Source organism: Phascolarctos cinereus, unplaced genomic scaffold, assembly GCF_003287225.1.
Source record: "Phascolarctos cinereus isolate Bilbo 61053 unplaced genomic scaffold, phaCin_HiC Scaffold_1;HRSCAF=81, whole genome shotgun sequence".
Lineage (NCBI taxonomy): Eukaryota > Metazoa > Chordata > Mammalia > Diprotodontia > Phascolarctidae > Phascolarctos > Phascolarctos cinereus.
This window is the reverse complement of record NW_027555514.1, coordinates 186,604,939-186,659,130: the sequence shown is the minus strand read 5'-3', so window position 1 is coordinate 186,659,130 and position 54,192 is coordinate 186,604,939. Positions and strand designations below refer to the sequence as shown.

Here is a 54,192-nt window from a genome sequence, read left to right as displayed (position 1 = left end):
ATAAAGCTAAGGAAGAAATTACAGCAGTACAGGGTTTTGCAAATTGTTGTAGATCAAGTTAGATTTTACAATTGAATGTGTACAGTAGCAAGGACTGCTGTTCCAGTCCTTTTCCCTAGTTGTAGCAGGAAGTTTATTAGGGGCCTCTGATCAATTCAGCTCCTGTCTACCCCTGCCCCCCCCTTCCACTTGATATTTTAGTATATGAGGGACAAGTAACCAAGACTAGGGGAATTAAGGAGGTGCCTGAATTTCCAGGTTGGAAGGGTGAACTTCTTTTAAAAAGATTTTTAAGTGATTCATTTGCACATGAAAGGCAGAGGGTTGTTATAGGAGTTGGGGGAGGCCAAGATCGATTTTTTTCCATGCTTCTCACTGCTGTGGATAAACCTAGAGTTTTAAAGTGGAAGAGCTGACTGACCCTACTAGTAGTCTGTCTTTGAATCCAGTCAAGAAAAGAGCCAGCTTTGGAGGAAGAACTCAGGGGCAGAGAGTTCAATTTTCACCTTTTCCCTTTGCCTCTGGAGATTGTAGCAAGCAGGAATAGGAGTATTTGAATTACTTTTACCTCTCTCTACTGTTGTAGTGGCTTATGGCAGAAGCACATAGACTCAAGTTGAGAGAAGTCAAATTGAGGAAAGATTCTAGGACACAAAATGAGGACTTCTGCAGGTCCAAGGATATGGATTTTCGTTCCAAACCAAGGACATACAATACATTGAGGCAGCATTTCAGCTCAACCCTAAACTAGACTCAGTAAATATTCCAGATATTGGAATACATTCAGTTTACCCAGCAGAAATGGCAGTGTTGAGAGGTTGAGAGGTTGTGACCCCTCACAGACTGAAGTACACAATGGGTCATCTGGAATGAATTCACAGACTCAAGCATTCTTTAAATCAAGGTGGCAAAGTTTATTGTTAAGCTTTTCAGCAGGCAAGGATTCTTAAGGATTCCTGCAATCTTAGAGTGGTACAGTTAAAGTTTATATAGGATAAAATACAATAAAACATGTACCAAATATGCTAACTAGGTGATTCAGGGTGGGATTAGGGATTGGTTAAGGAGTGGTCAGTTCTTAAAAGAACAAGCACTTCTTGTACCTACTGCTCAGGCGTTTTACCCAGAGTTCACTGGGAAAAACCCACAAGGGGGGCCACATGGAGGTGTGGTTTTAGGCCTGCTAAGTCACTAAGTTAACTAGAGTTCAGGGTAACTGAGAGTTGTTCAGTCTGCCACCAATCAATGTCTTGTTTGACAAGATAGATGTAGGGAGTATACATATGTCTTAAGTCTAGAATACAGTTAATGAGGAGCCCAGGATGTAGATAATGAGGTAGGGCAATAGTATGTCTTTATGACCCAGTGCAAAGCCAGTTCAAACTAATAATTCCTTCAGGTGCTGTTTGTAACTGCACCAGGGAAAGAGATAAGGGTCTTGCTGGGGCCCACTCACGAGTAATTGCTAAGCACAGTGTCCTTGGGCTGGGGAGAAACTGTCAGGGATAGTGTTTCTGAGGCTAGGGAGAAATTGGGGTCCAAGCACAAGCACCCAAACATAAGCACCCAAGCACCCCATCAGCAGCACCCACACAGAATAGCATGAGGCTATCATGAGAAGACATGGACAGACCTGGAGGTACAAACCACTTTGGCCATATGTATTTGATATGTTTTTGACCTCTCTATTGAACTCTGCCCATGTCCATTCCTCCCAGACATCGTGGGAGATCGAAACCTAGGTTTATGGGAGAAATGTGTTGTTGCTGCTTGGTTAATATGTCATCTCATTAAATACCTTTGCTTTGAGCTAATTGTGACCTCTGGCAGACTAGAGAAAATGGAAGCTCATTAGTTATTGTTTCAGGAACATAGACCCACAGAATCTTGTTACACTGGCTAGTCATCCTTCAGTGATTCAACCTTCAAGTGCAATTTGGGTTTCTTTATAGTCATGCGACATTGGCCAACTCACTTAATCAAACAGCTTCGGTTCTATTTAGCTAAAGGTTCTTATGAGGAAAGCATCTATAAACTATAAAGTAACTATATAATCATGAGCTATTACTACAATGAATATCTTTCAGCCACAGAAAGTAGTCACCACAAGCAATGATATCTTCAAATATGATGATCTATTTTGCTGTAAAACTGATGGGCTTGGGATCTGGGCCCCAGAAAGGAAAAACCCTAGACTTTCCCACGTGGCCAAAACTCAGGCATTTGCCTGAGGCTGTAATCCCATGAACTGGCCTTTCTTTGTGGCTACACCCAATCTCCCAATTCTGTTACCTTTAACCTAGCCTGGCTTTCCTTTGTTTTACCTACCAATGTATGGCCCCTGGCCATTTCCCACCCTTAATCCTAGTTAGGCTCCATTCTCCTTTGGCCACTAGGCCCAGGTCCCAGGAGTTCTGTTCACCTCAGTTTACTGGCCATTCCTAGGTCCCTCCCACAGTCTTTCTGTATATAAGGTCCACCTTATCTCCATTAAGATGCTTAGATTCTTATAATCTAGCCACTGCTGGGCTTAGATTCTGATAATCTAGCCACTGCTGGGATTCTTATTGATGGGGTATAGGTCCAAGCCCAGATTTTAGCCCCTTGACCCAAAGGGAATCTGACTCCCATTTGTCTACAGACCCCAGCCCCTCATCTGCCTTTGAAAGCCCTAGCCCCACCTTTTGATCTTATGCAGATGCCTTTCAAGCTTCTACTATCTATTCCCATTGTCTATCACTGAGACCTTCCAATTGGAATTCTTACCTAGACCCTTTTCCCAGCCCCCTCCTCTGGCCATCCAAAGTTACTTTAGTGTATTTAAGATCCACCCTGGCCCCCATTGGAATGCTGAGAATCTCGTGCCCAAAAGGCTGAACTTTTCTCATGCCCGCTTGTCCAGATGGGCTTCACCTGGCCTATGTGATTTATCACTAATAAACTTTTTCTCTGGCTGGAAGAAGATTTGAGTTGAATTCTTTCAGGCAGGGCCCAGCATCACAATCTCGGAGGTTCCCAGCAGCACTCCACAAACCTCTAGACCTCTTCAGCTAGGCTAGCTGGATGGATAGGCTAGCTAGGGTGGATCTTAAATATACTAAAGTAACTTTGGGTGGCCAGAGGAGGGGGCTGGGAAAAGGGTCTAGGTAAGAATTGCAGTTGGAAGGTCTGAGAGATCGAATAGATAATGAAGGGAACTGGAAGGCATCTGAATAAGGTCAAAAGGTGGGGCTAGGGCTTTCAAAGGGAGATAAGGGGAGTCGATAAAGAACCTGAAAGTTTAAGAGTTTTCTGGGGCCTGTAGACAAATGGGAGTCAGATTCCCTTTGGGGCAAGGGATCTCGGCTTGGGCCTACACCCCATCATAGCCACTGCTCAGATTCCTAAAATCTAGCCACTGCTGGGATTCTTATAATCTAGCCACTGCTTACTCATATTCAGACTCCTTAAGAGTATGCCCAATATTGTTGTACAGAGAAATCAGCGAGTGAGACCCAGACATCATTTGAAATGCAGGGCTGCAAGGGGTATACACACCCAAATCAAACAGCCCCGATCAGGGGCAGAGCTTGAGTTTATAAAGGCAGAGGCCACAGAGGAAACGGTCAGGGGTTGCATAAGCAGAAAGTTACAGAAGCCAAACAAGCGATTGGTTAATCCTGCCTTTGGGACCATATAAGGATCATGGAATAAGATTGGGGTGGGTATCTTTCTAGGCAGGTTTTCTAAGGTGGGAACTCCTAAGGCGGGAACTCCTACTTCCCGAAGAAGGGCATACAAGGTGAAGGTCAGAAAACAAAATGGAGTTCAGCACATGGAGTTCAGTACTTCAATATGACAGATGTTCTAATAAACCTTGTCTTTGGCTAAAAGAAGGCTTGGGTTGAATTCTATCAGAGAGGACCCGGGTGTTGTGATTTTGGGGACCCAGGACCCCTGAACTCCTAAACCGCATCATAATGATAAAGTAATGAATTATTTCACCAGCCAGATACAGAAGCCAGTTTTATAACATTATAGTCACATATTTATGTATATCATGTTATTCATATTGTCTTCCTAGGAGCTGACCCTCCCCAATTTTAGCTTTTCTCTCTCCCACGTATATTCTTCTACCCTAGCCTGTCCTTGTGGGATGGATTCTTTCTGCCCAACTCTCCAGTTTTCCTAGTTTCCACCCTCACCCCTCAGTCTTCTTTGCTTCTTTCCCTCAAATTTATTGCTTCCAAGAAACCTTCTTGGGGTTTTTTCAGAGGGAAGTAGAACAGGATTCCAATAGCCTGTTGCTGCCCTTGGCACTATCCAGTTCTCAGTACCAGTTAATCTTCCTCTTTCCTCTACAGCTGTTTCCATCGACATAAAAGATGAATTATTTCATGGAATAGCATTCACCTAGTCTGTGTTCTTTAGACATTGGTTGTCTAAATTATTTGACACATTAGTTGGTGAAATTGGAATGTTGATTGATGATTACTGTTGCTATATATTTATTATTTATAGCCCCTAGGCAGATACAAAATTACACTGCTGATAGAAGTTGGATGTTATTATTACATATTAACAGTGGCCATTTTATGATACATCATGAACTTAAGATACATAATCATAATAATCACTATAAATTCCAGTATAGATCCCATGATCAAACAGAACTTTCTGTTTTCTGTCTTCTTCTGACCTTACTATGAAGTCCAAATGTTTCCTTTTATACGGACTCCATCACGTCTGGGGTTGCAATATATATATATATGTACACACACACACAAATATATTTTTGCTTTCCAATAAAAACAGTCTCAGAGGGGCAGCTAGGTGGTACAGGGGATAAAGCTTCAGCCTTGGAATCAGAAGGACCTGAGTTCAAATTCGACCTCAGACACATGATACTTACTAGCTGTGTGATCCTGGACAAATCACTTAACCAATTACCTCATCAAAAGAAAAAAAAAGTCCAAATCTTTATAGGGTAGCTAGGTGGCACAGTAGATAGAGCACTGGCCCTGGAGTGAGGAGGATCTGAATTCAAATCTCAGGAATTCTTGGGAACAAGAATAAAATGGCTCATAGATGGAAAGTAGCAGCCTATGAAAAAAGGCAACGCAATTGTTGGCTGACCTCATGACTTCCATCAGTTAAACCCTTAGGGGTTCTCTGTGCCCAAAATCTCAATTAGCTTACAACACAATAAAGTTTTACTCAGGAGTGCATACAACCCAAGAGAACACAGACACAGAGGAAAAGCCACCCAGGCTTGCCATACCCCCAGAGCTGCATTGCTGCACCAAAATATCTTACTTAGTTCTTCCACTTGTTCCATTCAACATGTACTAATTGTTCACTTTGTGCAAGGCACTGCCTTATCCTCCCAAGACACGCACCTCTACAGCTAGAGTATAATAGGTCTGCCTATAACAAACACCAAGTTATCCAACCCCACCCTTCAGGTTTACAGAAACAGACTGCCTGCCTTTTGTCATCCCTATGATCTTTCCTTTCTTTGGAAGTAGAATGGAATAGAAACCAACCCTCCCGCAGCTTGTTTCAATAACACATTAAGTTCTATTGAATATAATGTGAGAAGGTTTTTTTTAAGTCTATTGATTGGTTTTATTGATTTTTCCCCTTTTTTTTCTTTTTAAAGAAATTCTGTCTTTAGGAGGGAAGGAGCTAGATACAGGGGGAAACTAGACAATGTAAAAACAAAAGATATCAATAAAAATGTATTTTTTAAAACATTAAGATCTAAGAACCTGGGTACCCTGGCTGATAAACATCAGAGATCAGCTCAGATATTTCCTTTTCCACTGTTAACACAACTAGGAAGGCAGGATAGTTGAGCAGTGAGGCAGGAGGGCAAACAACCTGTCACCAGCCCTGTCGAGGGCATCGGCCTCTCCCCACTCAGAGGCTGCCTGTGGTTCCAGTGTGATGCCCTATATGTCTCCAAAGTGGGGATTGTGGTTCTACTATGGGCATTGTTGTGACCCCAGGGGTTGTGTGATCCATGAGAAGGTAGGAAGTTGAATTCAATCCCACTCTTCCTTCATTAGTCAGTAACAGGGTTTGTCTCCAACACAACTTTACCAATCTTTTACTCACTATATCCCAACCACCCCACCCATTCCAACCCCATCCTACCACTTTGCAAGCTCTCAACCTCTCCCCATGCTGACTCTCAGGGTACTTATAATCTGTGATCAGCACACCCACAACAGCAGCTGAACAGGAGCCATTGGGAAAATCACCCCCCTCCTTCCCCCACCACCCAGCATACTAACCACAACTTCTCTGAATCTCCTAGTGGCTTCAGCAGATACCCCTTGGAATATGGGCTCTGCACTCTAGGGCAAATATCAGTGAGTAAGAGCCTGCTCCCTTTTTGTTTGGGTTAGGACTGATTCTCACATGATGAATACTTTGGGATAAGGTTTCAATCTGACATGCAGATTTCAGTACATTATCTTTCCCACATGCCCCTCTTCCAAATCAGACACCACCATCCTTCCAGTCACCCAAGTTAGCAACCTCAGGCTTATTCTAAACTCCTCACTTTCCCTCACTGCACATATCTAATTAGTTGTCAAGTCTTGTTATTTCCATTTCCACATTTCTCACTTCCATATCCTTCCTACCCAAGTTCAGACAGTGTTGCCTGGACTATTGAGATGGCCCTCCAATTGGTCTCTGATCCTCATGTCTTTCTTTAGGCCAATTCATTTTCCACTCAGCTGCTAGGATGATTTTAATAAAGTTCAGATCTAACCATATCAGCTTGCTTCTCTGTAAGTTTTCATGGTACCTTATTGACTCAAGGCTCAAATATCAACACTGTTTGGCATTTAAAGCCCTTCACAACCTGGCCCCAACCTACCTTTCCGGCCACATCTTTTTATTATTCCCCTTCTTGAACTCTATAGGTCAGCCACATTCTGTTCTTCTTTTTCATAAACACACACACTCATACAAAACTAAAATATTGAAACACAAGTGGTATCAGATGACACCATCCATTAAGCAGAACCACATAAAGAGCAATGGATTTATACTGAAAATTTTCTGCTGGGTTAAAATCAGAAACAATTAACTTTTCCTCATTTTTACATTATATATGATGAATTTCTATATACAGAAACACGACTGGCAAAAAGCTATTGTGTTTGCTGGCATGACCTATTACTTGATTGTTGTGTATCTTTCAATTAAAAAAAAACTTTAAAAAAGATTTCTCTCCTAGACTAGCTACACTGATCAACTTAACTGAATAATCACTAGTAAACAATGATTATTTACAAGTCTACCCTATCCTCTAGGACAGTAAGTAACATCAAACTCAAATAGAAAGGAGGATACTAAAATATACCTAAGGATTCCTGCAGGCCACATATTGTCTTGGAAAACCACATATTAACATTATGTTTTATTGTATTTTTATTTATTTTGTTAAATATTTCTCAATTTCATTTTAATCTAGTTGGGGCAAGAACTAAAGGAAGACTTGTGAGAAGAAGATTAGTATGGCAGAAAACTTCCATTGACTTCCAAGTAGTTTTTAGGGTTGGTAACGTGACCTCAATAAGGATAGTGTTCTAGCTACGATGGCTCTTCTTGCCATGCCTCAACTAGGGCCTTGAACTTGACTCATAGGTGTAAGACGGTATTCAGCCTTTCCCAAAACCCCTCTGAGGCAACAGGAACCTTGAGTCAAGGTCATAGTAGCTAAAGTGCAGCAAGGATGATCTTTTGGAGCTGGGCATGTTCATTTTTTTAAAAAATCATTAATTAATTAATTAATTTTTAGTTTTGAACATTCACTTCCTTAAGATTTTGAGTTCTAAATTTTCTCCCCCTCCTCTCCCCTCTCCTTTCCCAAGATGGCATGCAATGTAATATAAGCTGTACATATACATTCATATTAAACATGTTTTCACATTAGTCATGTTGTAAAGAAGAATTAGAGCCAGTAAGAGGAGCCACAAGAAAGAAGAAACAAAAAAAAAGAGAGAGAGCAAATAGTATACTTTAATCTGCATGCAGACTCCAAAGTTCTTTCTCTGGATGTGGATAGCATTTTCCATCATGAGTCTTTTGGAGTTGTCTCAGATCCTCGCATTGCTGAGAAGAGTTAAGTCTATCAAAGTCAGTCATCACATAATGTGGCTGTTACTGTGTACAGTATTCTTCTGGTTCTACTCACTTCACTCAGCATCAGTTCATGTAAGTCTTTGCTAGGCATGTTTTTTGGCTCTTTGTTGAACATCCCGTCTTATAGAGATGACTCAGCAGCTCCTTACTGGTGGTTCCTGTGACTGAGGGATTGATTATGATTTACAACTGCGTTAGGAGGAGCTGCTCACTCTTTGGGCTATAAGAGAACCTGAGAAAATGGCCATTTCCACCTTTGGGGCTGCCTTATGTTTGAGAGTTCCAACATCAGTTTCTGGTTGCCAAGTGAGAGGGGATTCCTATAGCTTCACGATTCTCAGAGGAAAAGCACCATCACCCCTAGGAGAATGTTTTGAGTGAAAGGACTAAGAGAGCCTAGATGGCCAGATAATGTGTCCTCAGCAGTTAGTGCTCAGGCAGTATAGATCTGAGATTAAAAGGAAGTATCTATTTCAGCTGTTTGAAAACATTTTCTTTTTCAGCAGAATAGAATGCACAGGATGAGTTATTGTTTTATGTTTCTGTATTTTCAATGAGCCCTTATACGTCTTTTGTGGGTTCAGCATTTTCTATGATAGAGGAAATAAACAGCTGTCCTAGACCTGATATATGTATTATACATTAAGAGCTCTTTCTATAAAGGATAGTGTTTCCCACTTTTGGGGGAAGACCCTAGCTGTTTTTTGTTTTGCTTTGTTTTAGAGATTTCCTTGAAATTTCTTTAGTATGGCAGCAGTGAGCCAGACGGTGAGAGGAAAAAACTTGACCTTTCCCTTTGGGGGTCAAACCACCCCCAGGATAAATTCAGGCTCTGTAGAATGCCAGAGCCAGAATTCTACTGGGGAGGGGGACCCTGGACCACTAGTCATGCCATTTTTAAGGTTTACAAAGCTTTTTACATACATGATGTCAGTTGATCCTCACTGCAACTAGCATTAATTTCCATTTTACAGATGAGGAAACTGAGTTTTGGAAAGGTTATGTAACTTGCCTATGGTCACATAGGTAGTATCTGAAGAAAGATTCAAACCCAGTTCTCTCCTGACTCCAAATCCAGCATTCATTACCATCCAACATTGTCCTTACTATGAAAATGGCAGTCCAGGAAATTTTGTTTATAAGGATGAAGAAAAGTCTTGAGTGGACAAGACTTTTAGATCCATGTCATTGCCCTGAGTAAGTTAAGACTTCAAGGAGAAAACAGAACGCAGGATCAGTGTGTTTACCCCTCCTGGCAGAAATCTGAAAGTAGAGCAGCAGCAGAGGGAGTAACTGGGAATAGCCATTAGTCCAAAGGACTCTGGAAGGAAAGCAGGATTGGCTGAAAGAAAAAGTACAAGAGTGCTGGACACAGGCACAAGACAGGCCATAAAGACCTTTCTATAGGCCATAAATCTTTATAGAGAGAGAGGGAGCCACTGCTTTAGGAGAGGCAGCAAGCCAGCAACCAGTCACCTAATCTGATAAACAGAGAGCCGTATTTGTGGGCTCTGGGTGGTTTCCCAGAAAGGGTGCATAGTGAGACAGGACCATTCGTCCTCTTGTGAGCAGGGCCTTAGAAAGGGAATTTTATGAACAAATTCCAGAAAGTAAGACAGTCGATCTGTGGGGCCAGGAGGGTAGCAGCTGTTGCCACTAGCCCTAATAAGGGTAACACTTTCTCTGTCACACCAGCTAAAAGCAGAGACAGTCCTAAAGCTTTGGGCTGGTGTTAAGACTGTCCTTTACATTGTGACTGGTGAGCTGAGTGTTTTGGGGGAGAGGCAGAATAAGAGAGCCATGTAAGGCTTCTTTGTAATAAAACATTTATATTTCTGTGAGGCCCATTCCCTGGGGTGGTCATCTCTGAATGTATTGTGTGTTTCTGGGGAAAGTTTCGTGAGAGGGAAGAAAAGAGGTATGGAGAGACAGACAGAATGAGACAGAGAAACAAAGACAGAGACAGAGAAAGAGACAATGAAAGCGGGAGACAGAGACTGAAAGCCAGAGCCAGAGAGACACAGGGACAGAGAAACAAAAACAAAGAAAGAGAGAGATACAAAGAAAGAGGGAGAGGCAGAGGCAGAGACAGAGACAAAGCAAGAGACCGAGACAGAGAGACAAAGACAGAGAGACAGAGAGACAGAGACAAAGAAAGATGGAGAGATTAAGAGCCAGAGACAGAGAAACAAAGACAGAGAGGAGAGAGAGAGAGAGAGAGAGAGAGAGAGAGAGAGAGAGAGATTGAACAACAAAGACAGAGAAAGAGAAAGACACAAAGAAAAAGGGAGAGACTCAGAGCCAGAGCCAGACAGAGACAGAGAAAGAGAAACAAAGACAGAGACAAAGAGAGAAAGACAGAGACAGAGACAGAAACAAAGAGAGAGACAGAGAAGTACAGACAGAGAGAAAAAGACAGAGACAGAGAGAGACAGAGAAAGAGGGAGTGAAAGACAAAGGCACAGAGAGACAGGGAAGGAGACAGATAGACAAAGAAGAGTAAGACAGAGACAGAGAAAGAGACAGAACCACAAAGAAAGGGAAAGAGACAGATCCAGAGACACAGAGAAATATTAATAGATCCTCTGTCTGTCTATGTACCCAGCACCATGCTAAGTGCTGAGGATATAAACATAAGCAAGACAGACAGACTCTCCCCTCAAAGAGCTTAAATTCTAATCAGGGAAGATGATACATAAAGAAGAGCAGAAGATCCTAGGTACATCATATATTCAAAGGCTAGGCAGTCATGATACAGCATTGTAAGTTCAGTGGCAGCCATGCCCTTGACCAGCATCCTCTGAACCTTTCCAAGGGGTGCTTGTATCAGAAGTTATAGAACCTTCAAACTGTTATATCTGGTTGAGGGACAGTAATAACATAGACACTGTACCCCAGAGCTAGCTGCAAGTCCACACAAGGGAAGGGCAGCGGTGGAATCCTGGTAACAGCTTATACCTGTAAGAGAAGATAATAATCACAGTGGAGGAGGAAATTTGGGGGGTCCCTGAAGTGACTGTATCTAGGAGCATATCCTTTGGGAAAGAGGTGTCCTTATCCTAGTAAGCTGTTGTCCCTACCCTTAGAAATCTACATTCCCTGCTTTGCAGTTGCTGTTGTTGTTGGATTTAACCTGTGATTTCATTGGCATAGGAAACTCCCAGTGAGCATGTTACCTCTACCAATTCGGATAAGCACCTATCCTGTGGTTCGTTGTCTTAGAAAGTTGCCTAGGACACTGAAAGGTGAAGAGATTTGTCCAGAGGTAGGGTTGAACCCAGGTCTTCCTGTCTCTGAGGCTAGTATGATATCCACTCTCCCATACTGCCTCTTCACTCCCCACTTTTCAACAAAGCCAAGCTTCACTTTCTCCTCCCACATGACATTACTAAATGTAATCCTCCTCTGTCCTCTTTCCTGTAGGATGTGAATATTTTAAGTGAACAAGAAAGTGTGGTTCTGGGGAAGCAGCAGTGACACCCCCCGCTAACAGAATAAACTTGCCATGTCTTCCTCTCTGTCTGCCCTACCCATGTGGAGGCTCAGACTATACCATAAATACCTTCATCCTGAAAGGGGGCCTCTCAATCTAAGAAGGGGCATTACGCTAAGACTAAAACTGGTCAGTGGGTAAAAAAAAGACTCCATCTGTACCCGTAACCCCCACAGGGTGAGTGAGTTCAGGAGATTTACATCAGGGCTATCAATGGGGGAAAGGGCACGTATTGATAGATGATACAATTTCATAGTCGGTTTATGTTTATAAATTGGCCTATGAGAACATGATCTCTGGAGACCCAGGGTTTGGAACAACATGGAGTTTGGAGAGAACTCTGAATCATATGTAAGGCCTTGTTGTTGTTCAGTCATACGTGACTCTTCATGACCCCATGGACCATGAAGTTTTCTTGGCAAAGATATTGGAGTGGTTTTCCATTTCCTTCTCCAATGGATTAAGGCAAGCAGAAGTTAAGTTGACTTGCCCAGGGTCACACAGCTATTAAGTGTCCGAGGCCAGACTTGAACTCAGTTCTTCCTGACTCCAGGTCCAGCACTCTATCCACTGAGACACCTAGCTGCCTCCATGTGGCAGCCTTAAGGATACCTTATAAAGGATAAGAGAAATTTAGGAAATAAACTCTAGTAGGGGTTCTTAACCTGGGGGTCTGTGAACTTCATGGTTTTAAATACATATTTAATGTATATTTATATTTTATTAGTATTATATTTAGATTATACATTAATGTGCTATATATTACATAACATATATTTAAATTACATATATTAAATATATAATTAAAACCACCAAGTTCACAGACACCCCCCCCCAGGTTAAGGACATACATATATACATATACATAGCTTTCAATATAATAGATTTCCTTTGTAATTCTATGTATTTTATATTATGCACTTAAAAACATGATTCTGAGAAGAAGTCCATAAGCTGCACTAGCCTGCCAAAGGCATCCATCACACACACACACACACAAAAAGGTTCAGTGAAACTCCTTGCACATGGAATAGCAGCTATACTCTGAAAAGCACAAATAACCCGCAAGCTATGGTAGAGCAGAACCATTAAGCAGGGATGTGATCTGGGACATCCTAAAAGGCACACCAAATCTACAGGGTTTGTGATTATTTTTTTCCTTGATTAACCCCTGTATAAGGACAAATATAAGTTCTCAACAAATACTGTAGTTCAGGGGCCGATGATTGTAGGTTGGGGCTGCAGGAAGTAGAAACCCAGGAGATAAGCCTTCCACAGACCTGTTAATTGGTCCCTGGGCAAATAGTATGCACCAAGCTCTAACCATGAGGGATAGAAAAACAAGGAAGCAAATCCTCCCTACTTTCAAGGCGCTCACACATACATGCATGTACACACATGTGTGCATAGGTATATGTGTGAGTGTGTAATTTTTTTTTTTTGGACTGAGTCCATCATGCCTAAGCTGGAAGAGCAGGGCCACTCACAAGATGAATGAACTGGAAGCTTTAACCTACTTTATTTTAGACCTGGGCTAGTTTGTTCCTCCTTAGGCATCTTTCTCACCCCCAATCCCTGCTCCCAAGGGCTCACCATGTTGGTGTCATATTTAATGTGGACACTTGATGGGCCCTAGCCCTTCTGCAGTAGGACTAATTCAAGTGATTCATAAGTTTTAGTCTCCCTTAATAGCAAAGATAACAGCTGTGTACCACCATGCCTGGCAAGGAGCTTATATTCTATTGGTGGAATACAGTACTTTAAAGGGGAGCTGGAGGTTCTAGGTACATCATATCTATATCCATAAATTTGAATCCATATTTATATCTCTCTGTATGTAAACATATATCAATACCACATCAGCACACATGTACCTAGCACACATCTATATGCTTGTGTTTCCAGGATTTGTGGCTGTTAAATCGAGAAACGAACTATTATTATTGATGCAGGGGATACTAAGTTTGAACTCACAAAACTGCCCATTTCTTTTACCCATACATGGCATAGATTATAATACCACCTAAGAGATGCCCGACTAATGTTTGATGATAAAGATTGAATTAAGGAAATGGACTTCCATTGCTCAGGAAAGATTCAAAGTTGATAAAGGAAAATATGCCTGATGGGGGAGATTGAACACAAGAACAGGTAACTGAGGAAGTTCTAGAACCTCCTTCCCATAAGGAAAGTGATATCGTAGAATGGAGAGAGTACTAATTAGACTCTAGCAATCAGAAAACCTGAGTTCTAGATCCAGCAATATCCTAGTGATATTAGATTGTAAGTGCCGTTAAGGCAGGACTATTTTCTGTCTGTCTTTCCCAAAGCTTAGCCTAACCCTCTGCCATAAGCATTTCACAAATGGCTGTTGAATAAAGTCTAAATTTCAGGTTCCTAAGCTATAAAAGGAAACAGTTGGACTAGAGGATCTCTGGAGAAAATCCATTGCGATTGCCCAGGCTACTTGCAACTCTATTTCTTTTTCTCCTCCATCCTTGGAATTAATGTCTTGCATCATTCCCTAACTCCTACTTCCAAAATCAGAAGGTGTGGGTGTTGCAGCCAGTATCTGTATGGAATAGGAAAATAGTGAAGGCAAAAAATGGACATCCCAAGAAGGCCCTCCCGCATTTTCCCCCAGCTATGATATCCCTCCCCGCTCAGTAGTCACACTTAACCTTGATCTAGTACACCTTGGTTATAGAATATTTTACATACATCATCTCATTTGTTGTTCACAACAATCAAAAGTATAAATTTTGTTAGCCCCTTTTTATTTAGGAAGTTACTGGGGGGGCAGGGAGTCTTTGTAATCTGTAAATTTGGGTTGAAGAGCAAGGTCCAGGCAACATTATACAAGAAGTAATCAAACAATATCCTAGAAGAAGTTTCAGAAGAACCATGGCAGGAATATGAGTGTGACATAAAGAATATTCCCTGGGATTCACCACTGCAGCAACCCCAAGAATCTAAGTAAAAACTGAGAGAATGACAACAAAGGCAAAGGTCAGAGTCAGTGGAGGGTAGGGCAGAGGCCATTCCAAAGAGAAAGGTTATCTATTACTCACTGCACGTCTGTTGGCACGTGCATACAAGCAGGGGAAAGTTCATGGTGTCTGCTTTATTGATCCTTCTAGTGCTAGAGTTTGAGGGAAAAAAGATTTAGCCTTCTTACTCCTTGTCGTGAGGTTGAATTTAGGGTTTTAAAATACAAAAACAGGAAAGGAATGGAACCACTTTGATACTCTGCAAGGTATGGTACCATAACACCCAAGAAAGGTGGAAGACAACTTGCTGGTTCCTGAACTTGCCATTTTATTTTCCATTTCCATGCCCTGGGACAGGCTTGTGTTTCAGGGCATGGAATGCACTCCTCATTACCTCTGCCATTTAGAATCCCTAGCTTCCTTTCAAGACTGGCTGGCTCATTTGCTTGTTATTTGTCCTTCAGTCTCAAAGAGGACCATGTCATCAAGAAGGCTATGCCATGACTTGCAAGTAAATTGGACTGAAGTGAAGGAGGGCTGTACAAAGTCACCTGCCTTCTTTCTCCTCTGGAACCATCTGGATCCAGGGGCAAGATATAGATCAGGACGACTGGAGATGGCCCTGGTGGCTCACATGCTACCTCCTACAGGAAGCCTTTCCTGATGAGTTAGTGGTTTCTACCTTCTCAATTTGTCATGTATATATACTTATTTGTTCACATGTTGCATCCTCCCAACCATTCCCCCTTCTCCCCCCAAGAATGTAAGCTACTTGAAGGCAAGGATTATTTTTTATACTCCCATTGCCTTGTTCACATGATCTTTAAACTCGACCAATGTAGGAATCTCCCAGTGAGGAATTTCTCTGCTGAGCAGGGAGGAATGTGATAGCTGAGTAGGGAGAGATAGCATAGCTGAGCGAAGGCATGAGGATGCCTTCTTGGGATGTTCATTGTGTGTCATTGCTATTTTCCTGCTTCTGCTATACAAACACTGGTCACATCACCCACACCTCCTGATTTTGAAAGTGGGAGTTAAGGAGTTATTTCCTACTGATGTACTTCTTTCTACCCATGCAGTTTGGCACCTCCTCTGCAATTTTCTACGGTAAGAGAGTTGCCTAGGGCCCTGAGAAGTTGTGACTTGCCCAAGTCATATTGCCATCTTGGCACAGGCAGACTGGAACAAAGGTCTTCACAAATTCTGAGGTCTGTTCTCTATTCTCTGTGTCATGGTGCTTTTAATATTATGGGCCTTGCACTTAAAAGGCATTTAATAAATGCTTGTTGGGTGATTTGGAAGAAAGGTAGATATCTCTCCTTTGTCTCTTGCTCATTTTGGACCTGTAGAAATTCAAACCAGAAATTCATTCATTTGCATATTATATTGCAAAATGAACTCTCAGGTCTCAAGCTTGGTTGAAGGACTATTACCCAACAGTGCCCCAAAGTCCCTCAAGGACTACAGATGTAAGAGCTGAGACTTCTACCCACATAGGATTGCCTCAGACATTGAAAGCTTCTCTGTGTCAGAGAAGGTCTTCTTATACTCCTAGAATGTTATAGGAAAGTTTCTTTTCCACTGTCATTGCCCTTGGTCAACTTCCCCCTCTTCCCTTAATAGCTCACTCCCCAGAATTGTTGAACCTTGGAGCTTAGGAGGGACCTTAAGATCACACATTTCAACACCCTTACTTTACAGACCATCAAAAGTTAAATTGACATCCCAATGCCTATGGTGACCGGAGAAAACTGAGCAAAAATTTCCTCCATCATCCCAAGCTTTGCTGATTCGTTCCCAACTTTTTACTTCTTCCTCAGAATTTTACTTCTTCATTGGGTTCCTCAGGTGCAGAGGTAAGGTCTGCAAGGTAAGAGGTAAGAGCTGCAAGAGGCAGCTTGCATGGTGGATTGAGAACTGGGCTAGGTATTGGGAAGAATTCACTTTGAATCCCACCTCAGATACTTACTAGCTGTGTGACCTGAGTTAAGTCACTTAACCTCTGTGCCTCAATTTCCTCACTAGGTCATGTCTCTGAATCTATATATCTCACAACCCATGGCAGAGAGGGCTGTCTCTAAGTCACTTAACCTCTGTGCCTCAGTTTCCTCACTGGGTCATGTCTCTAAGTCTTGGCACAACAGGCAAGACTATGTGTCTAAAGCAGCAGTTCTCAAACTTTTTGGTCCCAGGAGTCTTTTACATTCTTAAAAATTATTGAGGACCCCAAAGGATGGGTTATAGCTTCCAACATTTACCATATTAGAAATGAAAACTTCTGAGCATTATGAAAATAGTTTTGACCTTTTAGATCCCCTGATAGCATCCCTTGAGGGTTCCCTGGATCATGCTTCGAGAACCAGTGGCCTCAGGTATTATTCTGGTTGATGGAAAAGGGGAAAATTTCAGATTTCAAAATGAAATAGCTCTTCAAGATCATCTAGTCCTCCAACCCTCATTTTACAGATGAGGAAACTGAGGTCTAGGGAGGTTAAATGACTTGCCTATAGACATACAGATAGTAAGTAACAGAACTGAAATTCTAACCCAGGCCCTCTGACTACAAATCCAGAATTTTCTACCAAACAAAACCATTCCTTTGGGACGTGAGAGTAGGAACTAAAAATAAAGAGCTCCTAGCTGTGACCATGAGATGGGGGGAGGGAAGAGCATGAGAGAACCTTCTCCATTCTACCCCTCCAGAATATCAAAATCTATCGGACATTTGCCTAGGGGTCTATGGCCTTTGCTTTACTTCTTCAGACTGAGGTGGGGAGGAAAGCACTGATGTCATGCTACTATTGGAAGCTCAGCCTAGTAGTCTAGCATCATGGGAAATGATCTAGAAATGACCGTGTGAAATTTTTTGGAAGTCATCAAAAGCTATTCACCCCATCCAATGTAGCATTTCCCCCCTCCACTAGCCCTCCTTGGGAAATTGGGAAAGCCATTTCTCCCTCCTTTAACCCCGCCCACCCCAGATCAGGCAGGCAGGATGCAGCTCATGGGGTGGGATTTTTTTCTGAGTTGTTTTTATTTGAAAACCCCAGGAGGTGCCCCACCCTTACCCAAGCCCACCCCCTTCCCAGACATGATGGCTGTGAGCTGACACATGATGACAAGTGACACAAGGCTATGAGCTGCTCACAGGAACACAGGGGCTGTGTTCAGTATAACATTGAAAAAATATACATTATATATAAGACACCCAGGGCACCTCTTCCACCATCCCCTGACGCATCCCCATGGAAGCAGGTACAGGATGTAGAGAACCCCAAGACTAGAGGAGGGGGTTGGGTGAAAGATAGAATGGAAGGACCTTGGAAAGAGGTAGGGAAGGGGAAGGAGAGAAGGGGGACCTTCCCACCCCCCCCAGAGTAAACCGGGAAAAGGGAAAGAATACTGAGGGATGGAGTGTCCACATCAAGGGATTAAAAGCTTAAAGGGAGAGGAGGGAAGGGGGGTTTTCTCTTGTCACTCCCTCAACCCCATTGCTACTAGCCTTTCCTGAAGTGTAGGAAAGGGCTATTAAGCCCAGTCAGTAGTAATGAAGGAACAGAAACACCAGTAGTGTTGGCTGCCATAGGGGAAATAAATAATCCAAGAGGGTCCCTTCATCCCCCTTTCTAATATAAGCATCCTGGGTTCCTACAGGGGAAAGAAGATTCTTGGGAGTGGGAGTGGATGCTCAGGAGTAAAGGTTTAACAAGGAAGGGGGAGAGATACTATTTGAGGGAGGGGAGGAGAGTAGGATTCCAAAGATAGCTCATTCCAAGGACTTCCCTGGAAAGCGTCTCACTCTTTCAGACTCAATTGTCCTTCTAGTCCAAGATGTCTCTTTCCTTGTCTGTGTGGGTGTTTCTTATCTCTTCTCTCCTGGGTAGGGTGCTCTCTCTCTGGGGAAGAGGCCTTAGTAACGGTGTGGGGCCGACTCAATGATGCGCCTCTCTTCATTGCTGGGAGACTCAGCTGCCTCCGAATCACTGCTGTCCTCATCCTCCTGCTGCCCCCCAGCAGCCCCTGCCACACACGCCTGCCGATTCTGGTATGACTGGAGGGAAAGAAAAAGCACAAGGGAGAAAAGAATCAGTGCTCCCATCATACATGCTAGGGCCTTGCCTCCTCAGCCACACCTCCCTTAGTCCACTCCAAGCCTCCATTACAGCCAGGATGCTCCCTTTTCCCCTTCCTTGGTCGACTTGGGCTGCCAGCTTTTGGCCCAAGTTCCAGCCCCAGCCTTTGTTCTCTAGCATTACCTTTTTATTTGAGCCCTAGTACTCACCTCCATGGGGTTAACAATGATGGTGAGGGCTGAATCATCCCAGAAAAGGTCAGGGTCTTTGGGGTCATCTGAGGCTCCCGGGGAACCTCCAACTCCTGAGACACGCTGGTGCAGGGAATGGATCCGTAACAGGCCCAGGACAACCATGAGTGCCAGGAACCCCACACATACCACAATGATGAGAGTTGCTGCACTAGGAATCACTGTGGGGAAAAAAGGGAAGAGAAGATGCTGGAGATGGTGGCATGGGGCAATTCCCAGGGAGAAGAGCTGGGGGCGCCAAAAGGCATAAACATGCAGTAGAGGCAAGAGATACTGGTATGCAAAAAAAAAAAAAAAGATTAAATAGATACAGCAATGAGTTCCAATCTACATTCTACCAATAACTACCTAAGTTGGGCAGCTTAGTCACTTCTCTGGGCCTCAGTTTCCTCATCTGTAAAATGAAGGGATTGGATAATCCAATCTCTAAAAGTCCAAAAGAGCTAAAAAGATCTCCAAAGTCCTTTCCAGTTGAGGGTCATAGACCCTCAACTTGAAATGCAAAGATGTAAATAGGGCTAAACTAGGAAATAGGGTGAGTGAGGCAAGATAGACCATAGCCACTGCTAAATCATAGACTCAAAGTTGGAAGGAATCTTGGACATTTTCTACCCTAAATGCCTATCCAATGCAAAAATACACCCTACAATCTCCCTGACAGATAGATGATCGTGAAGTTTCTGCTTAAACACCTCCTATGATGAAAACTCACCATCTCACAAGGCATCCTATTTTGGTTTTAGTGCTAATTCAAGAGTTCTTAACTTTATTTTGGGCTGTGGACTTCTTTGGCAATCTAGTGAAGTCTTCTCAAAATAATATTTTTAAATGTACAAAATGTGTAGGATTATAAAAGAAGTCTATTATTTCGAAATACAGTTATAAATAATAATAACAATAAAACATAAAATAATAATAATAGAAACAAAAAACAAGTTCACACCCTCCAAGTTAAGAAAGTTTTTCTTTACATTGAAACAAAATGACCTTCTCTTTAAACTCTCCTCTAGATGATTATATCCTGGGGCTATACAAAACTGATAACCTTTCATCTTCAGTTCTCTGAATACTTTCTCCTCTGATATTTTTTTTCAATCTTTTCACAATCCTGGTTGGCCTCATCTGGATGCACTCCGATTCATCAACTCCTAAGGGTATGCCAACACCCTAATTAGAGGTATTCTGACCAGCTGTCCAGGGACTATCACCACCTTTGCTCTGGATACTTCAGGGAGCAATGATTTCAGCAGTATAGATAAGATCATAGGATTTAGGGACTAGGGATGGCCTAGTCCAAATCTCTCATTTTATCTGTCAGGAAAAATGAGGTATGGAAAGGTTGGGTTATTGCCCAAGCTTACAAGTTAAATAGCAGAACTGACATTTGAAAGGAAGTCCTCCACTCTTCCCACTATGCTACGTGGGTTATTCCTTCCCCATTCTGGATATTATGCATCTAATAAAACAAACTATGATTTAATTAGCTTTTTTGGTAGCCATAATCACAATGGATTGAACTTTTGATAAAATAAAACCCCTAGGGCCTATGTTTTTATCTTTCTTTTTAGATGTTCTTTTAAATATTTTTTGTTATTCTGAACTTGACAAACACCAGTAAATATGAACTTGTCCATGTGCCATGAAGAACAAGAAAAAAAAGAGTGTATATGAAACTGCAAGTTACTAGAATGTAAAGCCTAAGCCTTTTTTCACATGAACTACTAAGCCAAGTCTCCCCCGGCTTGCATATACATTTAAGCCTAAAATCACATTATGACTTTTAAGACACATTTTATAAAGTTGATTATTAAAATTTAAGTTCAAGACCTTATATTTGTCCATATTCAAGTTCATGTTTTTAGATCTGGACCATAATTCCTGCCTGTTTAGATTTTTTGAACTGTTAATTTTGTCAAAGGAAGCAAGGTGGCTCAGTGGATAGAATGCTGGGTCTGGAGTCAGGAAGACCTGAGTTCAAATCCAACCTTAAATACTTATTAGCTGTGTGACTTTGGACAAATCGCCTAACCTCTGTTTGCCTTAATCCACTGGAGAAGGAAATGGCAAACCCCAAATGGGGTCAGAAAGAGTCAGACACAACTGAAAAGATTGGGCAACCCCAACGATTTTGTCGAGCCACCTAAGCATTGTGTCTTCTACAAATCTGAGGAACATGGCAATTAAATCTTTATCTAAATCACTGAAAAAAAACATTCAATAGGGCTAAAGAGTAAGAGAGACAGATAAAAAGAAAGCTGAAGAGATTTATGACCAAATAGAGGAGGGAGAATGCCCAGTGATAGAAACATTCAATCCACCCAATTTTCAGGGTGTTTATGAGCAAAGGAGAACAATCACTTCCCACCTCTAAAAATAGATACAACATCAGTTTTTCTGTCTTCTTTCGAGGTGATATAGCACAGGAAAAGAGGCCAAGCAGGGCAGAGGAAAAGGGGAGGCAACCAAAAGCACATGCAAATGGATCACTGCTACTTTCTCCTCAAGTCAACATCACCTCTACACAAGCCTAGCTAGAACTGAGGAGGCGAGGAGTAGCTTTTGGACCTGAATGAAAGAATCAGGCTGAAGGTGAACATGAGAGGGCACGTGTTTGTAGGAGAAAGAGTTGCAGCTCCGGGTTGAAGGAAGAAGAGGTATATGTATTCAAGATTGGAAAAACTAAACAATGGAGCAACACCCCATTCCATTCACCCACCTGAAATGAACTCCCTCTGGAAACTTGATGGTTTCGGTTTTCTTGTGGACTGGGGATTTTCTGAAGTCTGAAGCTCCTGCCTCCCCAAATTCTCTCCCTGAGAACTACCCATCTCCTCTCTCTCCCTCCCTTGACTCTTGTCTAGCTGCCTCAAATTGACTCTCAAGTTCATTGGAGCATGGAATCTGAGGGGCAGTGAGAGGCGGAGTGGGGCACGGACCTTCACTGAGACCTTTGAACTTGCAGCAGCAAAGCAAAGATGTAGGCTTAGGCCTATGCCCACCAAGACTGCGCGGGCAAACATCCCTGCCAAGAGCAAGACAGGCCTTACCTGGGACAAAACCCATATGCAATACCCGCTAGCCTTCATGACTGCCAAGACCAGCCATGCTATGAACTGCTTAAGCAAGGGATTCATGAGAAAATCCCTGAGTGATTTCAGTACGGCCCAGTAGATTTGTATATGTAATATCACCAAGCTTGTTACCAACTGGGTGACCCAGGCAGTCCCTAGCAGAAACATGTAGACACCACCAATATAGGCCATATAGGCCATAGATTGAATACTCAAGAGCACAACTCTAGCTCCTGACTGTGTGTATACATACGGCAAATGAAAAAACATGTAGAAATACAATCTCCCTAGCCACAGCCCCAGGTCCCAGAGTTTCATGCACATGCCTAGAACCCATAGATCAGGAGTCATAACACTTGTGAATCCACTTGGGCTCACAGAGATCCAGCTATTTGCAGAGGAATCCATTAGGCCCAGAGTTTGGTCCTGAAGGGACACAATTCCCTGAGGGGGCACAACATACATACACCACTGCCACACCCCAAATAAATGGGCCACACAAGCCTACGTATAAGTAGTATATTTATCTTAGTATATATCTGTACCCTGAGAAGCAAATTTATAGATACAGAGAGATCCGGACAGACTAACCCTTCCCATAGCACCTGGAAAAACTCACTCAGCAACACACTTCAAGAACAATAGGCTCAGCAGAATGTAGAAAATAATTCTTCCATGCAGTCTTGCCCTTGAATACACATGTCTAGTCCCGCATCACAGGGGAGCAGCCAGCCAGGCTAGCTGAGATCTGACCCATCCCACAACCCACACAACAGGCCCCTCCTCCAGTTAGACCAGACTCTTGCCCAGGGCACTGGCATCGTCCCCTCGAGGAGAGAGCAGCCAGTTAGACCAATGTGTCCTAACTGCGCAATGATATGGGGGAGGAAAGAGGAGGCAAGAGTTGCTCCTTTCTGGGGCTTCCAAGAAAACAACAGATAGTTCAAAAATATTTTAAATGTGGCTTTGTAAGATCTATGGGATCTTTCTTCTCCACCCGCTCCATCCAGCAGCAATTTTATTCTCACAGTGGTGTTTGGTTTGTGCCAATATGCCAATGTATTTGCTCTCTGACTACACACAGCCACTGGATAGTGGCTGCCCAAGAATGTGTTCAAAACGCAACTCATCATCCTTTCACGCCCTCCTCCAAAACCTCTCCTCTTCCATTCTTCCCTTTTGTTGTCAAGGGCACCATCTTCCTCCTAGTCTCCCAGGCTGAAACCATAGTGGCATCCATTACTTCTGATTCCCTCTAGACCCACATATCCAATCTGTTGCCAAATCTTGTCTTTTTTAACTTCATGACATCTCATGTATATGTCCCCTTTTCTTCCCTTGCCTGGACTACCACATTAGACTTTTACCTGGTCTCTCTGACTCAAAGTCTCGTCTCACTCCAATCCATCCTCTACTAAGCTGTCAAGATGATATTATCAAAGCAGAGGTCTGACCATGTCACCCTACCCCCAACCCCTGACACTCTCTCAGTCAGCAATGGTAGCTCCCTATTACCTTCAAGATCAAATACCAAATACTCCCTTTGGCATTGAAAATCCTTCCCAACCTGATGCCTTTGTCTTTGTCCAATCTCCTCACACTGTATGTCCCTCCATGACCTCTATGACACAACTCTGCCCTGACAGTTTCTCAAACAGGATACTTCATCTGTGCCTTTTCTAGATTGCTTGCCCTCCTCATCCCTACCTTCTCCTTCCCCTGGTTTTCTTCAAGACTCAGTGAGAATATCACTGGCAGTCTGCCCATCCCAATGCTAGTGCCTTCCCTCTTGAGGTTACTTTCCTTTAATGCTTCCATTTCTACCTTTTATGTATAATTTTTTTCCATGTTGCCTTCCCCTTAGAATGTGAGCTCCCTGGGAGCAGAGGTCATCTTTCTGCCCTTCTTTGTATTCCCAGCACTTAGCACAGTTCCTGGTACACTGTTGTTCAGTCATTCATGACCCCATGGATTTTTGTCCGTGAGGTTTTCTTGGCTAAGATACTGGAGTGGTTTTCCATTTCTTTCTCCAGTGTGTCCCCATTTTACAGATGAGGAGCTGAGGCAAATGGGGGTTAAATGGCTTGCCCAGGGTCACACAGCTAGTAAGTGTCAGATTTGAACTCAGATCTTCCTGACTGCAATCCTGGTGCCTTATATACTGTATCACCTAGCTGCCCCATCCAGCACATAGTAAACCCTTAATTAATGTTTGTTAACTGACTGACTAAAGGAAGGTTCTCAGGAATAATCATGAAACCACTGGAAATACAGGAAAAAAAATTTTTAGAAAGATGATCTATTTGCAGACCCTCAGGATTTAGTTATACTAAAAATAGATTCGTATTACCCCCAACTCACATTCAAGGGGATGTGGAGAGAGATCGCCAGAAATATGCTGAGTAAAGGCAGGGATGGTAGCTCTTTTTAACTTGACTGCAGATAAAGAGTTTAAAAATCCACAATTGCCCCCTCCTGCTACCACATGAAGTCTGAACTCCTAATTCAAAGCCCTATTCAAAACCCCCAGACTTATTTCCCACCCCTTGTCATAGATCCCCTTAGCTCCACTCAGAGAAGTGTCCCTGATGCCCTCACTCCCTTCCTCCTCACACACACCACACTCACTCTGACCTCCATGACACTGCTTGACTGAACAATGAGCTTCCACTCTCCACTGCTATGCAAATCCTACCAGTCATCAGCTGCCATTCCCTGCCCTGTCTACTCTAACATATATCAGGTCCTCCCATTTCTGAAGTCCCTGCAGTATTAAAGTTATTGGGGGTAAGGGAATAGGATTCATTTTTACTTTTTAAAAATATTCCATAACTCCTGACTGTTGCCACCTTGAAAGCCTTCATAATCTTATCTCAGTGAAGTTGCCATGGCTCAAATTTCTGGAACTCATTTTGTGGAATTTCATTTTATGGGATTGACATCAAAGTCTCTGCCACGAAATTATGGGAACCAGAGAAGATCCAGAAGCCATCTAGTTCAATTGGAACATTATTCTACTTCCAGTGGTGGTAACTCTTCATCCCACAAGGGCAGGGTTTTTGTTGTTGTTGTTTTTCTTTTTTGTTTTTTTCAGAAAGAGTCAAAAATCATTTAGATCCTAGTCTGATGGGAAAGGTAGGTGATCAAGCTGGGTAATATTATTTTTGGTTAAAAGATGTATGGCTATAAAATAAAAGGGTTAAGAGTATGTGTGTGTGTGTGTGTGTGTGTGTACATGTGTACATGCATGTAGTACATAAATTGGTTCTAAAAGCAAATCCAAAGAGAGGTTCCAAAGATGTTTTGAGTAGTGGCAGATGTTCAGTTGTTTTTTCAGTCATGTCTGACTTGTCATGACCCTTTTGGGGGTTTTCTTGGCAAAGATACTACAGTTGTCATTTCCTTCTTCAGCTGATTTTACAGATAAGGAAACTGAGGCAAACAGGATTAAGTGAATTGCCCAGGGTCACACAGCTAGTAAGTGTCTGATTTCAGATTTGAATTCAGGTCTTCCTGAATTGAGGTACAGCACTCTATCCACTGCACTACCTAGCCGCTCCCAGAAGAACAGGCCATTTAATCTAAACTGTATTCTATAGGAATCCATTGGAGGATCTGGGTTTGAATTCTAGTTTCACTTCCTGTGTGATCTTAGGCAAGTCACTTCCCTTCTCTGGGCCTCAGTTCTTTCATCTGTAAAATGAGGTCATTGGAGTAGAATGTTCTCTAAGGTATAAATCTTTCTAGCTCTAAATCCCATTATTCGATAAATAAGTATATAGCCTCCCAGGTTGACTGCTTTGAAAGACAACAATCATTTGGCTGTGTAAGTTTTGGTTTGTTTAAGAAGTCAGTCATATCATGTAAGTGAAATAGGGGGAGGAAGGAGGAAAGGAAGGAAGAGAGGAAAGAAGAAAGGAAGGAAGGGAGGAAGGGAGGAAGGGAGGAAGGAAGGAAAGAAGGAAGAAAAGGAAGGAAAGAAGGATGAAAAGGAAGGAGGGAAGAAAGAAGGAAGAAAAGGAGGAAGGAGGGAAACAAACATTCATTAAGCACTTGCTATACATCAGGCTGTGTCAAATACTTTACAAACATTATCTCATTTGAATTGTACAACACTAGGAGGTATGTGCTAATACCATGTTCATTTCACAGTTGAGGAAACTGAAGTAGACACAGGTTGAATGACTTGCTCAAACTCATGTATCCAATAAGTGTCTGAGGCCAGATTTGAACTCAGGTCTTTCTGAAGCCCAGCACTCTATCCATTGTGCCACCTAGCTACCTAGGAGACAATCACCATGCCAGAATGCCATACACTCAGCCCTTGATCATTTTCTATTTTTTTTCACGAGTGCTAGTCTTGTTTTGAATATGAACCCCTTAAAGACCTAGATCTGTGAAGGATTAAGCCTCCCCTGACTGACATAATTTGTTGTTTGCATCCCAAATCAGATTCCCTGTGTGTCCTTGGGAGTCAAGGTAGGCGCCAATCAGTCTGCGCTAGACTGAGAGCACTTGTGCAGCTGGGACCCTTGTAGATAAGCTGACCCTCCTATCTTCATAGTCCAGCAATTCCCAAGGGAAAAGAATGAGGCTTTTGCCATCACCTTGCCCCTCCCCTTTGGGAGGGGTTTTGTCCTTTTCCCACCTTTACTTCACTTTCCCCGCCTTGTGTTCCTCCTCCCTCTGTTGTACTGTCATAAATATGCAAACTTCTGTATGGATTGTGAACTCTTTGGGTTCCATATGCATGTTGATTTCTCTTGTACTAAACCTAGTTTTGAGTAACTGTGATTGTGTGTTGACAGATCAAATAGATCAAATCTTATCTTATATCGAGTTCTGAGCACATATCAAGTGCTCAATAAATATGATTGATAGGAGACTTTTCCAGGTCAAAGACTGACATAATGTGATGGAGGGGAAGCACCAGAGGTAGCAACAGCCCGAAATCCCAACCAGACCTCATCATGCTAGTGATGAAGATAAAGGAAACTTATAGTTTGGCCCAAGGTTCCAAAGTAAAACAGGCCCAGAAAGGATGAGAAGTCTGGACACACCCACTCCCCCCACAATTTCCCATCCTTCCCACTTACCTCTATCAAGTGGAGGGACAGCACTGTGCCCAGCACTGTCACCCAATATACCCCTTTACTTGTCCTATCCTAGCCTTCCTTACTTACTGGAGTTTTGGTGAGCACTGGCTATGCTGTGTCCAGCCATCTCCGCAGGTGGCTGGTGTCCATGGTGTAGAAATTGTTGGGAGCTGAGCACATGGCTGGGGTAGGCAGCCTGATTCATGCTATGCAGTACATTTGCCTGGAGACAAAGAGTCAATGACCTTTGGATGTCCTTCCTCAGACTTTTTACCACTCCCAAGCCCAAACCTCAGTTTTTACCAATTTAATTCCTCCTCCTAAAATAGTAGCAGGGCTGTCTTTTAATGTTAGGATTCCCAACCCCACTAACAAGAGGCTTAACCCATGCTATCCAACCCCACTGGGCTCTCCCAATTGGAGGGAGCTTTGAAAAGGAGGGGAAGTCATTTTGTACCTCTACAATGAACTCATTGCTGGAATATCGGCCATTCATTTCAGAGCAGGAAAGCCTGAATTTCCTTGCATAGAGAGCAGCCCCATGTCGCAGCTTGTAGTGTGTTTGCCTCAGCACCTCCTCATACACTGTGATGCTTTCCACTCCTGGAGAGGTAGGAAGGTGATTTGGCACAACCCAGACGGGATCCACCAGCTGAGCAACCTAAAGGTGATTCTCCAGCTCGTATGTGTGACTCCTACCTACTAAAACATCATTTAGCTGGGGTTGCTAGGACAGCGACTCTAAGTAATGGAAGAAGCTAGTGCCTTGTATCTTTTAGTATTGAATGCTAAATCATCAGCTTAAGTGAAATAGGGAAGGAAAGAAGGAAGGAGGGAAGGAAGGAAGTGAAGGGAAAGGAAGAAAGAACAAAGGAATGCTCATACTATAGACCTCATTGTACGGAGAATTATTAAAAACACATTACAGTATGAAGCAAAAAATCAAAAGAAAGAAGCTTGAGACCTAGCTGTTCTGGAGGCCATAAAAAAAATGGGAGGTGATGCCTGAAGGGACAGCAATGCAGGTAGAGGGTTCCTCTGAAGTCTAATCACAAACCTATACCAGCCTGAGCAGCACACCTGTCCCCTTCTTCCCCAACCTCACCATGCCTTCATTCTGAGCTGGGGGACTGCCTGAGGGCCTGCCCTCCCTTTGCTCTCCTCACCTTCACTTGCCCTTTTGATTTTAGAGTTTGTCACACCTACCTTTTTAATGAAGCTGAGGCCCCTTATTAATTTACCCTGACTTTGAAATGACTGTTAGAACCTTGCATGACTAGGGCAGCATGGAGCTGCCCAGTGCTGGAAGAAATGAACACTTGGTACTAGGTCTCCCCTGGTTTTTTTGGAGAGTTTATATTTCCTAGTAACGCTTTTCTGCCTAGGCTCCACTGATGTGATTTTATAGGAAAAAAAGAAGACCCAGCCAGCTCTATGAGTGTGTGGAATGTCTGCATCTGGAAGGGGCATCAAGCTTGTGGCTCAGCCAGGAGCAGGCTCTGACCTTAATCCCAACTTCTCTTTCCTTGGCACTGCCCACCTCTAGTGAAGCTAGATGAAACACATGTTGGATGGGAGAAGGAGATGAGTCACGGCTGCCTTGTGGCTCTCATGACCTTAAGCACAATCCTAATGGGCTTATGAAGCACTGTCTTCCACTAGGGAGTGGGAGGGGTGGGGGGCAGCATCAGCTGTATAAGAAGAGGAATGATCCAAATGGTGACCCCCCCTTAACTCCTTAGGAGGGGAATCACACCTCCCAAAATTTCCTCTCTTCCTTATCTCCCTCATTCTCCTTATGATGTGAGCAGCCTGAGCCCCAGGACCTTTTGCTTTCACCTGAAGCTTTGCTACCTGGGATCCCATAGTCCTCCCCTAACCCAGCTGCTCCCTGTACAGACTTTATATTCTGAATTTTGTATCTAACTGACTGCTGTAAACTTCTTTGTCAGTGTAACTTAATAAAATATGGTGAGGATATATGATCTAAAAAAACAAAAAGGAAGGAAGGAAGGAGGGACGGAGGGAGGAAAGGAAAAAAGGAAGAAAGGGAGGGAAGGAAGGAAAAGAAGGTAAGGAAGGGGAAGTTGGGAAGAAGGATGCAAAGGAGGGAAGGAAGGAGGGAGGAAAGGAAAAAAGGAAGAAAGGGAGGGAAGGAAGGAGAAAGAAAGGTAAGGAAGGGAAATTAGGAAGGAGAAAGGAAAGGAGGAAGGGAAGTGGAAGGAGGGAAAAGGAGCGAAGAAGGGAAGGAGAAGGAAAGGAGGGAAGGAAGTAGGGAGGGAGGAAAGGAAGAAGGAAGAAGAAGAAGGGAAGGAGGAAGGGAAGGATGGAAGGAAGGAGGAAAGGAAGAAAAGGAGGGAGGGAGGGAAGAAACAAGTATAAGTAGTAAAGGATACCACACTCTAGCCTCTTCCATTAGTTTGTTCTGTCTCAATAGTTATTATGTCTGCAGTTGTGGACTCTTTTTGCAAAACTGTTTCTATTTGTTAGGGCTTGGAGGCATTATTGGAAAGTGACTAGTGATGCTTAAAGAAAAAAAACCCGGAAGAATCAACAAGACACACACACACGCACACACACACACACACACACACACACACACACACACACAACACAAGCAGTACGTTTTGGGGGCAGAGAAGCCCCTGCTGAGTTGAGAGGTACAGGATAGACTAATAGCTCTTTGGCCTTTAGGAAGGGAGAGAAGGAGGACTGGGAGTTGAAAGAAAGATAGCAAAAAAATGAAAAGGGAGAGAGAAATGAGTTAATGGATAGGAAGACAGGCTAACAGATAATGCTAGTTGGTCTCTGGAAAAATAGAAATCTACCCTCAGAAGCCACGATATTGTACCTTTTAATTTTTTTGGACTGGACTAATGACTGCATTGGAACAAGGGATTCCCAGTGAGGAAAGTTGCAGATTAGCAACTACTCTGCAATTTATAGTCTTTGAGAATTAACTGGGGCACCGAGAGACTGAATTAGTCAAAAAGCATTTTATTAAGTGCTTGCACTCAATGCCAGGCACTGTGCTAAGTGCTGGGGAAACAAAGAAAGGCAAAACAAACAAAACCAGAAAACCATAGTCCTTGCCCCTGTCAATCTCTAGGCAGGATCTGAACTCAGCCCCTTCTAACTCTAATTCTATTTTTCTTTCCACCATAACATGCTGCCACCCTATATTTCTGCCTTTAATCAGGGACTGAGGCTATAACTTTGAGTTATGCTATTATAGTACCTTTAAGTTTTATTAGAGATGGAAGATAAATAGGCAGAATGACATAAATAGCTGGAGAGTTCATTAGATAGTCATGGATGCTTGTTGAATTGAATGGATTTAGTAGGCACATGAACTGAGCAAAGGAATAAAAGAATTTTGTAGTTGGAAGGGACCATGGTGGCCCACTAGGCCAACCTTTATCTGAGTAAGAATCTACCTGGCAACATTCTCAGTATTTCATCTAGCCTTCCCTTGAGACCCTCTAGGGAGGGAGGTCCCCCTTCGTCATGAGGCAGCCCATTCCACTTTTGGGTAGCCCAAATCCTTAGGAAGTTTTTCACTAGATTGAACCTCCCAGATCTCTCTACCCATTGCACCTACTTCTGCCCTTCGGGGCCAAAGAGAGCAAGTCAAATACATACTGGCTCTTCCACATGAGAGTCCTTCAAATAGTTGAAAACAACTCTCATGTCTCCTCCTAGGTCTTTTCTTCTTCAAGTTAAACTTTCCCAATTTTTTCAAATGGTTCTTATATGGCATGTGGTCTGACCAGGGCAGAGTATTCAGGACTACCACCTCCCTCTTTTCATATACTATTCCTTTCTTAATGCAATCTACCGACACATTAGCTCTTTCTGGATGCCTTAAAATCCTCCTGACTCGTGTGGGACTTGCAGTCCACTAAGACCCTCAGATCTTTTCTTCTGACAAACCGCTGTCTAGACACATTCCCTGCCTCACCCACTGGTTATATTTGTGATGATGATTTTTTTTAACATAAGGGTAAGACTTGACATTGATTCCTACTGATTTTCATCTGATTTTGGTTCAGCCCAATATTCGGGCTGGTTGAGGTCTTTTTTAGTCCTGAATTTGGCATCAAACATCATCCTTGCTAGCATTGTATCACCTGCAAATGTGAGCAGGGAGAAGGAAGATGGAGGTGATTGGTGGAATAACAGATTGTTTTGCTTTTGTATTTCTGTCCCCAGGATTCAGCACACTGGCTTGAACAAAGCATGTGCTTAATCATTGAATTCAGTTGTTTTGGTGTGGATGAATCTCTAACAAGATTATGTACAGAGGGGAAAGGCAAATATTTGGAGCTTGATTTGGAGTCACTTTCACTAGGTATGAACATATAAGACAGTTTTCTCTCTTAGGAAGGATACAAATGATACCCAGTCACATCTCTAGACCCTAGAAGGAAGGGTTCTCCTTATTTCCTAAGTGTTAGCTCCTAGGGAAAAGTGAAATAAAGGTGTAAGCAGAGCTCTAATGGGGGGGGGCATTGCTCCAGGGTGTTGAAATGGGTCGGGGGATACTTAACTTCCTACATTAGCCCCTGCAACCATCCCTGATCCCTGACCCGTCCTTAGGCTACTATCCCCAGTGTTCCATTGCTGTGGCTTTCCCCTTCTATGGTCTGTCTCCCACGCCATCCACCTAGGTGGGGGTAAGCAGATGGGAGAGGAATCAAGGACAGTTAGTCATTCAAGTCAGGTCTTCTAGGGGATTGGCTTCTCTTCTCCTAGTGTAACTGCACCATTGATAGGTTGCTTTCTAGGCTACCCTCTCTCCCCCAGGAACTGAATCTACCCTAGGCAGAAGAGTTCCCAGTTATGATTCTAAGTGGAAATAATCCTGGGGTCCCACTAACCAGAAATGGTGATGTAGGCAGAGGTATTACTGATCTCCAGTCCTCGCTGCTGCAGGGATGCTGCATCTAGCAGCAGGCTTTCTCTCTCTGGGTCCAGGTCATCCCCAACCAGTGAAATTTCACAGCCATCCAGGTTGTGCACAATCTCATCAGACATTCGAGTGTCTGTCACTGGAAAAAGGAGAGGATCACAGATGAAGGGCCTCCAGAAGCAATGGATACCTCCACACCCCATGAAGACAATTATCCTCTCATGGCCTGATCTCTTCCTTCTGTAGTCATTTCTTGTAAAGACAAACACCACCTCGTGTTTCTAGAACCTTTTCCAATCCATGATCCCCAAACTCCCTACAATCCTCTTTCCACCGATGTTATTTCTGAGGGCCAAGTACTCATTCTAATTCCTCTTTTAAAATCAAGTTATTTTCCTTTTATGAGAAACTTGTTTCCCAACTCTACTTAAAGACTTTCCTTTTTCCTTCTGACTTTGTTTCTAGGGCAGCCTTACCTGTACCCTGCCAGCTCTCATCTTTTTTGGCCTCCACCTGGTGGGAGATGGAGCAGGTGATCTGGAGCTCAGGGAACAGAGGGACACCCTCAGGCCCTTCAAAGTCCACAGCAGGGCGCGCTAAGTGAGTCATACCACTCAGTAGGATCTGAGGGGCATCTGGTTGGAGGACCACAACATAGCCCTCCACATCAGGGATGGAGACACAGGACTCCTCACTGAAACACCTATGTTGAGAGGGATGGTAGGAGACAGTTAGCTATACCACCATGCAGGATTATTTTACATCCTCTTTCTAACCCCTGTCTCTTCAGGGAAAGACCCTCTCTTCACAAGGAGGGTGGAAGAAGAGGAAGAGTTAGTAATTCCATCCACCCACACCAGTGTAACAAAGCTAAGGGAAGAGACTTCCCTTCCTAGTGTCATTCCCAACTGTAGGAAAGGTTCTGCATAGGAAGAATTTGTCACTTATTTCAGCACCCATTAGTCCTCCTAGGGGACCATGGCTTAATTAGTTTCCTAATATTTCCTTGTCCATTAAGTCTGACAATGTTATCAAACATAAATGAAAAACAAAATCAACTTAACACTGACCTGCAAAAATAATGTGCGTAGCATCTGTGTTTTGTAGCATATTTCATAACAATGGAGACTTTAATTACCCAAAAGGTAATGGTGAGTTCACCATCATAACAAGCAATGTGAAGAGTCTAAGAGTGGGGTGACCCCAGGGAATGTTCCCCTCCCAGAGGCCTAACTCACCTAGTCAAGGGGACAAGGGCAAGCTTTAGAGTGGTCTACTCTGGTTGTACTGGGCCAAGTCCTACCCAACCCACCTCAGTCCTCACTGATTCTGTCCTAATGGCATCATGTCACTAAGCCTTGCCTTGAAGGCAGAGCCAAAACCAAACCAATAGCATAGCTGCTCTGAACTGCCCCTCTAGGGTGACCACACATCCAGTCAGCTAGCGTTTGCATGTTTGCTAGCTAAAAGACTCAGATGGGGGCAGCTATGTGGCACAGTGGATAGAGCACCAGCCCTGGAGTCAGGAGGACCTGAGTTCAAATCCAGCCTCAGACACATAACACTTACTAGCTGTGTGACCCTGGGCAAGTCACTTAACCCCATTGCCTAACAAAAAATAAAAAATAAAAGATTCAGATAAAAAGGTATATACCCCCTGTCCTATATTTCAGAAAGTGTCTCATCTTCCTGGGTAAAGTGAGTTAGTTCTGGTGAGGAGGGACTTCCTGTGTGCTAATAGAAGCCATTTTGCTTAGAGAACAATTACTGTTTATGCTTCTAAACAGGTTTGATGTGACTGCTGAAACTAAGGGAGAAAGGGGCAAAGTAGAGCAAGAGGAAAAGCAGAAGGGATAAATAGTCTGGAGCTTGTCTCAACAGGGAGGAAGGAGTCTCCAGTTCCAGAGTCACTGTGACATTGAGGAGTGGAGTTCCCAGGCAGCCTAAAAACAGTGCAGTTTAGGAAACTGTCTAAGATAACAGGCTGAGGGGCAGCTAGGTGGCGCAGTGGATAGAGCACTGGCCCTGGATTCAGGAGGACCTGAGTTCAAATCCAGCCTTAGATGCATAATACTTACTAGCTGTGTGCTCCTGGGCAAGTCACTTAACCCCATTGCCTATCCCCCCCCCAAAAAAAAGATAACAGGCTGGCAGCCATTTGCAAGTGGTTTAGAAAAGGATTTTTACCAAGAAGGTGAATTGACCATTTAAATGATTCTAGACTGAGATCATAATTTCTTCCTGAGTTCCCAAAATCACTTGTTCGGTTGTGTTGTTTATACAGCTGAGGGAAGTCTATCAGTTAACAAACATAGGAAATATCTGGAAAACAACAGCTTTAAGATTACTTGGGTGCTGTGTGAAAGATGGTTTGGAGAGCAGAGACTAGAGGCAGGGAGACCATTGAAGAGGCTGTTTAACAATAAATAGTCCAGGGAAGAGATGAAGAGGATCTGAAATAAGGTGGTGGTTGTGAGAGTGGAGAGTTTGGGACATATAGGAGAGATCTGTCTGAGATATAATTGGCAGATGGAGTCATCACTAGGGAGGGGCTCCAGAGGCGGAAATTTAGAGGGCATAGGCAACAATTGTACTGCTTCTCCAACATAGAAGCAGGTACTTTTAGCACCCAGTTAGAGAGGATAATTAGTTAAAATAAGTTATCAAATGATGCCCTCCATCCCTTGCCCCACTGCCCTAAACTCTCCTACATCAGCTTCCTCAGCAGCAGCCTGGTAGTACTGCAGGATCTGTATCCCCAACCCACTCTCGTACTGCTCTCAATTGAATTACCTGTGTGTCAGAATAGCTAGTTGTGGTTAATTGCATTTGGTGACTGGCTGGATATGGAAGGAAGGGGAATAAGAGGGAGATACAAATGATCTAGAAATTTTGAGCTAAGGGGATTGGGAGGGTGGTGGTTATCATTAATAGAAATATAGAAGTCAGGAAAAGGGGCAGGTTTAGGGGGCTGACCTCAGTTTTGAGCGTATGAAATTGGAAGAGAGAGTGGGACAGTAGGGTAGAAAAAATAATAGCATTTATATAGTGTTTTAAAGTTTACAAAGTTCTTTATATATATTATCTCATTTAATCCTCACAACAATCCTGTGAGGTGGTTGCTTTTATCATACCCATTTTACAGATGAGGAAACTGGGGCTGGGAAAAGTTAAATGATTTGCATATAGTAAGTATTCAAGACAGGATCTAAACCTAGACATTCTCGACTCCAATCCAGCACTATCCACTGTACCATCTACTTGCCTACAAGTAGGTACCTGGAAAAAGCAAGTATGAAATAGATCAGGGCTAAAGATAAAGATTTGAATCATATGATTGAGATAATCATGAGAGGCATGGGAGTGGAAGAGATGATCAAAGGAACCTTGAGGAAAATATATGTAATCATGTATGTATGGATAGATAGATAGATAGATAGATAGATAGATAGATAGATAGATAGATAGATAGATAGATAGATAGAGGGCACAGGGTGAGTTGAAGATGAAGGGGGATATCTGGAGAATAAAATTAAGGGGTGAGAGAGGATTATATTAAGAGAAGGAGAAAGGGAGAGGTAGAATGGGGTAAATTATCTCAAATAAAACAGACGAGAAAAAGCTTTCATAGTGGAGGTGAGAGGGAATGAATGAATGAATCTTATTCTCATTGGATTTGGCTTAAGGAAGGAATAGCATACACACTCAACTGGGTATGGAAATCTATCTTACCCTCCAGGAAAAGAGTGGGGAAGGGAACAAGAGAGCAAGGGGATGGTAGAAAATTCAAAAAAAGAAAAAGAAAACATATGTAATCAATCATTGAATCCACAAATCTGAATAGTCTAGTGCCTGAGACTCTTCCTCATTCTACCACCTGCCAGTTAGGACAACCCTAGTGTTCCCACCCCCATCTGTGATATGATGGAAAGGGCACTGAATTTGGAATCAGAAGATGTGGGTTCAAATCTTGACTCCATCATCTACTCTTTGTAACCTTGGTGACAAAGGTTTCCCTGGGCCTCAGTTTCCTCAGTGTGTGAAATGAGGGCATTAGAGTAGATGGACTAGATGCCAACCCTAATAATGTGATCCACGATCCTATGATCTACTTGTAAGGGAAGGTAAATCCAGGGGCCAGATCCAGAAGAGAATAACCCATTTAACAAAGAGAAGGTTGTGTGCCAGTCAAGGCTTCAATAAAGAGCTCTGAGTCAGGACAGAAGATATGGTCTTTCCATCCAAAAAGAGATTCCAAAACCCCTTGGGGGTAGAGGAAGAAGACTGCTTTGGTTCCAGACACTAAATACATTACAGCTGTTTATGTTCCCTTTAACAATTTAGGTTTTTATCTAGAGAATAAGACCTCATCTACTTCTTATGCCTGAACTGAACTGAACTGTCCTAGGTTTAACTTCCACTATATTTGCCTTGGCCAAACCTTGGACCATAACCTGGTTCTCTAGCCTGGTTTCCAAAAGCCCCTTCCCCCACAGCTCTAGCATTGAATTTGTTATCAGTCCCCAGTCACCACCAGAGAATTAAAAGCCCACCGTAAATTAAAACCCATCCTTATTCTCCCTAGGAGATAGGGAACAGTTAGGGATGTTTCTTCTCAGGTTGCTGATGGAGAAACTAGGGCACAGCAGGGGAAAGGGATTTGACAAGCAGTGGGCAAAGTGGGGGGAGGGAGAGTAAAAAAATCAGTTCCATCCACTGGATGGCAGTACATCCTAAAAATAAGCGTTTGATAAGGCATCAACAGTTGAATGACCGATGAGTACTTGGTTCTGTGATCTGGTCTATCACTTGTCTCTCATTTTAAAAACAAACAAAAAACCAAGCTTTAAATGTTTCACCTGTGGGTAAGCAGTCCTATATTGAGCCTTACATGGTGAGGCAGGACTTATTAAGATAAATGAGGGGGAAAAAAAGAGAGTGAAGTGCCTTGTGTTCAAGGTCACCCAATGGGTCAGTCAATAGTTTGGCAGGACCAGGAGCTAGGTCTCTTAACTGAGCTCCATTTGATAACACCATACTTAATATCCTTTTTTTCTTTTCTTGCTTAGAGAAAGGAACAAAGAAAATAAATGGAGACAGAGAAGGGAAGAGATTTTGCAAAAACGTCATTAAAATATGAGCCACAAAGTCCTGCTGGTAGTGTCTCGATTCTGCCACTCATTATCTGTGTGACATTGGACAAGTCACTTAACCTCTTGGGCCTGTTTACTTGTCTGTAAAATGCAGAACTATGGCTTCCGTGAGGGCCCTTCTTACTCTAACATTCTATGGTCCGTCCCCACACTCACTTGACAGCAGTGGCAAGGCGCAGGGGCCGGACACCAGGTGTTGCAAAGCGCAGAGTGTTCATGTAAGCCACATGCTGCAGGGCATGGTTGAAGGTCTCCACGTCATCTCCCTCCAGGGTGAGTAGGGACTGCGAGGGATTCACGTGGACCTGGGCCCCAGACATAGACACAGCCGTGAGCAGGACCAGGGGCAGGAAAAGGAGGGGCCAGATAGGGCAGGGGGCAAGAAGACATGCTAGGCAGGTAAAGGAAGGCCTGTACCTTCATGCCTTTGCCCAGGCTCTCGAAGTCCCTATAGTCCAGCCCCTCCCGACATGCATAGAGGCATTCGATAACCTCACGGCTCTCCAAGCGGCCTGAGCGCACGCTGAAACCAGCCAGGTAGCCATGGAAGTAGTGGTGAATCGGCAGAGGGTCTCCTAGGGCAGGAACACAGGAGCAGGAGCAGGAAATGAGGGAGATAAGAAAAGAGAGGGAAGAAAAAAGAGGAAAGAAAGGAGAGAGACAAAGGAAAAGGAGAAAAAGGCAAAATACAGGAGAGAGAATGACAAAATGGGGACATGGGAGAGGAAAGGAAGAAGGAAAAGGGATCAGGAAAAAGATGCAAAGATGCAAGGGAAATAAAACTAGAAGGGAAAGGACAAACTACTGAAAGCCAAAAAAGAAGCAGCAGGACAAAATGATGAGCCCCATGGAGAAAGAACTGGAACAAGCAAATCAGACCAAGAAGGAGAGAAGAGGAAGGGCAGCCACACAGGAGTGTGAAGGAGTGGTCTGCCAAGACACAGTCCAGTTCCTAAGGCTATACACCTTCCCTCCTACATGGCCTAGTGAGACTAGTCAAAAGGATTGGGTGTGTCAGCTTCAGAAGATGCTCAGATACACCACCAACTCCTCCTCCTTTCTACCTCTGTCACCACCACCCCAATCAACGTCAGGCTAATCAGAAGACCCCCTTACCTCATTCTGTGGAGGTACACCCCAGAGAATAACGGGCCTTTGCTTAGGTCATGGTCTTCTAAAGAAGGATGGAGTGGTGCATAATGGGGCTGGAGAGGGTACGGGGGAAGAGATACGCATCATTCCAGTTCCCCAGCAGAAACTGCTCCTTGCACAAACATACCATACCTTGGTTCACATCTGTGCTGTTGTCTCCCCCTTTTTCCTTCTCTTTGCTTTTTTCCTCTGCAAGGAAGAGAACCTGTGAGCTCAGGGTGGTAAGAGCAGATGAGCCAAAAGGAATGAAGGAGAGGCCCTGCCCTTCTGCAACCAGAATCCTAGCCCCAAACATGTCCTGCTTAGGAATCATGGGGGACAGCTTCCAAACTGGGCCCTCCTCCCACTGGCTACTCAACATTAATTTCCCAGACCTCAGTGTGATCCGATGAAATTTCAAATGTGATGCTCTGGAAGCCACAGCCTCAAATAAGATAAGTGAAAGGAGAAAAAACTTTATAATGGTTTCTGAAGGGTTCTTCTCCAGAGGAGATGATTTACTTCTCCATCTCCACTAATGATGGAGCAAGGACAAAACCGACAAAAATTATAGGAGGATTCAGGTGAGGCATTAGGAAGACTTTCCTAGCAGTCTGAGATGCTGACCAGTTTCCATGGCTATGGAGTCTCCTTCTCTGGAGCTCCTTAAATATAGGAGATTTCTGTTTTTCTGAGCCCCAGGTTTGCTTACTCAGATGTAATGGGATGCACAAAATAACTATCTTCTGCCAGTCTAGTAAGTACAGGCTACTGTTTCCCTATCAGTCACCCTCCTTTCCCTAACCCTAACTCACTAACCACCCCTAGGTAGTCCATCTTGCTTTTGCCCTTGAGTGGCTTCTGGATGTGGGTAAGGGTGGAGTAGGACTCACCAGTCCAGCAGGCCCCAATCATGAGGGCAGGCTCTTGTCGAGGTGGATGGATGAGGCCATTGTCATGGATGAGAGCAGGGTCAAAGGAGATTCCATCCACATAAAGTGTGACTGTGGGGAATTCAAGGTTCAGGGCATAGTGGTGCCACTCATCATCACAGACCTGGAAAAGGTTAACAGAGCCAGGAGAGGAATTAAGGCAGGACCACTCTCCTTAGTTAGTCTCTAAGGAAGTCTCAATAGCAATAATCCCTGCCTCCTGGGTGAGGAGAGAGATGTTACTTCTCAATGAAAGAGATGCTACTTCTTTAACATGAAGATCTGCCTTCAAAGTGGATGATAGAAAAAAAAAATCCAACATGCAAATACTCCTTAGAGTCAGTTCATTTATCACATAAAAGTACTGGGCCACTGGGGTCTCAAAGGACAGAGAAGAAGGAAGAAAAAAGGGAAAACCTCAAAAGCAAACTATCTCTTTCATACTTTTTCCAGGAAGTCAGAAGGAGAGACTGAGTAATGGAGAAAGGGAAGAGATGACAATATAAAACACTAGAGAGATTAAGAGGTGGGAAATGCCATTCCCTCTTTTCAGCCAAAGGAGAGACCTGCAGAAGTTCTAAGTTATCCAAGGACTGAGGATCTAGTTCTTGGATTATCCAAGCCTGTTGCTTCTCTTCCAATCTCTGCCCATTTTGTATGTGTGACTATTTAACCACTTGACCAGGGCATAAACAAGAGATATCAAAGGAGAAAAAAAAAAATCAGATTCAACCGCTTCTTGTGGTCAGCTAGAGATAGGTTGGTTGGAAATGGCTCTTGGCTCTAATTAGCTTTCAGATTTATCCACAGATTTTAAAATTATACATGTTCTTTTTCACTTATAACCATGAACAATCAAAGATCAGCAGCCCGAGGACTATTCATAGGAAAGAACTAAGAATTAAGGCCTATTTGAGGTTAATGGCAATCTACTCAACCTGGGAAGGCTTTCTGTAGGAGTCAGGCTTTGGAAGAAGAAAACAAGAGAGAAAACTGAGGAGAAGCTTCTATCAGCAGAAGACTCAGCATTGGAAGAAATGGATGGGAAATAAGGGATGAAGAGCATCTCTTCCCAATATTTTTCCATCCATCACATGTCTCCAGGAGTCTGAGTTTTCCATTGTGCCATCCTCACCTGCTCCAGTTTCCAGAGGAACTTGACTGGCCGGGCACTCTCCAGCAAAGGCCAGTAAAGGAAAGCAATTCGGCAGCCGTGGACTGTCAGCCAGTAGTGAGAGAAGCCATCCTCTGTGGGGAGAGATGGGGAGACAGGGTTCAAATACCAAGGCTTGAGACAAGGGTAAGTTAAGGCAAAAGGTGAGAGTAGACATTTGAGTCCTCTCAAGGTCAGTGACCAAGCTAAAAGGAGTGACTTGCCTAAGGTCCTACAGAGGGTGAAAGAGTAGGAAGGTAGATATATATTCATGCCTAAAGATACCCCATTATAGGGGCAGCTAGGTGGCATGGTGGATAGAGCACCGGCCCTGAAGTCAGGAGGACCTGAGTTCAAATCCAGCCTCAGACCAAACACTTGACACTCACTAGCTGTGTAACCCTGGGCAAGTCACTTAACCCCAATTGCCAAAAAAAAAAAAAGATATCCCATTACAGTGGGGTAAAGGGTGGAGTAGGCCCATATTGGAGGGGGAAATTAAGAGTGAAAGAGAATGAAATTCTGCTATCTATTCATTCTTTCACCCATTCAAATTTTGTTTTTATTATTGAGTTGTTTTTTTCAGTTGCATCAGATTCTTAGTGACCCTATTTGGGGTTCTCTTGGCAGAGATAATGGAGCGGTTTGCCATTTCCTTCTCCAACTCATTTTTTTGAGGGGGCTAGGCAATGGGGTTAAGTGACTTGCCCAGGGTCACACAGCTAGTGAGTGTTATGTGTCTGGGGCTGGATTTGAACTCAGGTCCTCCTGACTCCAGGGCCCATGCTCTATCCATTATGCCACCTGGCTGCCCCTCCAACTCATTTTACAGATAAGAAAACTGAGGCAAATAGAGTTAAGGGATTTACTCAGGGCTGCACAGTTAATAAGTGTCTGAGGCTAGATTTGAATTCAGGGGGATGAGTCTTCCTGACTCCAGGCCCAATGTTCTATCCACTGTGCTACCAATCCAGCTAACATTGATCAAATGCCTGTTATGTGCAGAAAGTAGGCTAAGAACTGGGTTGGAAAGGATGGTGCCAATGTATGCATTGATGAGGATGAACATTCCAATGTATTACAAGAGTATTTGGTAATCTACCTATCCACATTTATAGGTATATTTATTGAGCTTGAAGGGACCTGAAAAGCCATCGAGCCCAACCCCTTCATTTTATAGATGAGAAAACTGAGGCCCAGAGAGGCTCAGTGACTTGCTTGATTTCACAGCTAATTTACTGCAAAGCAAGGTCTAGAGCTTCAGCCTCCTGCCTCCTAGTTTGATGCTCACCATTCTGCACAGTGTTGCACACGATGGTTTCCTCCTCTTTCTTGCCCTTGCTGGGGGTCACTCCATGTTTCATCCAGAAGGATAAAGTGAAATGGTCACTGAGGCCATCTTGGGAGCCAGATCCGACCCCGCCCCCACTGCCCAGGGGGACCTGTACAGCCTGGGTCCCGTTGAACCAGTAGATGAGGCTGCTGTCCTGACTGTAGTGCACGGAGAGCCCTGCTGTCCAGTTAGCATTAGGGCCGGGCATAGGGAGCAGATCCACCTCCCCTGTGGCAGCACCTGTAGGGCACCCCACCCCCCCACCCCCAGGAAGACAGAATTATTAGAATCAAGATGTGGACTGAGTAGACTAAGATAGTTGTTCTCAAAAAGGGGGATGGAAAGAAGAAAAGTTTGAAGTATCTTTTCCAGCCTGCATTACTGCAGTCACCATGCTGCTTTTTTAAAACTCAGATTGAGGCCAGCTCCAGCAAGAAGCTTTCCTGGGCCTTCCCAGCTGGCTTTCCAACCCCTGCTTGCCCTCAGTGCACTTAACCATTGTAGTGTTGTGTTAGAATTGCCTCTGGCAATTATATTCATCTCTCCCATCTCCACTTTTTGGGAATAGGGAGTAAATCCAATCTTTCCTGTACTCCTAGTACCTAGAAGCTGTGAGTGGGTACTTAGCACATACTTATTGACCCCTAGCAGATGGTGCAAAGAAGGATTCTTGGGAAGAAAGAGACAAGGTCAGGGGGTGCTGAGGAAGAGCAAAAGAACATGACTCAGGGTTGGGATAGAGAAGGGGGGCACACCACAAAGTTTTCGAAGAGCCCTTTCTGAATAGTTGTCCCGATCACAGCCCTTGGCCACATGACTGGTCTGCAGCTCAATGGTGGCCTGGATGTTCCACAGTGGTTCATCACAGGTTTCTAGGCGGATGCCAGGAAATAAGGCCAGGCTCCCGGCACCAGGTGCATACTCAATCCTTTTGCTCCAGCCTATAGGGAGTGGGGGAGAGGGGGCAAAGAAAAGGAAAGTAAGCCATTTCACACAAATTTACTATGCTATTTCCAATTCCCCGCAGCCATCTCAGATTCCTTGGAGTCTAGCTTAGTCCATGACTGTCCTGCTCAATCCACAGGTAATACTGCAAAATCCCAGTCTGTTGCCTTCTACACTTGGGGGTCAGGCTGTCCCCAGGCAGAACTATGTGACCATCATGAAAGCCCAAGATGTTAAGTTTACTTCATCCAGGTCAGGATGAGGTACCAAAGGATTAGGGTGAAGTCTGGGTTGCTCACCTTGCCAGCTGGGCTTGCATGTGGGCTTCACCTGGATCTCTACCTCAGCATCATCAGCTGCCCTCTTCTTCCCACAGTCATATGCTGTCACTGTGAATTTATAGAGCCGCTCCCCACTATATTGCAGTTTCTCTGTGTTCTCAATGTTCCCTAGAAGATAAGATGATGGCCCATAGGAAGTAAAGAAAGGCCGGAAAGAGGATGAGAGAGGGAAAAGGAACGAGGGAGGGGAGCAAGAAAAAGGGGAAGGGGAGAGGGAGGACAGTAAGAGAAGAGAAAAAAGGGAGGGAAAAGGGAGAAGAAGAGAGGAGGGGAAGGGAGAGAGGGAGGGAGAAAAGAGTGGAGAAAGCAGGAGGAGAGAGGGAAGGAGAGAGAGAGACAGAGAGAGAGAGAGAGAGAGAGAGAGAGAGAGAGAGCGCACATGCAGTGGAGTCAGTGATGAAGAACAAATTGGACAATAGGAAGTTGTCTAGGAAGATATGGGATAGAATCTGGGGTAAGCAAGGATTTGTGTTCCAGTTGAGAGATCTGGGGGGACAAGAGTTATAACACCATGGTAGAAGTGTGGATGAACTCACCATCATTGTCAATGAGAAAAGGAGTATTGGGGGTGAGGATCTCATAATAGCAGATCTGACTGTATTGTGGGGAACAGTCACCATCAATAGCCTCCACTCTTAGAATTCGGTCATACAGCTTCCCCTCTGTCACTGACGCCCGGTACAGCCGCTCCACAAATACTGGGGCAAATTCATTCACGTCATTTACTCTCACGTGCACAGTTGCCCTGTACAGACCAGGGGAAGAAGAAGGGTTAGCATTGCCCCAATATTCAGAGAGCTGAAGAGGCAAAAGCCTGGACCACAGAGGGAGAATTCCAGAACAGAACTGCTTCAAAGCAGTCCTGAGCCTGTGGTAGGACTATATTCCTTAGGTCCCCTTGCCTCACTCCCCACCCAGCCCCTAAGTGTCCTAGCCTGTGCTACCATAACCCTTAGGCAAACCGCGTGGTAAAGAGCATGAACCCATAGGCAAGAGGTGCCCAAGGGAGGAAGTGAAGCACCCAGCTCAGGAGAGGGGGTTAAATGGTTTCCTAAGAGATGATGTAGTTAACTTCATAAGGGACCAAGGGGAATCTGGGCTCCTAACATGAGGCTGCGGATGTCAGACAGTGAACTCGGAAGCATTAAGAGTCCTCCTAAGGATTCAAAGCATTTGTCCTCACAAAGAGTTAACAGCTACGTGGCACAGTGGATAGAGCACTGGGCCTAAAGACAGGAAGACTCATTTTCACAAGTTCAAACTTGGCCTCAGACACTTACCAGCTGTGTGACTCTGGTTAAGTCCCTTAACCCTGTTTGCCTCAGTTTTTTCATCTATAAAATGAGCTGGAGAAGGAAATGGCAAACCACTCCACTATCTGCCAAGAAAACCCCAGATGAGGTCATGAAGGGTCAGATAAGACTGAACAACAAGAACTGACCTCAAGTAACCCTGTCAGAAAATGTGGGACATAAAACCAAGAGCTAAATCCAGAGCAAAAAAATAAAACTAACTATAAAAAGTAATGGGGAGTGTGTGTAACATTTACACATAAGGGGCAGGTGCCATGTAATGCGTATGTTTCACATGTTGTCCGTGTGGCATGTGTTATAGATCTGTGTGATTTGTATGTATGAAATGTATAAATGCAATCTATGGATCACGCACGCCTAAAACAGAAAGCTTCTGAAGGGCAAGGACCATGTATGTCACTGAACGTTCTGATCACCATCCCATCATTGTGGGTATTGGACAACCACTGAACAGAGGTGGTACGTGGGTGTGCTGATATTATTAAAGAATCAATATGACCTTGGGAGAAGGGACAGAAGAGGGCTCTAGTAGCGAAGTGAAAGACTCCCTCACTTGTGTGATTTCTTGGTGTTGGCCCCATCTGGACCTTCACCACAGTCATAGGCCTGAATCGTGAAGCTGTGCTCCTTCTGAGCCTCACAGTCCACTGGTTCCTTGGCTCGGATCAGCCCCTCTCCAGTCGCCTTGTCCAGGATCACAGCCTCAAAGGGAACCCCAGCCCCGTGCAGTCGGAACCCACAGATTTCACCTGGTCAGAGAAGAAAAGGAAGGCTATAATTCCCATCAGGTTCTTCTCTAGCTTCTCCTTTACTCCCACCTACATTAACCCTTCCCATCATCTGTTGTACCAGGCCCTGACACTCCTCCCAAACCTTTACTCTCATCTCCCCTTCCCTCCCTGTGGCCAGATCTATATAGTTCTAGCCCCTTTCCCCCTCTGCATGTTAACAAGAACCCAGCCCCCTTCTTCCTGTGCTTCCATAATGGAGACCCTGATAAGTCCTACTGAATTCAACCCCTGCCTATGTCCTTACCCCTGATCCCCCTTTCTCCTCTTTCATCCTTAGGTTCCCCTTTCCCTTGCCTCTTCCTAAAGTTTTTCCTATTCTCTTCCTTCTACTCTCTCTCCCTTCTTTCTCCCCAAGCTTTGTAATTTCCCCCATATACATTCCTATGCCTGTTTCTCCTCTTCCCTGTCTCTGACTACCCCACCTCTGGTTTTCCCTCCATTACCAGCATAACGCAGAGGAGCATCCTTGTCGAGGGCAAAGAGTGGTGGATTGAGTAAGACAGTGTTGTCATTCTCCATGACAATGCCCTGATACTCTGCTTCAATCCATGGCTTGTGTTTGTTGGCTGACACCCCAGGGAACAGAGAGGAAGACCCTGTGAGTCAAGACCCCACTTTATGAAAAACCCCTCTAGGCCCAGGCCTTTGGCTACCCTTACCCACCTTCTTCACTCACCCCTCCCCCACCTCCAGCTCCTTGCCTTTGTTATCCTCCCTCTAAATTTGCAAAGATAATCTTTTTTAGAGCTGGAAGGGGACCTTGGAGGCTATTTAGTTCAACTTCCATCATTTTCATTTTTCTCCTAAGAAAGCTGAAACCCCGAGAGGTTAATAAACTTACCCAAAGTCAAACAGGTAATAAGTAGCAAAGGCAATATTCTAACCCTGATCTTCTGCCCCCAAATCCAGTGCCCTTTCTACTCTACTACATCCTGCTGAAAGGGCACCAGCCCAACGCCAGAGAACAGGGTAAGGACATGGGATAAACTATAGAGATGAAGGGCAGAATATGAAGTCTCTTCTATTTCCGTGGCAACAAACTATACATTGGAGACCTAAGGTCTGCTCTGAATATCAGGGTCAAGAGAATGGGTGGCTCATCTCGAATAGGCACGTCAGGTTCTTGGGAGAGTATCAGGGAAGGGGTAAGTGGGATAGGGAACACCAGGAATTGACCATGAGAAAGCCCTGAAAAGAGGATAAGGAGAGAATGAGGTCACAGCAGAGATAGGGAGGGGGAGAAGAAAGGGTTCAAACCCTACTTCCTCTGAATTTCAGTTTAAATTCCTTCATTTCTCTCATCATCTATCCCAGACGACTCTTAATCCAGAACTATGCCTTCAAGGGAAAGTAAAGGAACAGGAGAGGAAGAAAGATATAGGGCAAAGGGAGGGCCACTCCATTGGAAAGATCAGGGATAGAGGAGAGAGATCAATGCCAATGATTGGACCCAATGGTGCCAGCGCCCTAGAGAATTATTGAGCTGGCCTACATACATCACTAATCCTCCCTGCCCCCACTGCTAAACACACTCACTCAGTACACATCTGCCAGTCCCCAGGATTGTATCTACTCACATCTAACCCTAGCCTAGAATTAGGATCTGTGGAACTTTAGCAAGCCTTGCTCCTACTGCTTTGTTTCTTATCCACATCCAAGATCTAGCCTTCATTCTTTTTTCCCCATCTGAGACCATTCCAAAAGGGGCATAGCTTTTCCCCCCATTTCTACTTGAAGGGCTCGGGGAACCTTCCCCCAATCCTCCCTCAAAGATCACGTTGGCTCTGAAGTGAGGGATTTAAGGCACAAGATAGACCATGTGGAGGAGCCATATCAGTGTCCCAGTGGGCCCAAATCTCCCAACGAGAAACTTGGTTTAGAATTTCACCTTCTGCCCCACTGCCCTTGCTCTCTACTCAACCAAAAAACTCCACTGGGGAATAGGCAGCTGTATCTGTCTTGAGACCTTCTTCATTACCAAATCCTAGGCTCTTAAATTATATTAATGAAGATACAATTTCCCTTGTATGGGAGGGAGAGATAGGAGTCATGTCATCAAAGAAGAATTGAGTCACTGAGAGGAAGTTTATCTCGAATGTCATGTAGGGAATATGCTGCTGAATCCAGAATTCCTGAGTGCCAGTATTTTGAGGGGGCAAAGCAGTCATCTGAGAATAGAACTGTCATATACTGGACCCTCAGCCCCTTGTGCGCTGTAGACACCATGCCCCTCCCTGTTCCCCTCCACAGCTGAGGGATGAGCCACAAGATGGTGAACAGGATAGAAAAGGATGTGGCAGGATACCAAAAAGCTGGGGTTGAGGCAGGAGATGCAAAGAGGACAGGAAGAATGGCAACCAGAACACAAGCAATAGGCAAGACAGACAGAACGCAAGATGGAGGGGAACAGGTGGAACCAGAGCAGCTTCTCTCCCTGCTTCTCCCCCTCAGCTATCTCTCCCTTTCCCTCTCCCCTCTTCCTTCCTCCCTCAGTTCTCATTCTCTCCTTCTTCGCCCTCCTTTTCATCTTATCCTCTCTCTCTTCCCTCCTGCAGTGTTCTTCTCCCTTCTCTTCTTTCCCCACTCCACTCTCTCCTCTTTCTTTCCTCCCTTCTCCTGTCCCCCCATTTCTCTCTTCCCCTTTCTTCTCTCCCCACCAGTTCTTTCCTTCTCTCTTCTCCCATTTCCTCTTCCCCTCTCTTCTCCTCCTCAGTTCTATCCTCTTTTCTTCCCTCAATTCTCCTTTTATCCTCTCCTTTCTTCCCCCTCCCCCAGTTCTCCCTTCCCCTCTCAGATGTCACCTCCCTTCTCCCCCCCATTTCTCCCTTTCCTTTTCTTTTCATTTCACTTCTCCCCTTCTCCCCAGTTCTCCCTTCTCTTCTCCTTATTCCCAGGTTTTCTCCTTTCCCCTCCCCCCAGTTCTTCTCACCCTGTAGCTTTCCTTTCCTCTCTCCCTATCTTCCTTCTATGCCTCATCATCTCTGCTCTGCTAAATGAGTGTCTTTCCCCTCTCTTTTCATTTCTTCTCTTTTTCTCCTGTTTTTCCCTCTCATCTCCCCCTCTACTTTCATGTCCCTTTCACCTCTGATAACTCTTTTCTCTCTTTTCCTTCCTCATAGTTTTCCCCCACACCTGTTTCTCTCATCCTCTTCCTCCTACGTCTGTCTCTCCATTAGCTTTCTGTCCCAAACCTCACTCTTCTCTCTCTCTCTCTCTCTCTCTCTCTCTCTCTCTCTCTCTCTCTCTCTCTCTCTCTCTCTCTCTCTCTCTCTCTCCTTGCCCAGCTGCATTTATGAATTTATCACCTGTTCTTTTTGCTAAAGGGTTTTCTGAGCTCTGGTAACCCACAGCCTAGCTGTGTGCTGGCATAAAAACATATACACACATGAACATGCAAAAACATACGTGCTCTGAATGGCTGAACTACAGAGAATGGTTCCTCCCTGGGACTGGATAGAGAAAAATCAAATAAATTTGCCACACACTCACAGAAAATACACCCCCTTGAGAACTGTGTAGATTTGAAGAACGATATGTATCACCCCTCAGATACAACTTCTCCCAAGAGCTCAGAAACCAATATGCAAACACAAGAAGAGACAAGCAATTAATATGATGTGATCAAGAAAGAGAGGTGGGGAAGGACACTGGGCTCAAGAAGAGTGGAACTACCTGGGGGAAAAAGGGGGAAGAGTGAGAAACACATGGGTGATGAGCATGTGAAGAAGCATGCAGCATTGGGGAAAGGGATGGGGAGAGGGATGGATGGAAGGAAAGACACAGGTCATACTCAAAGAGCCTTAGCATCTCCTGCCCACCTCCCAACTCCTTATCCCCCTTCCCCCCCTCCAGTGCCCACCCCCAATCACTCACCTTTATTACAGAAGCTGGTGGGGAGCAGGGAGGTCAGAAGGAGGGGGAGCAGCAAGGGGGCCATAGTGTGGGGCAGGGAAAGGCGAGTGTTCTCCCCTGGGAGCTTCTCTCCTTATTCCACCTTCAGGAAAGGATGCTGTGGGGAGGAGGGTCAAAGGATAAGCAAGGGAGTGACAGTGGAGGGGAACCTCATGGATTAATCCGTTGGAGCAGATCAGGGCAGACCGACCTGTATAGATAAGGTGGTGGGGGAGGGGGGCTAGCAATGGCTCTCTTTCCCTCCCGCTCCCCGGGTTTTCTCGATCCCTCACTCACTCCCACCCCATCCCTGCTACTGCAGAATGATGTCAGCACAGCCGGGTGGGGATTGATGGGACCTCTAGCCAATGGGGTAACTGGGGGGGCTGGCGCTGCAGGGAGGGAGGGAACCAATGGGACTGTGGTGCTGGTGCTGGAGAATGTGGTGGGGCTTTTTTTCTTCCCTGACTGCAATTTGGGGAGCAGGAGAACCGCAGGGGAAGTAGGAGAGTCATGGAATGAATGGAAAACCAGAGCAACTTGAGATCAGGGGGTGGGGATGTGAACCTTTGGAAAGGTTGGGGAGGGAGCTCTCTCCTAAATACGGCCCCTCCTCTTCACCTATGTTTTAGCTCCCCCTTTGCCCTCACTTTCCCAGAGTGATCTTTCAGCTTCTCCTGTAAGTCACAGGGACTAAACCCATAGTCTCAGCCGAGGAGACCCCAACATTCCAGCTCCCAGCCTAAAAGATTCAAAGAGACGTCCTGTACTTCTCAGTATGGAAGTAGAGAGAACTCCAGCGTTAGTGAGAGAAGCAGTGACCCCTTTCTTACATCCTCCTCCTTGGACAATTCACCTGTAATGCCCACAATCCACCCAGGATGGAGGGAGGTTCATCCAGTAGACCAAAGATGGACACAGATACAAAGGCACTTATGGATGCCACCATTTTTAATCTGTCAAGGCTCCCTTCTAATGCCTTGCCATTATTTTCCCCATATTCAAAACCAGGCTAAAACTGAATCCTGCTTATTCCAGCACTTGAGAGGTTGGGGAAAGCATGTGTAAGAACTGAGGCTGGACCTCACAACAGAACCCACAGCTTGGATATAGGAAGAACCCAAGAGAGATTCTAGGGGCAGAGATGTATAGACAAGGCCAGAAGAGGAAAGAGCCATTGCTGTGGGAAGGGGACAGTTCCTCTGGTGTCCCAAGCCAGAAAGGGGACAGTTCCTCTAAACACCCAGCCCAGCTCATTATTCGTCCTTTATCCAGGGCACTGGAGCTGTGGCCCAATTCCTCCTCAAGCTGTAGGTTTCTCTTTTAGGGTCTAGTGACTGTCACCACTCCTCACTCCTGGCCTCAACCCAATGGAAAGGAAATGCCATAGTGAGGGGGAGTTCAATTTCCCTCAATGATGGCTGGCCAGCTGCCTAGGTGGCATCATCTTCTGTCTTTTGATTCTCCTGGATCTGTGACTCATTCTTGGACTATCAGGATCCTGTTAGCCCACATCCCACCTGAATGCTGAGTGGTCCCATGAGATCCCTCTGCACTAGTCACCTACACCCAGGAATTTTGCCTATGGAGGAGACGTACTCAGCCTTCTGAAGCATCACTAGGAAGAAGTTTGCAGTCTTCCTACAAGGAAAGAAAGGCCAGTTTTAAACCAGGAAAACTTCAGGTGCTCTACAAACAACATTAACGCCCCAACCCCTATCTCCTTTGGCCAAATTCCTCAGGAAAAACTGAAGTCAAGAACAACATGGCAATATTCCAATTAATCAACAAATAAATGTATCTTAAGAACCTACTATGTGTTAGGCACATTGCAATCTAGTCCCAGTTCCCAGCTATCTGGTTGACACTTAGCTTCTAGTTCACTTGTGCTTTCCTTTAGAAGAAATCTACTAGGAGACCTCAGCCTCCAATTTACCAAGCCTACTTATGTAGATAAAATACTTGCCATACTCCCATCCCTCAGTTTGTCTGGAATATGGGTTTTCCCCATACTTCCTCTTCCTTTTGCTTAACAATCCCTACCCCTTCCACATCTCCCTTCATCCATTCTTTGTTCTCTTAGACTTTTTGATTACTTTACCTCCCCCTTAGGGAACATTCCCCAGGTCTTCTTAATATTTGGATTAGGATGAGTAAATTCCTCTCAATTCCCTTCATGCCCTTGGCCATAAACACTGGAGCCACACAGATTATCCTAGAGCTAGAGGGGCCAGATGGAACTATTGATTGCCTTGCATTCCTGTAGCTACACACAAATCTTCCTTCCATACTAAATATTTGTAACTATTTGTAAATATTTGTAACACCTCTAAGTCACATAAAATACAAAGGTAATTTTTTTTATCAGCACACATCTTAAGCATTCATCAGTTACATAGCACATAACATTCATGTTACAGTTAGATGTAGAAGACCAGATACATTACCTGCAGAAACATAATATATAGCACGTAGACAAAACTGTATACTACAAACCAAATACATCAATCACATGCATTACATACCACATACCACATAGCATGTTACATAGCCAAATGGCATCCTGTAGACCACATTCATAGGTCATATGCAATGAATAGCATACAGAGACAAATTACCAACCTTACCAACCGTAGACCAAATATGAAGGTTATCTGTGATACACAGCATAGTACACATTGAAGTTACATGCACTCCACCAATGGGAATTATCTGACTACATGGGTAACTTTCTCCACCATTGTATCTGGAGGATCGCAATTTATCTTGGTCACTGGCCAAATAGATGCCTTAGATGTAGACAGTGCCTTAGATGTAACCTGCTGTCCTGAGATCCAATGACCTATCGTCCTAGGTCTAATCCATGCATGACCCACACTCACTCTGTCTGATTTCAGTCACCCATGAAACAGTTTTAATAGGTATTCTTGGGTGTCTTTGGGCCTCCACAGCAGGAATATATGGAGAAAAGGTGCAGTTCCTAGATTTAGCCCTTCTTATTCCAGCAGAGGTTCCCCTTTGGCCAGGGAGGTCAATTGAATTTACTGACTCTCTTAAAGGTTCCAATGTGCATTTTCTTCTTAACCTAAATGACAATTTGGATCCTTTCCCTATGAACCATTATCTGGCATGCAAGTTTTAAAGGCTAGCTGTTAGTTATATTCCCCAGGTAGTAATACAAATTGGTAGCAAAGCCCTTTGAACACTCCATAGGCACAGTCTCATGCTTCCTACTGACATCTGAAGCCAAATTCAGCCGGTAGCATATATTTCATACCAGCTCCAGAGCTGTCTCTTGGCCCAAGTGTCCAAAATCACCATAGCTATAGAATAATTTGCCTGTGGTGGCACCAATTTTTTCTTACATCCTATACTGAATCAGTCAACATTCAGTACTGTGCATAGTTCTGTTGCGGTCTAAGAGGTTGTGATCCCTCAAAGACTAGAGTATAGGATGGGGTCATCTGAAATGAATTCACAGACTCAAGCATTCTTTAAGTCAAGTTGGCAAAAAGTTTATTGTTACGCTTTTCAGCAGGCAAGGATTCTTAAGGAATCTGCCATCTTAGAAGGGTACAGTTAAGGTTTGTATAGGATAAAATGCAATAAAACATGCGCCAAATATGCTAACTAGGTGATTCAGGGTGGGATCAGGGAGTGGTTAAGGAGTGGTCAGTTCTTAAAGGAACATGTACTTCTTGTACCTACTGCGCAGGCGTTTTACCCAGAGTTCACTGGGAAAAGCCCACAAGGGGGCCCACATGGAGGTGTGGTTTTAAGCCTGCTACTTCACTAACTGGAGTTCAGGGGTAACTGAGAGTTGTCTAGTCTGCCACCAGTCAATGTCTTGTTTGACAAAATAAAGGTAGGGAGTACACATACATCTTAAGAATAGAATACAGATGAGGAGCCCAGGATGTAGATAATGAGGTAGGGCAGTAGTATAGATAGTCCAGTGGGTAAGAATATCTTTATGGCCCAGTGCAAAGCCAGTTTAAACTAATAATTCCTCCAGGTGCTGTTTGTAACTGCACCAGGGAAAGAGATAAGGGTCTTGCTGGGGCCCACTCATGAGTAATTGCTAGGCATAGTGTTCTCGGGCTGGGGAGAAAATGTCAGAGACAGTGTTTCTGAGACTAGGGAGAAATTGGGGTCCAAGTACAAGCACCCAGACACAAGCACCCAAGCACCCCATCAGTTCCAATATCTTCCATTCTGTCAATAGTGAGGTGCCTTCTAAGGAATAAAGCATGGATGCTTAAGGGACATGGCCTCATTTCTTGGCCTATATAATTTCCCAAAGACTTTCATTACATAGTTACTCTTGTTGCCAACCATCCAAGAACAACTAGAATAAGAATTGGTACAATGCAATGAAATTTGCATTTACTGATGCCACAGTTCTCAGAGGAAGGCCTAGACATACCTACCCACACTTTTATGGATTAGTAGCATGTCACAGATCACTTTCACCCCTTCTATAAGCACTACCATAACTTCGGATACATGAAACCTATTAGCAATGGCTTCTGCATCCACTTTAATCTTCTCTGACAGATAATGACTACTGAACTCATTGTTGGCTATTACCACTGGCCATCTCTGACAAGCAGTATCCAACCTTACAAGACAGAATATAGGTCAGTGGGTTGGTTGTCTATACTCAAAACTGAACTCTGTACACAATCTTGAAATTTACCAGTGAAGGCCTACTTCAAAGCCAATAGGTAGGTAGGATAATGAATCTAACTATCAGTAAGTATTCTACTGACAAATGCAATTGGGGTCTGGTGGTTAGCATTCTTCTAAAATAAAATTGGAGGCGACTACGTGGCTCAGTAGATAGAGTGCTGGGCCTGAAGTCAGGAAAACCTGAGTTCAAATCCTTACACTTACCAACTGTGTGACCCTGGGCAAGTCATTTAACCTCTGTTTGCCTTAATCCACTGGAGAAGGAAATGGCAAACTACTCCAGTATCTTTGCCAAGAAAACCCCATGGACAGTATTGAAATGCTCTGGTCCACAGGGTCATGAAGTGAAGGACGTGACTGAATGACTCAATATCAATAACAACAACAGCAAAGTAAAACTGCTCCCCAGCCCCTCCCCCACCACCAGTGTTAGTTCATTACACAAAGGGTATGCATACACACTGGTTTGGAGGACAGTTGAGTAGCATC

The 54,192-nt window shown here is 44.1% G+C and overlaps 1 protein-coding gene across 4 annotated transcripts; it reads right to left on the bottom strand.

The window, feature by feature from the left end:
• Positions 1-17,641: 17,641 nt before the first annotated feature.
• Positions 17,642-50,646, bottom strand: CLSTN3 (calsyntenin 3). Of its 4 annotated transcripts, none has more exons than XM_020994375.2 (19): positions 50,611-50,646; positions 48,994-49,129; positions 45,564-45,716; positions 44,883-45,078; positions 43,553-43,761; positions 42,975-43,124; positions 42,486-42,671; positions 41,689-41,970; positions 40,380-40,492; positions 39,206-39,368; positions 38,466-38,522; positions 37,599-37,756; positions 37,338-37,486; positions 32,505-32,731; positions 31,997-32,167; positions 27,574-27,719; positions 27,204-27,339; positions 18,908-19,110; positions 17,642-18,676 (listed from the first exon to the last, which is right to left on the bottom strand). In XM_020994375.2, the coding sequence occupies exons 2-19, from the start codon at positions 49,055-49,057 to the stop codon at positions 18,536-18,538; spliced, it is 2,904 nt and encodes a 967-aa protein (XP_020850034.1). In that variant the 5' UTR covers positions 49,058-49,129; positions 50,611-50,646; the 3' UTR covers positions 17,642-18,535. The 4 variants fall into 4 exon arrangements, with proteins under 4 accessions (XP_020850034.1, XP_020850032.1, XP_020850033.1 ...); XM_020994373.2 differs by lacking the exon at positions 50,611-50,646 and adding an exon at positions 49,223-49,331; XM_020994376.2 differs by lacking the exon at positions 50,611-50,646 and adding an exon at positions 49,223-49,331 and having other exon boundaries at positions 17,643-18,676; positions 45,564-45,686.
• Between the last annotated feature and the right edge of the window lie 3,546 nt (positions 50,647-54,192).

Coding starts and splice junctions, on each gene's coding strand:
- CLSTN3 (XM_020994375.2), bottom strand. CDS start 49,057: ATGGCCCCCTTGCTGCTCCCCCTCCTTCTGACCTCCCTGCTCCCCACC. Junction 40,493..41,688: donor GTGCAACACTGTGCAGAATG/GTGAGCATCAAA, acceptor CTCTCCCCACAG/AGGATGGCTTCTCTCACTAC. Junction 32,732..37,337: donor CGCCTTGCCACTGCTGTCAA/GTGAGTGTGGGG, acceptor CTCTCAACATAG/GTGTTTCAGTGAGGAGTCCT.